This window comes from Bubalus bubalis, chromosome 1 (genome assembly GCF_019923935.1).
Source record: "Bubalus bubalis isolate 160015118507 breed Murrah chromosome 1, NDDB_SH_1, whole genome shotgun sequence".
NCBI classification, from domain to species: Eukaryota; Metazoa; Chordata; class Mammalia; order Artiodactyla; family Bovidae; genus Bubalus; species Bubalus bubalis.
In genome coordinates, this window is record NC_059157.1 from 28,492,754 (window position 1) to 28,553,701 (window position 60,948).

Sequence of the window (60,948 nt, forward strand, 5' to 3'; positions counted from 1 at the left end):
AATAATTGTGATAATTGAGTTTTCACATAAACCAGTGTCTCCCTGGTGACTCAGATGGTAAAGAATCTGCCTGCAATGTGGGAGACCTGGGTTTGATCCCAGGGTTGGAAAGATCCCCTGGACGAGAGCATGGCAACCCACCCCAGTATTCTTGCCTGGAGGACCCACATAGACAGAGGACCCTGGTGGGCTACAGTCCATGGGGTCACAAAGAGTCGGACACGACTGAGCGACTAAGCACAACACAGCGTCTCCAAATAGAAAGGCAAACTGATGCACTGAATCTGAGGGAAAACTCCTCAAGCTTTCCACATTTATTTCCCTGTTTTTGTTTGTGCTTGTTATGATTCAGGAGCCTTTTAAACAAATTGTTTTCAGGTTGTCATCATTTAACTTACTGAGTAACTTGGTCCAAAGAAAGGCCAAATTATTTGGTCAAAAGCAAGGCCAAAATAGAAAGGAAGAAACACAGTGACATCCTTGTTACTGTGTATATTCAAGTTGAATTTTTATTGATCACTGGAAGTCAAACAAATTCTTCAAAAATAGAAGGGAAACATGTGGAAGAACTTTTTGGACCAGGAAGAGACAGACACCACTCTCTGTCTACTACTAAATAATGTCAGGTCTTTGATTAATTATTGACCATACTCATCATAAAACCACACCATAAGCTTGTGAAAAATGTATTTCCTAGTCCAGCTTTATCTACTCCAGGAGTAAGTTTTTGTTTTTGGTTAACAAACTTTTCTTCAAGAAAGAGAAAACAGAACTATATGTGATGTATGTTTTCAAAACCTTCATCTATCCACTGCATGATCATCTTGCTCAGTTTTTTGAATTTTATTCTTTTGTGAATAATATTTATTTTTAACAATTTGTCTCATTTTGCCAACAAAGGTCCATATAGTAAAAGCTATGGTTTTTCCAGTAGTCATATATGGATGTGAGAGTTGGACCATAAAGAAGGCTGAGCACTGAAAAATTGATGCTTTTGAATTATGGTGTTGGAGAAGACTCTTGAGAGTCCCTTGGACTGCAAGGAGATCAAACTAGTCAATCCTAAAGGCAATCAACACTGAATATTCATTAGAAGGACTGATGCTGAAGCTGAAGCCCCAATACTTTGGCCACCTGATGTGAAGAGCTGACTCACTAGAAGAGACCCTGATGCTGGGAAAACGGAAGGCAAAAGGAAAAGGGGATGACAGAGGATGGATGGTTAGATGGCATCACTGACTCAATGAACATGAATTTAAGCAAACTCGGAGAGATAACAGAGAACAGAGGAGCCTAGCCTGCTGGAGTCTGTGGAGTCACAAAGAATTGGAACTCCGGGAGTTGGTGATGGACAGGGAGGCCTGGCGTGCTGCGATTCATGGGGTCGCAAAGAGTCGGACACGACTGAGTGACTGATCTGATCTGACTGATAGTGACTAAACAACAGAGGCTCAATTTGAGCAAGTTCTCAAATGAGAATATTTTAGGAATGCAATCACAAGCAGGAAAATGAGGAAATTGATGATATGGAGTGTTTACTCATTCATGAACTTATAAGTATTGACTGAGCATTTACCATATGCCCAAGCACTGCTGAAGGGGGATATAGTGGCAAACAAGAGGAATAAGTCGTTGATCTCTAAGTAAAGATGAAGGTGGGGGAGTTTGTCACTGTGCCGCAGCAAGCAACAGAGATAAAAACCTTCTTTCTGGTTATCCACAGCCTGGAGGCCGCATCTTTCTACCCCAAACAGCTAAGGCTATCTATAAAATCACTGCTGGTGACCCTGAAGAGTGAAGATGCTCCAAGCAGAGACCTAAGTGCAGCAGACTCTTCCCACGTAAGACAGGGAAAGACATCACCTCCAGGGTAACCAGCGGTTGTGGTCCATGTTTGCCAGGGAACAATGGAAAAGGGCTGTTTATAGGATGGATCAGCAGCGGTTACTAGGAAGCAATAGAGACATGATTGAGTGAGGTCATCTGTGTGGATTGGAGGGGGCTTCCTTTTAATACCCAAGTGAAGTAACTCAAAATTCCACCCTCTACAGGCACAGAGTCTTTCTCTCACTCCTTGGTGGATCGTCTTCCTCTAGGACTTGAAAATAGGATTGCTTTCACTCACCTGCCTGAGACCTTCCTTTCCACCCTCTCCTGGGCTGTGAACATTGGTCCACTCAGCCCTGGCGGTCTACTCAGTGTGCTGTGGATCACAGCTGCACGCAAGGAGTCCTGCCTTCTGTCTGAATTCCCCAAAGTTCCAGCAACACAAAGCGTGTTCCTGCATGTGTTTTATGGAGAATATTTAGAAAAAATAGCAGGTTACGTTTCCTAGCGATGTAGCCACCTTTCTCTGCTAAAGGAACTTTCAATGCCCATGCCCCTCCAGGGGTCCAGGAAGCCTGCCATCTTGCGGAGGAATCCTTCTTCCTTTCCCTGGTCTCCCATTCCAAAGTTCTCCTTCCTACACGTGCACCTCCAGGCAGCACTGGCACACTGCAAAATTCCTGTTACTTTTTTAGAGTTAATTTATGTCCTAGTAGAGTGGATACAGTTCCTATTACTTCATTTGGCAGAACAAGAGCGTGATGGGATCCAACTTACATTGGTTTGATTTATGATTTTTCCACTTTACCATGTTGTGAAAGCAATACCTTGAATTCTGAATTTTGATCTTTGCTCAGGCTAGCGAGCGATACAAGGTGCAATCCTCTCCTGTGATCCTGGGCAGCGGCAGCTGCAGCTCCCAGGGACCCACCATCACGAGGGTGAACAACCAGTACCCTTAAAACCATTGTTTTCCACGTTCGCTCCAAATGTACATTACAGGAGACATTCAATATTTTACTGCAAAATAGGCTCTGTGTTAGGTAATTATGCCCAACTGTAGGCTAATGCAAGTGTTCTGAGTACGTTTGAAGTAGGCAAAGCTAAGCCATAATGTTCAGTACGTTTGTTGTTGTTGGTTAGTCACTAAGTTGTGTCTGACTCTTTTGTGATCCTGTGGACTGGAGCCTGCTGGGCTCCTCTGTCCATGGGATTTCCCAGGCAAGAGTACTGAAGTGGGTTGCCATTTCCTTCTCCAATCTTCCCACTTTCAGTAGGTTAAGTGTATTAAATGCATTTTCAATTGAAGGATTATTTTCAATTTATGATGGATTTCTGAGATGTAACCCCTCAGAAATCAAGGGAGATTGGTAATTCTTACATAAAATATTTCCACTTAGGTCATCCCAGGAGCATTTACACAAAGCATGTGATCACACTGGCATGTTATCATGATCCATATTTAAGCCATTCAAATAGTAAAAGCATGTATCTGTGAAATCTCATTTTAAGAAATACTTCTCATAGGCCATATTTGGAAATCTAGTGCAGACCTTCTGAGACTTAGACCCCATATTTGATAGAATATACAAGCTAATGTTTGAATAGCATTTGCTTTTGCCAGGTTCTTTGTTTCAAAAGATCCCCAAAAACATACCACATCAACTCTGGGAAGCACACAGAGATTGCTTGAGAATGCCGAAGATCTGGGAAGTTTATAAAACAGTCTTAAGTTGTCCCCATAGAGTTAAAGATGAAAAGAAATGAACAAGCTAGAGCATACACCTATACCAGGAGATCATCTAGCTCAGCGAGGGGTGTCTCCTTTCCCCAGGACAGTCTACTCCCCGAGCGAGCAGACATTTAGGACTATGTGCTGGGGAAAGGGGGGATGTCAAGTGTATCTACAGCTGCCCCTCATCTTTAAGAGGAAAAGTTCTTTCCTTTGTTCACAGGGCTTTGTGATATTGTGATTTATGGTAAAAAAAAAAAAATGCATATTTAGTCTTAGTTTCTGGCACAGAGCTCTTAAAACCTTTGAAAATTCCAGTGTTGACAGCAGTAAAGATAACCTTTGTTATGGACATGAGGTGACTGGATACTCTAAGGATGGGAGCTGGTTTCCAAGAGACCAGTCTTGTGACTGGAAGGTTGGAACTTTCAGTCTCATCCCCGGAATTCCCAGAGAGAGGGGAGGGGCTGGAGGTTGAGCTGATCAGCAATGGCCAATAATTTAATCAATCCTGTCTGCAATGAAGCCTCCTTAAAAAGATAGTTGGAGTTTGGTGGGCTCTTGGGTTGGGGAGGACATGGAGGTTTGGGGGTAGTGATGCTCTTGCAGAGAGGACAGGAGCTCCATGCCTTTTTCCACACTTGCTCTATATATGTCTTCAGTTTGGCTATTCCTGAGTTATTTTATTATCTCTCATCTGGTAGGTAAGATGATTCTCTGGGTTCCATGAGCCCCTCTAACAAATTAATTGAAGCCAATGAGGGGGAGGTTGGAACTTCCCATCTGTAGCCCATCGGTCAGAAGCACGGGTGACGACTTGGATTTGCCATGGACATCTGGAGTGGAGGGCAGCCTTGTAGGCCTGAGCCCTCGACCTGGAGCTTCAACACCATTGGCTGGTACAGATGGTGTCACAATTGAGTTGAATTTATAGGACACCCAGTTGGTGTCAAGGAACTGCTAGATGTGGGGCAAAGACCCACACGTCGGAATTGGGTGTCAAGTCTTAGGCTTCTTTCTGGGCTCTCATTATAAAACTATGTTCTCAAGAAGATTCTCATCTTCTTGAAAATAAGCTGAAATTAAGGCTGATTTTTGTCTGGGAGGCAAAATAGAATAGTGATTAAAGGTTTTAGCTTCAGAGTCAAAATGTCCAGGTGTGAATTTTGGACCTGACAAAATTCTATGACATTAAGGAACTAAAACCCTCCAAACTTTAGTCCTCTCCTCAGAAAATGGTCATGCTAATTGTCTTTACCTCATGGGATGGCTATGAAGATAAAATGAGATGATGCAGGCAAAGAATTTGGCACAGTGCAGGCTGTAAAGTGAGCATAAATATATATTAAAAATTATGTATAAGGACCTTATCTACCACTCTTTAATTTTCTTCGGAAAATCTGAGTTCTTTATGTTCCACTTTGTTAAGAAAGAGACGATCTGAGTCTGACAGACTGAATTAATGACTTTGAGCAGAAAAACTCAAATTGATTTGAACTAAAAGTTTCCAACAGTTGGAATATATTTCAGAATATAGACTTTATAAAGACAAATGGAGATGTTTTAGCTACAGGATTCTGAGTCAGCCCACATTTTTCCTCCCAAACACACATTATTGTCCTCTAATATTTTAAAAAATTCCACAGCCAAAGTTGTCAGCTTGAAGAGATAAAGACCTCTCTCTTAGTCTTTTGTGTTGTTTTTTTTTTTTTTTTTACTAAAATGGTTCTAAAGTTAACTCTCATCATTATGAAAGTAGAATTATTAATGGACTCTTGAGGATACACATAAGGAAAAATAAGTCCATGTACATATTTCTCATCTGGCCTCAAAGGGCGATCATTTGGTCACAGCTTGGAGTCAGCTATCAGCCCCACCATGGAAAGAAATGACCTATTTCACTTCGGTATTTCTCACTGAAGGTTAAAATATATGAAAGTTTAAAGGTGTCTGGATAGATCTAGGCAAAAAAATCTGAGTAAATATAGAGGTGAACTCTATGAAACTTTATAAAATGATAAATGCATTTCAAAGGCATGCATTTTATTTACAACTTAATAAATTAAAATTCTATAAACATTGTATTGTAGCCTTTGCTATCCCATTTCCAGGAAGCAAATACAATGTAAAAAAAGTCATCTTAGATTTGTATTTCGTGAATGCTTCCCTTTTTTTTTTTTTTCCCATCTGGATTGAAAAGTAAGGGCAGACTTAAATTCTTTTGGCTGTATCTTTGAAACAACTCCTGGAGCAATGAGATTCTAACAATGGAAAATCCTCCATTGATCAGAGACTCCTGTTCCTCTCTGTGCTTCCTCAGCCTGGATTTCTCAGGACCCAGCCAGAGCAGAAAGCTACTTCCTTGGTAGGATAGCTGCCTGCTTGCCAAGTCGCTTCAGTTGTCTGTGTCCAACTCTTTGCAACCCGTTTTAAAAAATCTAAAGCTTTTCTTGTTTTTATTTTCAATCTTGTGAAAGTGTTAGTTGCTTAGTCATGATCGACTCTTTGCGACCCCATGGACTGTACCCCACTAGGCTCCTCTGTCTGTGGGATTCTCCAGGGAAGAATACTGGAATGGGTTGCATGCCCTCCTCCAGGGGATCTTCCTGACCCAGGGATTGAACGCACCTCTCTTATGTCTCCTGCACTGCAGATGGATTCTTTACTGCTGAGCCACCAGGGAAGCCCCTTGGTAGGGTGAGGGTCTACATATGTGTAGGATGGGACCGCTGCTAAGAGAGGAAGTTACTATTGATTTCCTTGCCAGAAACCAGCACGCTCTGGAGTCGCCTTCTACCTTCAAGCATCCTAACCCACTCGGCATCCAAGCCAGGAAATGGCACCGCGAACACTTTGTTTTTGAACTTCACACTTACCTCTTCATGATTTAATTGTTTATGCTTCCAGAAGAGTTGAGGGAAATAAACTGACACATCGAAAATAATTAAAAAAGAGCATTGCATTACACATTGATGCCGTGTATAGCTAAATACCAGAATAAGCGCTGAATTAGACAGTTGAGTGTGTAAGGAACAATGTGTTTGAGAGAATGCTTGATCTTTGAATTGAGAGAGTTGCCTGGAGATTGGTGAAGGTGAACACAGGTGAAGAGAAGCGTGCACACTAGAACTCAAAGACTGTGCAGTTTGATGGGTAGGAGGAGCCAGATTGGAGACAGTATGGATCGACAACCAGACAAAGGCATTTGGGTTTGATAAAGCAGAAAATATGAAAAACTCAGATGTTTTTGAGTGGGAAAAGCCTGACAAAGAGCCAAATGGCAGTGTTAACTCTCAAAATCTCAGTTTTCCAATGTGTAAACATTGATGTGTTTGTGCACTCATATATTACAAATATATCATGCAAGGAAAAATGTGTTTGAGGGAGGAAATAAGCAAATGTGTTATTGACATTCTTAAGTGAGAATCTCAATCGGCATTAACATTGAAAGCATAAATCCTTCTTTTCAAAGTTTGCTTATAATCCTTCCACCTGCGCGTTAGTCCTGGCAGAAGCAATGACAGCTCCATCGACGGCATGAAAACAACAGAGGTAAACAGCCCAGGAGCTGCTGCAACCGAGAACGCGGGTAACATAGGCACTGGCACGACTTGGCTTTGGTTTAGAATTCTGTTCTTAATTCTGAAGTCCTAAAATGCACAGTCTAAAGAAATAGAAAGGAGCCTACCATCTAGTGGGATTCACTAGGCAGTGTAGGATAACTTCCTATCCACGGAAGCTGTGGCAGATGCTGGCTCCCAGAGGGGAGGCTGGATAGCGCACTCATGGATGCTGAACCGGATTCAGGACTATGCCAAGCAGAGGATTATGAGGCACCAAGTTATGTGCAGGCCAGCAACAAAAGGCACCGTTATCACATCGTGAGGTCTGGCTCACCATTATGTTGATGAACGAGGACTCTGGCCCAAAATACAAAAATTGAAGTGATTTTCTAGAATCTTGCTTTATATTCATATTACTGCATCTCTCAGGGTTTCTAAAATGCTCAGTAAATTTTTTATGTACAAATACATTTTAGAAGTTACAATTGGATGGCATCTTATAAAAACATCATGCATACTATGTATATATTTTTAAATTAATTTCTTATACAGTTGTTAAAACACAAATTTTTGTAGCTTACTTGCTTAATACGCCTGAGATTAAAATGCTTAGAATGCTTTCTGTTTTCCCTGTATTAGAGAGACAGGGACACAGAATTCGTGTTCTCAAATCAAGGCAAAAATATCTGAGACAGTATGATTATTATGTGAGTTTTCCCTTTTAGTGCTCCTTTTAAAAGTTGGAGTTCACCTTTAAAAATTAAAGTCCACTGACATGCAGAATGATCATAAAATAGATGTTTCATTGTTAGGGTGGAAAGTTTCTATAACTGGGTTTTAATTAAGTTATTTTAAATGGATATTTCAAAACCTGAGTGGGTGTGTTAATAACGTGCTAATATATGCAGCTGGTAATGTCTTTTCTCCTATTGATTGTGAGTGAATCACGCTTTTATCGAGATTTGCCCCTGTCATTTCTTCCTCCACACCCTCCTTTTTTTCTCTTCCCTGCATAGGCATTCAAGTGGCAACCTTGAAAATACTCCTAACTAGGAGACAAAGCTGTGAAGCCCCATTCCCAGGCTTCAAATAAAAACTTCCACTGTTTACATCTTTACATATTCTGTCCACATTAAACTTTGGATGTCAGACGCCATAGATGCTTCCAAAGGAAGCTGTGGTGTGTCCTCCAAAGGGCAGGCACAGGAGACATTGCTTTGAACACTGATCCTCTAGCTTTCCTGACTCGCTGGAGGAGAGCAGCGAGCAGGTGGATACAGGGAAGTCTGCATGCTTCTGAAAAGCCAAGTCCGTCAGTCGTTTCATCCTGTTTTCATTACTGGGAACTCGGGATTCTAACTCAGGGTAGCACACAGGCTCTCTGGAGCATAGCTGGAGATGAGATTTGGATTAACTAAGAAGACTGCCCTCTCCCAAGAGTGCCCCATGGCTGGCCCACACAGCCCACCTTCTGACTCCAAAGTATGTTTGGAGTAACAGGCTCATGTAACAGGCTGCAGTTCCTCTAACAGGCTCAGCAGACTTCAGTTCTGACACACAGTTGCCATCTGCTTGTCTCTAGGTGCTGTGATGAACTCCCATCCCAGACACCCACTGTGGCCCAGCCTCCTTGTTCCTGGTGCACAGCTCCCATACACATAGCCCTCTCACACTCCAGCCGTCTTCTTATGATTTCTCTTCAGCATCATGTGGCTTCTATGTGTTCAAGCTTGAGGCACCGGAGAGCTTTCAAGGAAAGGTAAGACATCTGTGAGTTGGATATATGTCGTCATGGATGTTTTCTTATACTTTATATAGGGTCAGGAGGACAGGAAGAAGCCATAGTACTCTTTAATCCACTGGCCAAATTTGGGTGGTTGGAGGTAATGTCAATATATTCCATTTTCACGCCTAGATGCTACATTGGCATCAGTATATTTATGATAGAAATATACTGATCTGTAGAAATGAATTAGATGACTACAGCCTCAGAATATAAGGGGAGAAAAGTGTTATTTTGGATTTAAGTTGCAAACGTTAGACTATCATGTGTAGTATCAGTAGAACTATGTACTGTGCTAGTTGGTTTGCTAAAGTGGCACCAGGAGCTAATGGTAGAGGCCTGTGGAGCTAATCAGAGTCACATCCTTGCTCTGTTACTTTTACGACGTGTGTGCAGTTTGGACAAGTTCCTGAGCTTCTCCAAGCCTCAGTGTCCCCAGATGCGAAATGCTACTGTTGACTGTCTCCTATGATTGTTGTGAGGATTTGGTGAATTATTACGTGATTAGACAAGACTCAAGAAGTCCTACCTGTTACTGTTATTGGATCAGGGAGTAACACTTGAATGGATCCCTGTTTGCCAGAGAACTTTGACTCAATGAAAGGCAAGTGAAACGCATGCTCAAAGAAAAGCACATCCACTCCACCTTCATAACAGATAAGGAGCTGGCAAATATGGCTAACGTACAGATCGAAAATGCAAATTCAACACAGTTGTGTTCTACCCAGCTTTCTAGTATCTGAGCGATTTAAACAGTCCCTTCTAAGTTGGCTTCCTTGTTAAACATCTTATAAATGTTTAACCACTGAAGGGTTTTTTTTTAAATATAATTTTATTTATTTACTTACCTATATTACTTTTGGCTGTGCTGGGTCTTCATTGCTGCGCGGTCTTTTCTCTGGTCGTGGCAAGTGGGGGCTACTCTGTAGCTGCAGCGTGCGAGCTTCTCATTGCAGCGGCTTCTCTTGATGCGGCGCACGGGCTCTCAGATGGTTGGGCTTCAGTAGTTGCGGCTCCCGGGCTCTAGAGCACAGGCTCAGTAGTTGGGGCAAACAGGCTTAGTTGTCCATGACATGTGGGATCTTCCCAGATCAAGGATCGAACCCGTGTCTCCTACATTGGCAAGTGGATTCTTTACCACTGAGCCACCAGGGAAGCCCCTGAAGCTGCTTTTGCAAACTTGGTTTTTGGTCTCTTATCCTCAAACTTCCCATACATACCAAGTCTATAGTACCTACCACCTTTATTTGATCTGTAATTGCTGTCCCCACTTTCTTCTTACATCTTTGCTAAGAGAGGGGTTTGGGAACGAATAGCTCCCAAAACTTCAAATATTTCAGAATCCTCAGAAAAATCCCCATATTATCTGTATTGAAACAGCACTCACTTGGCCCCAGTGAAGAACCCATCATGGACAAAGGAATTGGAAAGTGTATTTAAGGTGGGCTAGAGTTCAGCTGTAAGAAACCACACGTAAGCAACCACTGCAAAATGAGATGAAGTCCCTGATATTTAGCTACAGATGTAGGCGTGGTTCTCACCAGGTGGGGTCTTGCTTGGACAGAGTATCTCAGTTTCCTGGTGTTTCACAGCTTTTTTAATATCCATTCAGGAGAGACATGCCAAAAATTTACACAGATATGGGCAGATGTCAGTGCCCCTCTGGATTCTTAATGGAAACCAACAATCAACAAGGCTACACATTCAGTTAGGAGAAGAGCCAAGAGTTGTTAGCGTGTCACTGCTCATCTGTATCTCTAACCACAGAGCAGCTCCATCTCCACCCCCCAGCCTTTGTGATTTACCCTGCTATCGTGCTGGCAATTTGATTCTGAATTTTGTCGACCGAAATCCAGTTACCCACAAAATGCTACATTCATCCAAAAAAGAAAATAACAGTAGGTGATCTTTTTACTCCAAATATGAGCCTTATGTGAGAGTAACTTGATAACATAAAGAAAAAATATGTAAACATATATATGTATACAAATATGATGTTTATGGCTGTATGCATTGGTCTTTATTAGCTGCTACAATAAAATTCCATGGACTGGGTGGGCTAAACAACAGAAATTTATTTCCTCATACTTCTAGAGGCTATAAGTTCCTGATCAAAGTCCCACAGGGTCAGAAGAGCCGTCTTGCTGGCCTGTACAACTGTGGCCTAACGTGACCTTTCCTTGGTGAATGGAGAGAGAGAAAGAGTGAGAGAGACTCTTCTTATAAAGCCACCAATCCTATCAGATTAGGGCCACACATTCATGGTCTCATTTAACCTGTGTGTGCGTACATGCTCAGTTGCTCAGTTGTGTCCGACTCTTTGCAACCCCATCTCCTATAGCCCACCAGACTCCTTTGTTTACGGGATTGTCCAGGCGAGAATACTGGAGTGGGTTGCCATTTCCTCCTCCAGGAGATCCTCTCAACTCGAAGGATCAAACCCATGTCTCCCGAGGCTCCTGCATTGGCAGGTGGATTCTTCACCACTGAGAAGCCCCTAATAACCCCCTGAAACTCAGTCTCCAAATACAGTCACATCAGAGGTTAAGGCTGGGCTTAATTATAGAAACTGGGGGAGGGTGGTGGTGAACAATTCAGTCCATACTATATTACCACTATAGTAAACCACTGTTATACAGATTTATTCAGAAAAGTAACATAATCTTTTATACTTAATTGTCAGGTCATCTAACATCAAAGGTCTACTCTGTAGACCTTACCAAGCCCTGTGTCTTTCATTTCTGGTCCTATCTCAGTAACAGGATAGCTTATCTCATCACGTTTTCTCCTGGTAAGTTCAGTCAAGACACATAGCATTATTCCAGCACTTGGTACATGAAATCAACAAGCCCTCTTTTCCCATGCCAGCCGGTTTCCTACCTCATACATGCCAGTTCTAGTGTATGAGATCTGAACTTGTAGTGCTTTTATTCTTCAGATTTCTCCAGTACCTAAATTTCATGCTAAGATTCCTAAAGTTGTTTATCCTCCCAGCCTTCTGAGATCTGGAAGCTGCACCCAAGTGCCAGCCCCTCACGCTCCTAAGTGTTTGCGTTTCATGTCTGAAACTCGAGTTTCACACTGCTCTGAAGGCTCACTGATTTGTCAAAGGAAAGGAGAACTTACTCACTTGCGATCATCATATTTAACTCTGTCTCCATGACATTTTTCAGTTTCCAACCAGTTTATCACTTCCAGTTTTCCTCTCTCACCAGTTTTCTGAGTAACCCCCGTCCTGCCACGGCAATTAGCACATGCACGCCTGGCCACCACACCTCCAGGCACATGTACACCCTCTTTCTCAGGGTATGTTCTCTCATTACTGCCAAGTAGAAACCTCTTTTCAAAAGAAAGAGCTTGCCTCTCATTGGCCCCTTAGCCTCCTACTCAAATATATACCCAGGAATTTTCATGGAACTAAAAAAAACCTTTGGATCAAAGTTTAATGTGTTTCCTAGTTGGCCGGCAGTACAGCTTGGGATTTTCTTTTTTTTAATTAATTTTTTATTGAAGTTTATCTGATTTGCAGTGTTGTGTTAATTTCTGCTATAAAGCAAAGTGACTCAGTTATACACATATATACATTCTTTTTTATATTCTTTTTCATTATGGCTTATCCCAGGAGACTGTATATAGTTACCTGTTCTATACAGTAGGACTAGCTGTGTATCCGTTCTAAATGTAATCGTTTGTATCTAACTCCCAGCCTGGGGTTTTCTTAAAGATTTTTATGAAAAGTCACTGTAACTACCTTGACAGTCCTTGCAGACCCAGACTGATAATAGAACACTCAAGTCTATAGTTAGATTACGATGTAGGTTTTATGTGTCTTGGAAGTCTAAATCTAGAAACCATTTTAGATGGCTTTGAATTATTTGGGGAATAGTTTTAAAAACTTAAATGATTTCTCAGTCACATCAAAGAGAATATAAAACTTCTTATTTATTATTAATCTCCAGGCCATTGTGACTTGATTTAATGCCTTTCCCTTCCCGAACTTCGCTCACCTGACCACGCCCCTAACTATAGCTGAAGGGACCCATGAGAGGTGCTTGATCTGCACTGGCCCGTGACACCATTTTGTTTTAGAAAAGTAGGATTGAGACAGGCCAGTCACTCTCCACAGACCTCAAGCTCAAGGCATGTAAAACTAAGATCTGCAGGGTCCTCTTCTGCCATGAAGAGAAAAATGATGGAAGCTGATGGGCAGAGAAAAACAGAGGGAGGACCCAGACAGCCCCAGAGGGAGACGGAGGATGACTGAGAGCATGAGCTTGGTTTCCAAGGAAATTGCCAGCTGCTCTTTCCCGCGGTTTCTGAGGCCCAGCTGCTAGTTCTTCATCTGAGTTCTACGACCTTCCCTTATATAGTGAGTTGAATGGTGTTATGGTCTGAATGTTCATGTCTGCCCCCCTCAACTTATGTGTTGAAAGCTTAATCTCCAATGTGATCGTATTTGGGGGAGGGTGGGGGGATAATTAAGTCATGAGGCTGGAGCCCTTATAAGCAGGGACATTACAGCGCTTGCCTCCTGTCTTGGCTCCTCACCATGTGTGGACACAGCAGGAAGAGGCTGTCAGCAAACCAGGAAGCAGTCCTGGATCTGCTGACACCTTGACTTTGGGCTTCCCAGCCTCTAGAACTGTGAGAGAGAAATGTGCGTTGTTTAAGCCACCCAGTCTATTCTAATGTGTTATATCAGCCCAAACCAAAGTTTATGGTAACCTCCCAAGAGACATGTCAACCTAAAACCTCAGAATTGAACCTGTATGTAATAAGGGTCTACGTAGATATAAGTCAAGATCTTGAGACGAAATCATTTCTGGACTAGGGTAGGGCTTAAATTCAGTGAGGGATGTCCTTTTAAGAGACTGAAAAGGAGAAGACAGAGACATAGAGGAGATGATGATGTAAAAGCAGTGATGAAGGATGGAGACACAGTTTGGAATGATGCTTTGGCAAGCCAAGGAATGGGCAGGACGGCCGGGCAGCCACGGGAGGCTACATGAGAGCCAGGTGAGGATTCTCCCCGAGAGTCTTCAGGGCCAGTGGTCCTGCCCCTGCCTGATCCTGGACTTCCAGACTCCAGAACCACAAGAGAATAAATTTCTATTGTTTTAGGTCAACTGGTGTGTGGCAATTTGTTGCAGCAGCCTTAGGAAATGGACACACCTCTTAAATCTTTTACTTTGTTCTATTTAAACAGGGACAATGTTTAGCTTTAGTAATAAACAAAAGTTATTTCACTAAGACAGAGGTTTATTTATAAATAACAATTCTTTGACAAACACAATTTAAAATTATACTTATTGTACAACAGCAAAATATTATTTTAAATAATGTTAACATATTTAACAAACTGCCCTGCAGTCCGTGCTGTGCTTAGTCGCTCAGTCATGTCCAGCTCTTTGTGACCCCATGGACTGTACCCCCAGGTTCTTCTGTCCATGGGGATTCTCCGGACAAGAATACTGGAGTGTATTGCCATGCCTTTCTCCAGGGAATCTTCCCAACCCAGGGATCGAACCCAGGTCTCCCACAGTGCAGGCAGATTCTTCACCATCTGAGCCACCAGGGAAGCCCAAGAATACTGGAGTGGGTAGCCTATCCCTTCTCCAGAGGATCTTCCTGACACAGGAATTGAACCAGCGTCTCCTGCATTGCAGACGGATTCTTTACTTGTTAGATTATGTTAGATTATGATGTAGGTTTTATGTGTCTGGGAAGTCTAAATCAAGAAACCATTTTAGATGGCTTTGAGTTATTTCGGGAATAGTTTTAAAAACTTGAGTGGTTTCTCAGTCACATTGAAGAGAGTATAAAAACAGCTGTAGTCCATGGGGGTCTCAAAGAGTCAGACACAACTTAATGACTGAACATCAACAGTCTAACAAACTATTGAATCAAAACAAGGGGACAGTGTATAGCGAGGACAATGACTACCCTGTAGTCGCTGTTTGGTCGCTGTTTGTTCATCTGACATGGGCTCAACATCCAATGTAAATATTTTCCCTGCTGTTCTAAGATGGGACGATCCAGGCATGCATTTAATTTTTCAGTTTGTTTTCTAATTATTCATGGAAATGATAATGCCTTTTGCTTTAGTTACTGGTCACAGTGAAGTACAGATCTGCAGAGCACTAAACCACAAAGAGGAAAAAACCATCTAATGGGAAAAGGGGGAAAAGAGCCATTAGATTCCAAGGACTCTAGACCAGATTCACCACCCTCAGTCTCTTTCACAAATCAACAGGACTGTTCTCTCCAGCTATGGCCCATTAATTAGCTGATCCTCTAGTATCTGAGGCCGTAGTAAGAGATTCCATCTTCCCACACGGAGACATGCAAACCTACAAAGACCTAGAAAATAGACCAGACACGGGAACAGGACATGATTTAGTGAAACTCACTGAGTTTAAAGAGAAAATGTAAGGCCCAGAGAGGTGTCGTGAATTCCCTGTAGTTGCACAATCCAGTTAATGCATTCTGACTGCTACTAAGTGCAGGACCAAGGAGGCTGCAAGACTGGGCTGCTTAGAAATGCACACGACTACCAAGCTAAAGAAGAAAAAAAATCAAAACGAGCAAATACAAAATACTACAAGATTTTAAAATGCTATTTTGTGGTCACTGGAGGAAACTGAATTCTGCCTTTAATTCCATCCCTCTGTCCCTGAAGTGAATAAGAAAGAGAAGTTCATGTTTCTTTTGAAAGCTATGTTGTCTGTTCAATAAAGTCTGAATAGTAAGAAAATTAGGTTCTGCCCTGCCCTTGTCTGTATTTCTCAGCTGGGTATATATTCCTGAACTGAGTCACACATCTGCAAGTAAATTAATCCAAGAGAAAAGAAAATGGTGTTTATTTAAAGTTCAAGGCATTTCTTAAACATAAGCATTTGGTCCAATGGGTCACTGATTTCATTTTCAGAGTACTGATAACAAAATCCATATATTTAAACATTAAGAAAATAATAATAAGGAAAACCTTTTACTTGTTTTGCTTCTTCTCCATGACATTTCTTGAGGGTTTAGGCATTTGGCCCCTAATTTTATTTTTCACTTCACTGCTCTGACAGCTGAGCTGCAAAGCTTGGCATTCAAAAAAAAAAAAAAAAAAAAAAAATCAGTATGAGTGGTTGAAATGTATTATTTCCTTGGTTTGAGAAGGCTTGAGATGTCTGGAGACTTACTTCCCAGCCATCTTTGTTGGTTTTATTGACGATGGGTCACACAGCTTTTTGATGAAAGGTGAATTGGAAAGAAAAGAAGGAATGTAACGATCTGGTTTGGGGTCCAGTGGCATGGAGATGCGCTGGATGGCTTAGTGTGTACCTGAGTCCCCGTCCTCTTCTCTGCACCAGGACGAGAATGTCAACTGAAGCTCCTGGTTTCGTATTCTTGTCGTTACTCAGACAAGAAAGCGGTGTTTTGTTCTCTGTAATCTTTATCATCATTTACTTCTAATCGCCTCTCAATCCTGACAGTTCCACCTTCAGATTTACCAATCAGATCATCATCCTTATCAGACAGGGCTTGTCTTAGGCTTCCCAACTGTGTGTTGTCACCTCAGCAGTCTTGCTTCTTAAATCAATCCTCATCTGTGTTCTAGCCCTTTGGTAAACAACCTTCAGGTAAGATTTTAGATTCCAAGGAAATCAGAGGCTCCATTGCTGCCTTACTTTAGCTTTATCTAAGACGCTGGCTATTATTTCTCACAGGGAAACAGTAACTTGCCCAGAAATCACTCACTTCATGGAATAAGAGTAGTGAATCATCTCAGAATCTTTAGTTACACTGTCTGGGAACCAGAGACAAGACTCTACTGCCCTTCAAGCTCTGACAGAAACCATCCAGAGCCATTTTCTTAACCAGATTTGAAAACAAACAAACAAGCAGGCAATGCCCAGAAGTGCCTACATTTGCTGAGTTTATAAATTGTGAATGAGTTGCGAATGTTTTGCATTGTCGTGAAAGAGGAAAATCTAAATTTTAAATGTCTGCTCCTCAAAAATAAACACAAGAAAGGATAATCAAGAGAAAATAAAATGAGAACAAGTGGAAATCTTTTTTCCTTTTTCTTTTTACCAGGTTTAATGCGGGACTGCAGTGGGCTGTGTGGGCTGGAGGGGGACAGAACGGGTCATAGAGCAAAGGCAGAGGTGAGGGTTGTCCCTTGTGCAAGTTGTTCCTGCAGTTGTTCCATGCGGTGGCCCCAGCTTTAGAATAGTAGGCAGGCCAGGGACAGACCCCTCATCACCGTAAGCTTGCCTGAATGGCATTCATTGTCATTTAATGCAAAAGTCTGGGAGAACACCCTCAAGACTAGGAAGGACCCACCCTCCTATTGAATTGAGGGCTAGAGACATCCATGTATTTTTTCCCCAGTCTCTCAAGTGTTCTGCTTGGAATTGGGTTCGCCCAATATTTAATGCCCCCTTGCCCTTTGAATGTAAGATCATACATATGTTATTTATCTCTCTTCTCCAGTCTTGTATATTCCAACCTTTCCGGGTTATTGCCATTATTTATGACTCTACTAAAATGTTAAAACTGGCTTCAGAAATGTCAAACAGAATAATGGGAATGGAGAAATCAGAGACAGAAGTCAGCTATAACCAGTCCCATCGCTCCTGCTTCTACATGGCAAGTGTGACTTATTTTCTTATTCAGAGTGCTTTTGTGGCAAAGTAAACCTTCCATTCATTAAAATGCAAAGACATGCACTCACACATGTGCACCAAAATGTCCACAGAGGTAAAAAGAGCATTTGCCAAGATGTCAGTTTACTGAATTAAGTCTATGTTTAGTACTGTGTCAATTTTATATTAAAGGGCTTGCTTGCTCTTTTTGGAGACAATATTCAGTACAGTCCTGGGTAAGCTCATTTTGATAGGCTGTATTTCAATAAGAAGGGAAAGATGGAAATGGAAAAGAAAACAAAGCTGAAAATTATTCAAAATGGAAAGTGGAATAATTTTTACAAAGCAGTAAATACTGGTAGGTAAGGATGACAAGTCAAACATAATTGCCAAATTTCTGTGATCATTGTAAGTTAAAAAAATAGCTACAAAGAAGTAGGGAAATGGGCCCCCCCCACCATGTCTAGTTGTGAACCTTTTTCTAATTAATCGTATAACAATAGGCCTTTGTGTTACCTCCATTTCATCTGTGAGAAAGAGAATTTGAATGGACCATCTCTAAAGTCTTCTTTCATCGAAAAAGTCCCTGATGCTGGGAAAGATTGAAGGCAGGAGGAGAAGGGGACAGCAGAGGATGAGATGGCTGGATGGCATCACTGACTCGATGGACATGAGTTTGAGCAAGCTTCAGGAGCTGGTGATGGACAGGGAGGCCTGGCGTGCTGCAGTCCATGGGGTTGCAAAGAGTCGGACATGACTGAGCAACTGAACTGTATTGTAAGTCTTCTGACACTCGATTTTTATACATTTAACTCATATACAAATTCGGATTGAGAAAAATCAGAAAAGGTTCATTTAAAAATGCATGATCGTGAAAAATTCACCTATTATTTTTAATAATTGGTATTTTCTTTTAAAAATATTATCATGTTTATAAGTGATAACCTATTTCTAATTTATTGGTTTATTTTTATATCTAATCTCATTTGGAATATCATCAGAAATCCACAGGGTAGATGCCACTAAGCTGACTTGTAAGTGTAAACACTGAGACATGGAAAAGTTAAGAGTAAAAAGTATGATGTATAAAGTATAATCCTGAGTTTTCTGAGTCCTTGCTTATTCTTTTAAGCCAAGCTACTGCTCCAGAAGTACAGAAGGCATAAATAACTTTTTAGAGAACTATTGAATACATCCCTAAAATACTGAGATTAATTTCCATAAATTCGAGGCAGATAGCAGAAAACAGAAAAGAAAATGAGCTCCGAGAGGCTCACAGTCTCACGCGTAGGAATGTCTCCAGCACGCAGAGGCGAGAGTGAGAGCCGACTGGTATTCGTGTCGGTTATGAATGTGTGCTGTCTTAGCTTGGTTCCCTGGAAACAGACTCTAAATTGGAGATTTGTGTGCTTGAGATTTAGTGGGGATTGGTCTTGGGAATTACACATGCAGGGGAGTAAAAGAAGCAGGATTGAGCACAGGGCAAGGCAGCACGGACCTCAGATTGATCCTCTGGGAGTTCTTGGATGGAGATTCCTACAGAGCTGTCCCTCACTGAGGCTAGGGGAACAGTCCTGTATATTCCCTCTTTGATCAGCACTGGAGGCAGGCTTCCCTTGGGGTGGAGACATAACACTGAACCAAGTGATGACCTTCGGCCAAGGGTGATTTTCACATAAGGACTCAGCTATGAAATGTTAGTACCCAGTAGTCCGAGCAGCGAAGGTTTTCAGTTCTCTCCATCCTGAAGGGAGGATCTAGGTGTCAAATGACAGCATCCACTATACATCCCATCTCTTGGTTAAGTGGACTCCATTTTTACCTAGCCACTAGAAGTTCAGTCTAAAAAACATTTGGAAAAATTGGAGGAAAAAAGAAACATCTCCTGAAAATCTATCATCTATCTATGATTGCCAACTCCTTACATTCTCAAATAAGATTCCCTTTATGCATGCTGCAAATGTTAGGAGATCCCTCTTTCTGGAAAAACACCAGGGACTGACCAGGACATTTTTACTCATGATATTATTTGAGGGAAAAACAAGGAATCTAGGAGGTGACTGCTGACACTGCTTTCTTTCTTTGTGGGAGTTAGTGTGAAATTGTACAAAAGATGTAAATTTTGAAGGCAAATTTAACTCCACTAGATTCTTTGATTATGTTCATTTATCCTTCTCATCAAAAGCATTCTGTATGTATGTGTGTATATTCAGTCCCCGAGTCATGTCTGACTCGTTGCGACCCCATGGACTGCAGCATGCCAGGCCTCCCTGACCCTCACCATCTCCTGGAGTTTGCCCAAGTTCATGTCCATTGAATCGGTGATGCTATCCAGCCATCGCATCCTCTGTCACCCTCTTCTCCTCTGCCTTCAATCTTTCCCAACATCAAGGTCTTTTCCAGTGAGTCAGCTGTTTGCATCAGTGGCCAAAGTATTGGAGCTTCAGCATCAGCCCTTCCAATGAGTATTCAGGGTTGATTTCCTTTAGGATTGACTGGCTTGATCTTCTTGCTGTCCAAAGGACTCTCAAGAGTCTTCTGCAACACCACAGTTTGAAAGCATCAATTCTTTGGTGCTCTGCCTTCTTTATGGTCCAACTCTCACATGCATGACTACTGGAAAGACCATAGCCTTGACTATACAGACTTTTGTTGGTAAAGTGATGTCTTTGCTTTTCAATACACTGTCTAGATTTGTCATAGCCTTCCTGCCAAGTAGCAATCATCTAATTTCATGGCAGCATCACCATCTTCAGTGATTTTAGAACCCAAGAAAAGGAAATCTGACACAGCTTCTATCTTTTCCCCTTCTATTTGCCATGAAGTGATGGGTCTGGATGCCATGATCTTAGTTTTTTTAATATTGAGTTTTAAGCTGGCTTTTTTCACTCTCCTCTTTCACCCTCATTAAGAGGTTGTTTGTTTCCTCTTCACTTTCTGCCTTTAGAGTTTTATCATCTGCATATCTGAGGTTGTTGATATTTCTCCCAGCAATCTTGATTCCAGCTTGATTTTATCTAGCCTAGAATTTCACATGATATACTCTGCATATAAGTTAAATAAACAGGGGGACAAAATACAGCCTTGATGTACTGCTTTTCCAATGTGGAACCAGTCCATTGTTCCATGTCTGGTTCTAACTGTTGCTTCTTGATCTGCATACCGGTTTCTCATGAGACAGGTAAGGTGGTCTAGTATTCCCATCTCTTGAAGAATTTTCCACAGTTTTCTTGTGATCCTCACAGTCAAAGACTTTCACATAGTCAATGAAGCAGAAGTAGATGTTTTTCTGGAATTCCCTTGATTTTCTATGATCCAGTGAATAATGGTGATTTGATCTCTGGTTTCTCTTTTCTAAACCCAGCTTGTACATCTGGAAGTTTTTGGTTCACATACTGCTGAAGCCTGGCTTCAAGGATTTTGAGCATTATCTTGCTAGCATGTGAAATGAGTGCAATTATGCGGTCGTTTGAACGTTCTTTGGCACTGTTCTTCTTTGGGATTGGAATGAAAACTGACCAGATTATGCATAATGTTTGTAACCAGTTTTTTCACTTAATAATATATCATGTACATATAACAGTTGCTTTGTAAATAAGTTTATTTGTACCATTTTTTAAAGAGTCAGCCCATAAGCAATATCATCTGATGTTTGTCTTTGTGTCTGACTGCCTTCACTCAGCATGATGCTCTCTCGGTCTAGCTAGCTACATTCCTCCACCTCTCCTCTCATCACCCTGATCCAAACCACAGTTATGTTTTGCATGGATTATTCATTCACTTCTCTCCTGTTGTCCACTTTTACCCTTTTTAACCTTCTCAACCATGAAGGCACAAAAATATTTTTTTTAATGTAAATCCTACCTTAGGAGCAAGACACTTCCCACTAAAGTCTTTCAGTGGCTTTCGGTGACTGAGAGAGCCCTGCACGGCTTAGGCCCTGCTTTCCTTTCCAGCCACCCCATTTCCCCAGCCACTGAACTCTGTTCCACCCATACACCACACTTTCCGATCTTAGGACCTTCATAGTTTCTATTGTCTTTTCATATGACTGGATCTTCCTCATTCACTGTCTGAGTTGAACCCTAATCTCTATACAGGGCTCTCCACATCATCTGCAATGTAATCTTTTTTTAAAAAATATAATTTTATTTATTTATGGCAAAGGAAATGGCAACCCACTCCAGTGTTCTTGCCTGGAGAATCCCATGGACAGAGGACCCTGGTGGGCTACAGTCCATGGGGTCGCAAGAGTCGGACATGACTTAGCGATTTGACCACCACCACCACCATTTATGGCTGTGCTGGGGTTTTATTACGCACGGGCTTTTCTGCAGTTGCAACAAGTGGGGCTACTCTAGTCGCAGTGCTTGGGCTTCTCGTTGCGGTGGCTTCTCTTGCTGTGGGGCACAGGCTCTATGGCATGCGGGCTTCAGTAGTGCAGCAGATGGGCTCAGTAGTTGTGGCTTTCAGGTCTAGAGTGTGGGTTCAATAGTTGTGCCGCACAGGCTCAGTCACTCCTCAGTATGTGGGATCTTCCCAGACCAGGGATCGAACCCATGTCTCCTGCCTTGGCAGGCAGATTCTTATCCACTGAGCCACCACAGAAACCGTCCAAATCATCTTAAAGTAACTCCTTTAATTTTTTTTTTGTTTTTTTTCCCTGTATTTTTAAAGATATGATTATTATAAAATAAGGACCCAGAAATACCATTTTGTTCTTTGTAGCACTTTTCACAGTCTGGATTTTATTTTACTTATGTGATTACTTGCTTGTCTTCCCCATGAGTATGTGAATCAAGAGTGAGGACCTGTTCAAATTGGATTCCTCATACTAAACACACTGCCTGTCATCTAGATGATAAGCCAGAAATATTTTGGAGTGCATCAATAAATGCATGGAAGAATGAAATTTGGAATTGAACTAAAATATCAACAGTACCAAAATCACAAATTTCCTTTTAGAAATTATTTTCTTGGTGCTTAGTACATTAAGTGTAATGGTGGAACTTTGAACAGCCACAATCTTCTCAAAGTCACAGTATGGAAAAATATAGGGAGTAAAATATTTCCATGGGAAAAAAAAATAGACCATGTGTAACAAGGTTGCCACAAATTTCTGGCTGTTTCAGAAGGAATTGGCAGTCTCCAGTTGAAGCCAAGCCAAGGATAGTAAATAGGGTGTGGTGATATATCTCAGAAATTGTGTACATTGGCAGAGTCGGAGGAAGACAGTTTTTCATATGCTGCTTCTACTGTATTTGGGCTCAAGATAGTATCATTAGTCTTTTTCTTCCTTTCAAGAATGACACAATTTACAAGAAAACTTGTTTTTTAGTTCTAAAAATAAGCCCTAATTTTATAATCTTCACAGTTTAATAAGGTGTGAATTAATAGGCCCCTAAAATGATGTCGTAATTTGGACGTTTATTAAACACACCAGTTTTAATATTTAAATTTACAACAAAATCACTATTATAATTAAAACATCCAGGCTTAGCTTACCCTGGCATTGTAAAAGAGGACAAACTAGTAAGATGTATTTTTAATGTTAAATAAGTGAATAATTTAATATTAAAAATACATGTTACTAGTTTGGGTAAACTCTGGGAGTTGGCAATGGACGGGGAGGCCTGGCGTGCTGCGATTCATGGGGTCGCAAAGAACTGGACACGACTGAGCGACTGAACTGAACTGAAAGTGAATAATCTTTGGTAGCTCATTTTGGAGACAAGTCTAGGTTTCTTCTTAAAGGGAGGAATTTTATTCTCACCTCCGACTATTCCTTTTCACTAGGGTTTCAATTTCATTTCCAAAAGTTCATCTTGACCCTGCTGATTGGACTATGACAGATGCAAGAATTAAACCTTTATTTCGTTAAATAACTGAGATATTTGACTCAGTGTCTTTACAAAAGTTAGCCTTTCCTAACTAATACATCTGTAAAATCCCAATTTTCTAACTATTGGTTAAAAGTTGTGGCCACCTGTTGTTTTAATTATATGATTATATTAGGTACAGGCATACCTTATTTTATTGTCCTTTGCTTTATTTGTGCTTCAAAGATATGCTTTTTGTTCCCCTTACAAATTGAAGATTTATAACCTTGCATCAAGCAGTCTAATCGTGCAATTTTTCCAGCAGCATTTGCTCACTTCATGTCTGTCTGTGTCAAATTTTGACTATTCTTGAGATACTTCAAACTTTTTTATTTTCATTGTTAGTATGATCTGTGAATGGTGATCTTTGATGTTACTGTGGCAAAAAGATTACAGTTTGATGAAGGCTCAGATGATGGTAGCATTTTTTAGCAATGAAGTATTTTTTTTAATTATTATTATTTTTTTTACTTTACAATATTGTATTGGTTTTGCCATACATCAACATGCAGCCGCCACGGGTGTACACGTGTTCCCATCCTGAACCCCTCTCCTACCTCCCTCCCCATGCCATCCCTCTGGGTCATCCCAGTGCACCAGCCCCATTTTATATGGAGTGTAGCCGATTAGCAATGTTGTGGCAGTTTCAGGTGAACAGCAAAGGGACTCAGCCACACATATACATGTATCCATTCTCCCCCAAACTCACCGCCCATCCAGGCTGCCACATAACATAGAGTTCCCCGTGCTATACAGTAGGTCCCTGTTAGTTACCCATTTTAAATGTAGCAGTGTATAAAATTCCATCCCAAACTCCCTCCCTATCCCTGCCCCTCATCTTTCCCCCTACTGGCAACCATATGTTCATTCTCTTAAGTCTGTGAGTCTATTTCTGTTTTCCAAACAAATTCATTTGTATCTCTTCTTTTTAGAGTCTGCATATAAGGGATGTCATACAATATTTCTCCTTCTCTGACTTAAGCCAAGTGAGTATATTTAAATTAAGCTTGTACTTGTTCAAGACATAATGCTATTATATACTTGATAGACTACAGTATAGTGTAAACATAACTTTTATATGCACTGGGAAACCAAAACGTGTGTGACTCACTTTATTTTGATATTCACGTTAGTTTGGTGATCTGGAACTTAACCCTCAAGATCTCTGAGGTACGCCTGTACTATCCTCTGCACGTTATATAAATTTTCTTATTTAAATAGATAAGAATATTTAAGTACTTTTCGTATTTGCCAGTTTTGGGTATCATTCTATTATTAACTGCTTTATTTGAAGGAATACACTTTTTGAAGTCAAGCCAACATAGGTTTAAATTCTGGTTCTATCATCACCTTTGGCTTTGTTGAGATGCAGGCAATTTAAATGCCTTTCTGAGCCTGTGTCTGTTTCTACACAAAGGACCTGTTAATGCCTAACATACTTTTTGTTCTGGTAGGAATTAATTGAATGTTCTATGTAGTACCCTTAATATATTAAGGACCTGACAATAAAGAATGACTTAAAAGTATTCCCTGTGGCTCAGATGGTAAAGAATCTGCCTGCAATAGGAGAGACCTGGGTTTGATCCCTGGGTTGGGAAGATCCCCTAGAGAAGGGACTGGCAACTCACTCCAGTATTCTTGCCTGGATAATCCCATGAGCAGAGGAGCCTGGCGGACTACAGTCCATGGGGTTGCAAAGAGTTGGACACGACTAAGTGACTATGCCTTTAAAAAAAATTGGATAGCGTATAGATGGTAAAGCCATACCTATACTTCTTTACTTCTTAGAATATCTATCAATCATCATGAGAAGAAAATGAATAAGGAAAAAATATGCCAGAAAGGTTTTGCTTTTAACTTATTTTTTATTGGCAGTTCTGTGTCTTTGTTACTGCTTGGGCTTTTCCCTGGTTGGGACGAGCAGGGGCTATGCTAGTTGCAGTGTGTGAGCTTCTCATTGCGGTGGCTTCTCTTGTTGTGGAGCACAGGCTCAGTAGTCGTGGCGCGCACACACTTAGCTGCTCCTCAGCATGTGGGATCTTCCTGGATCAGGGATGGAACCCATGTCTCCTGCATTAGCAGGCGGATTCTTATCTGCCAGGCCACCAGGGAAACCCCAGAAGGCTTTTATTAAAACATATTTGATCAGTTTATAAGTAGAATCTGTTGTATCAAAAGAGCTTACCAGACCAATTAACATGAAAATGCTGATATGTCAGTAAGCTTTACAATGTTAAGATTGTGCTATATAGTCTACCGTGATGCTGGGAAAGATTGAAGGCGGGAGGAGAAGGGGACGACAGAGGCTGAGATGGTTGGATGGCATCACCAACTCAATGGACCTGAGTTTACTCAAGCTCCGGGAATTGGTGATGGACAGGGAGGCCTGGCATGCTGCAGTCCATGGTGTTGCAAAGGGTCGGACATGACTGAGTGGCTGAACTAAACTGATACAGTCTACAGTTGTGAACGTATCAGAACCAGCAATAAAATAATAGTCAAGGGCATCCTTTTGATTTTAGGGAGCATTCCCTTATTTACAAGTATACAGCTTAAAGAGGAATTCCAATATTTAATGACAAATTAGAGAACAAACAAGGAAATTCACAAATTATAAGAATGAAATAGTTAAATGTCAACATTTAGGAAAAAATATTTTTCACTATTATTTATAAATCATAGATACAATTTTTGTGTTTCCATTCATTTTTTAGTGATTAAAACAATAAAATTATTTTTAAAATCCTGTAAACATTTTTAAAGCATAAAATATTACAAAATCTCATGACATAAAAATCAAACATTCTTCTATAGTAATTATTCATATTTTAAATGCATGCAGAGCACTGAATATTTGCTTTTAAGTGCAGAATACCTTTTAAGACTCTGGAGAAGCATGCTGTTGCACATATTTTATTTTATCCAATTAGTCCAGAGCATTCATCTTATACCTCTTCATTGACTTCTTCTTTGAGAAACTTATCTGATGGGCACTGAAGTTTTCCTTTCATCTTAAAAAAAAGCACATGTAGATTTTAAAATTAAATGTTAATATTATCATTAGTTCTATAATAATCAGAGATCAAAAGTAACCCCTTTCTCTTTTTCTCTCTCTCCTCTTCCTTCTTTCTCTTCTCTTGATACAGTTAAAATCATCTTGAGGGTATCTTATTAAATACCCTCTTATAGATGTACGCAGTTAGATACTCACAATAAGATTGATTTTAATTGTATTTATAAACAAGAATAATTTTGTTTCTCATGAAGTTCTCACTAGGTACTCTAGGAATTCTGAATCTGAAGAATAGTCATCCTGATCATTACTTATACTCTTGGACTAGACCTAAAAGTCCCCATTTTGTCATAGTGGAAGGAGGCAAGGAGTGGGGCAAGGAGCCTTTAAACAGCAGCAGAAACAGAAGCAGATCAATAAATCAGCATTTTAGCAGGAGGTGACCCTCACTCATCCATAATGACTCTGAACAGCCACTCTAAGACTCAAGGGAAGAAGGCGCAGGGAGGGATTTAGGAATTATGATGTGGACAGTACAAGCTCTTCCATCTAGTGACGGAATCTCAAAGGAGCTCATATCAACTTCTATCTCTCTACCTCCTTATGGGACATTCTAGACACTGCGTGAAAAACTCTTCCCAAAACAGTACTATTTATTTAAAAAGTAGACACTTTATGCAGTCACCCAAACCCCTACAAATGAAATTTCCATTGACAGTTTTTCCAAGTGGTATGATGGATTCATGTGTATTACACAATTACTCAGAACTGTTTTTTTTTTTTTTTACTTATAATTATTGATGCATCTAGAACAAAGTTAGCAACTACATGGTTAGTCAGTGTCAGATTTTTTATAAGAAATTCTGGGAGATACACATTGCATATATAGATGAAAAAGGCATCAAAATAAGTAACATCAAAACGAAGTATATTTCAGAATGTTTTTCACTGCAGTGGCTCTTCTAGTACAATCAAGAGATTTTTAACAGTCTCTTCACTAAAAGAATTAAAGATTTTTGATTTGTGCTTAGCAATGAAAAGGGCTTCCCTGGTAGCTCAGCTGGTAAAGAATCCACTGGGAATGCAGGAGACCCTGGTTCAATTCCTGGGCTGGGAAGATCTGCTACAGCAGGGATAGGCTACCCACTCCAGTATTCTTGGGCTTTCCTAGTGGCTCAGCTGGTAAAGAATCCATCTACAATGCAGGAGATCTAGATTCGATCCCTGAGTTGGGAAGATCCCCTGGAGAAAGGGAAAGGCTACCCACTCGAGTATTCTAGCCTGGAGAATTCTATGGACTATATAGTTCATGGGGTCACAAAGAGTCGGACACAACTGAGAGACTTTCACTAGCAATGAAAAGCTTCTCAGAAACCTTGATTATCAAAAATACAAGACCAACTGAAAAATATTTAAAAAAAAAAATCTTTAGATGATTTTTAGCCACCCACCACAAAGCCACTGAGCTTAATTTTAATGACTTGAAGGGATGAGAGATTATGTATATCATACAAGTTTCTTGGTTCATTTTGGATTGCTGTGGCAAAAATGCCATACACAGTTTCTCACAGTTCTGCAAGCTGGTAAGTGCACAATGAAAACACTGATGAATTTGGTATCTAGTAAGGAACCTTCCCAGATTGTGGATGGCCATCTTCACACTGTAACCTTACATGATGGAAAGGTGGTAGAGCTCTCGTTTTTGTTTTTAAGGGCACTAATCCCATTTATGGAGACTCTACCCTCATGACCTCACCACCTCCAGATGCCCCCAGCTCCTAACACCTTAACTTCCGGGGGTTAGGATTTCAACATGTACATTTCTGATAGACAAACATTCAGTACATTGTAGCAAGGTTGTAGATTGGGTCAGATACAGAATTTTAAATTTACCCTGAATGAGATATCAGATCAGATCAGATCAGATCAGTCGCTCAGTCGTGTCCAACTCTTTGCGACCCCATGAATCGCAGCACGCCAGGCCTCCCTGTCCATCACCAACTCCCGGAGTTCACTCAGACTCACGTCCATCGAGTCAGTGATGCCATCCAGCCATCTCATCCTCTGTCGTCCCCTTCTCCTCCTGCCCCCAATCCCTCCCAGCATCAGAGTCTTTTCCAATGAGTCAACTCTTTGCATGAGGTGGCCACAGTACTGGAGTTTCAGCTTTAGCATCATTCCTTCCAAAGAAATCCCAGGGCCAATCTCCTTCAGAATGGACTGGTTGGATCTCCTTGCAGTCCAAGGGACTCTCAAGAGTCTTCTCCAACACCACAATTCAAAAGCATCAATTCTTCAGCGCTCAGCCTTCTTCACAGTCCAACTCTCACATCCATACATGACCACAGGAAAAGCCATAGCCTTGACTAGACAAACCTTTGTTGGCAAAGTAATGTCTCTGCTTTTGAATATGCTATCTAGGTTGGTCATAACTTTCCTTCCAAGGAGTAGAATGAGATATAGGGGAATCTGAATGTTTCGAAATTGGAATAAACTGTAAAAGAAGCAGGCTCAGAAAAAAAATTTGTTTCTAACAACATGAGGTTTTAGGAGACTCAGAGGTTTCTCTCCTTCCTAGCCCATAGGAATTGCGTGACGTCACTTTCCACCCAGCACAAACCCTGCATCTGTGAACCATCGCCACCACCGCAACTTCCTTGGGGGAGATGGCCGCAGACCTAAAAGAAGGAAGCAAGGCACGCACTCGGGGCGTAAGTGTGGAGCACACAGTAGCACAGTGTGTTTAAGGAGCTGGGAGGGTTTATCATTCATTCATTCAACAGGGATTTATGAAGGTCTTATGTGTGCCACACTGGATGCTGGGTATAACGGTGAACCAGTTGGACATGGGCTCTATATGCAAGAAGTACTGTGTGTGTGTGTGCTCTGGTGGGGAAGAAAGATACAATGCTAATCACACTGTAGATCTGAAAAACTCCAGATATGAACAATGGTATGACAAAAAGATAAAGGTACTCTAAGAGTATGTATCAGGGAGACTGATGTAGCCAGAGTGGTCAGGGAAAAGACCTTGGAGGGAAAGAGAGCTCAACTGAGAGCTAAAACATGAGCAGGAGCTAAGTATGTGAGAAAAGGAGAGTAGTACCTTCCAGACAGATAAAACATTGTGTGCAGACCCCGGGGCAAGTCTTGGTCAAAGGGAGTCTGGATAGCTAGAGCGAGGAGGGAGAGCACATGTGGTCTGGGATGTAGCTCCGGTGGTAAATCCATGGGTCATGCTTAGACCTGTGTGTACCCCACTGTCAGCACAGATCCATGGAAGCATTTTAATGGGAGGGTGGGCAGAGTCAAATGTTTTTATTCAGAAATTATCACACTGGATACTGAATAGAGATTGCCTAGAAGCTTTGATAAATATGAACTACCTAACAGGAAGGAATGATGCTAAAGCTGAAACTCCAGTACTGTGGCCACCTCATGCAAAGCGTTGACTCATTGGAAAAGACTCTGATGCTGGGAGGGATTGGGGGCAGGAGGAGAAGGGGACGACAGAGGATGATATATAGATATATATTTACATATATATACACATATATTTTAAATTATATATATATATATATCAATGTTTAGTAGAAAATGGATTGCCTAGTCATTACATGTTGCCTTTCAAATTATATATTTCAAATTCAACTTCTTTGGCTTAGAAGAATCAGATTTTACTTCTTGATAGATATACCCACATACCTAAAACTCGACAGTTTATTCAGTTTTTTTTTTAGTGACTAAATATGACAGACATTTTTATTCATGATATTTAAGAATAAAAGATCCCAGAAAGTATATGTATATATACCATTATCAAAAATGACAATCATTGTTTTAACTTTCAGACCTAAGGTGTTGACGAAACCAAACATAAACTCTGTATGAGCAAAATTAGTCTTTTAAGGATAAATTCAAGAAAGAATTTGGTCTAATACCAAGTGGTCTAATACCTTGAACTTTCCTCTAATACCCAGGCCTTGTCCTTCCCCAGGGCCTTGGAACATGCTATTCACTCTTCCTAGAAGAGACATATCAACAGTATAATATTTGCTGAATGAGTGAATGAGTCAAGGATTTCCCTGGTGGTCCAGTAGCTAAGACTCCATGCTCCCAGTGCAGGGGGCCTAGGTTCGATCCATGGTCAGGGAACTAGATCCCACATGGTGTCACGAAGACTTGACATGCTATAGCTAAAGATCCCACATGCCACATCTAAAACCCAGCACAGCCAAATAAATAGACATTCTTTTTTTTTTAATGAATGAATCAGGATCTTCTTAAGGATGTGGACTATACTAAGTATGCACTTCCCCAAAGTAGCTATAATACATGGTATCAGCGTATAGATTTGACTTCCTAGTGTAGTGATGCTGCACTGGGAGATTCCCCTGGAGGGGACAGTTTGCAGCGTCTGCAGGTCTCTGTGGTCGTTGTAACTGATGGAGTGCCATCAGCAGCTCTGGGGTCGAGGCCAGGGATGCTGGGAAACATCCCATAATGCACAGGACAGAACCCACAACAAACGACTTCTGGTCCCAGATGTCAGTAGTGCTGGGGTTGAAAAACCTTGCTTTAAACTAATACATTTTCATTAGGAGCAGTCAGTTTTAGTAGCTGTACTGGGCCTTTGAGTCTGTCACATTACATAAATAAATAAGTAATACTAGGACAGTGAATCCTCTTCATGAAAGACTACTGTCATATCCTCAGGGATTGTGTGTTATTTCCATCAGAGTCGATGCCCCTAGTCCACAACTTAGGAACCCAGATTCCCCTGTTGGTGAGTATCTTGCTTACTTCTTCACAACGCTGAGATGAACCCTGCCTTTCCATTTGTTTCTCCAATGGTAAAATGACCAGTGATCTCCAAAGCTGAAGGCAGCTCTCTGCACCAAAGTGAGACCCTCTTCCTCCTCTACCACTTGACTAGACTCCTTTTTCATGATAGCTAAGACTCAGCCAGTTATGGAGACATAGTTCATTCTATTGAAGTTCACCATAAATTTCAAGAGGATTAGGAGTATATTGCCTGTTTGTGAAAATCAGGAATCTGTGGAATTTTCAATATATACACACACATACATATTAACACACCTTTTATACAAAACTACAAGACCACAAGGCCTTGCTATATAAAATATCCAGATATCCATTTTATGAGACTAATATACACCTGAAAGATGCATTGATTCATTAAAAAAAAAAAAAGTGTAAGTGAAATGGTCATATTCACCCAGGAAATGACCTGAGTGGGAGGTGAAGTATTTACTACCTGATTTGGGTCATTTAGGAAATACTTAGAAAAATAAGAAAATATGCTTCCTTAGCTTATTTTTAAATTACCTTCTCTCCCCTAAATATTTGTAACTCTCTGCAGACATGCAGTCAGGCTAATACTGACATGTCCCTTAAGTGGCCCCACACTTTCCTTTTCAGGCTGTAGGAGGTTAGTAGGTACTTTCTGACCTCGTGAGTTTTCTAAGGCCTAATACATCCTACCTTAGAAGAGTACTTTGATTTAGTACTTCAGGTAACAGCCATGCACTAGATGTTTTATGTTTTAGAAAACGAAAGTGTCTAAACTATTATGTTCCAAATTTAGTAAGATAAAAAGAATTTCCTTTCTAGTGAAAAACATGTTTCTGCATAAAATAATTGGCTCTCACGGAAATTACCATTCAAAGACCTAGGAAGCAGAGAATCAGTCATAAGACTGGAATAGTTAACAAGAGGCTGTTGAAAGGACAATTAATTTATAATGCTTGGACTTGAGGTGATTATGGACAGGACACTTTCTGTCCTGTATTTTCCCAGTGACGGGGCATTTGCAGACTAGCCAAGTGTTACTGAGTTGAAGAATCCGACTGACCTGACATTCCAGGAAATTCTGATTTGGGGGCACTGAGTAGCCTGGCGATGACATCTTTGGGACCTCTCCTCCAGCTCTCCTGGAAGCAAAAGCAAATTCTGAAACTGATAGTTCATTTCCCTTGGTTTAGGAGTATCTGGGTTGGGAGCTGGGATCTTAGACGTGTACTGGCCTGGAGGACTTGCACTGGGACAGCTTGGCTCCAGAAAGGCTCAGGGAGTGGGTACAGGCCCATCTGGGGCCATGCCACTCTTAAACTACACCCAGAGAACCTCCAGGGTCAAGAATTCTCCAGGCAGTGTTGAAGCAGTTACATACTATCCATTTTACAGGTATGCATTCCAGTGTTTCCAATAGCAGAGCTCCCTTTATTTTTTTAAACTTTTACATTGGAGCCTTGGACTGCAAGGAGATCCAACCAGTCCATTTTGAAGGAGATCAGCCCTGGGATTTCTTTGGAAGGAATGATGCTAAAGCTGAAACTCCAGTACTTTGGCCACCTCATGCAAAGAGTTGACTATTGGAAAAGACTCTGATGCTGGGAGGGATTGGGGGCAGGAGGAGAAGGGGACAACAGAGGATGAGATGGCTGGATGGCATCACTGACTCGATGGACGTGAGTCTGAGTGAACTCCGGGAGTTGGTGATGGACAGGGAGGCCTGGCGTGCTGCGATTCATGGGGTCGCAAAGAGTCGGACATGACAGAGACGGAACAACAAATATTCTTTAAAAATAAAAACTATTTTATTGTGACAGTTTTAAAATATAAAGAAAAATAGAAAGAATACCACAAAGAAGACTTATATACTTACCATCCAGATTTAACACCTGTAAACATTTTGCCTTTTCTGTTAATCTATAGGTTTTATTTGTATTGTTTTAGTCACTAAGTCATGTCCGACTCTCTTGCAACCCCAGGGACTGTAGCCCACGAGGCTCCTCAGTCCATGAAGATTCTCCTAGCAAGAATACTGCAGTGGGTTGCCATTTCCTTCTCCAGATCATCTTCCCAAACCAGGCATGGAACCTGCATCTCCTGCATTGCAGGCAGATTCTTGTCCACTGAGCCACCTGGGAAGCCCAATCTAGATGTATACTCTCTATATAAATTTATACTTGTATCATTGCTTACACTTACCTTTTTGACTATAACACTTAAAATAATTTATATATATCATTATTCTTTCCCCCAAATTCTTTAGTGTGAGAAGAAATGCTCTCCATATGATCACAGTAGCATGATTATATCTAATATCAACAATAATTCCATAATAAAATCAGATACCCAGTCTATTGGTCTACATTCCAATTCTCCCACATATCTATTCATGAGGATTCAATCATAAGGCACTCAATACATTTGTTGTGTCTCTAAGTCTTCCTAAGTCAAGTAGTTTTTACTTTTTATTTCTGCCCCTGCTATTAACTTCTTTAAGATATCAGACCAGATGTCCTATAGAATGGTTTACATTCTGCATTTGTCTGGGTGTGTTTTCATCACATAATTTATATTTCTCTATCACCTATATTTTCTATAAGCTGAAATTTAAAACTAATGTCATGGTTAGTCACAAGTTAAACACTTTTGTGAAAAACAGTTCATGGAAAAATCAGTATTTCTTGTTGCATTTAATTTACAGAATGTCTGTGTTGTTCACTAAGTAGTGCCACTAGATTAATTCCATTAGTCAGATCTTTCACCACAAAGGTATGTTTTCTCTTTTTCAATTAACAAATAATCTGTGGGGAGATACTCGACATTATGTGAATATTTTGTCTACCAGCATTTCATCAAAAATGTTTACAGCCATTGAAGTTTCTTCCCTTGCTGTTTCATTAAGATTAGCAGTGATTTTCTACTTTTTTTACATTTTTTATTATTATCCTATAAATAAGTGAAAAAAAAAATGTTTATCAACTAGGGCCACTTTTTAAAAACCCTCGAATCTGTAGTTCTTGTTGAAAAAACAAGATATCATATCTTGTTCTCATCTTTTTTTGGACTGTCCTGGATCTTCACTGTTTTGAGGGCTTTTCTCTAGTTGTGATTAGTAGGGGCTATTCTCTTAGTCATAGTGTTCAGGCTTTGAAGTGTGATAGCTTCTTTTGTTGTGGAGCACGGGCTCTGGAGCATTCAGACTTCAGTAGCTGTGGCATGTGGGTTCAGGAGTTGTGGCTCCCGGGCTCTAGAGCACAGGCTCAGTAGTTAGCTGCCCCGTGGCATGTAGGATCTTCCTGGGCCAGGATCAAACATAGCCTCCTGAATTATTCTCATCTTTTAATTACCAGTTCTCAAAAGTAAGGAATTTGTATATTCGTCATCTCCACAGGTGATCAATGAGTTTGTTTGATTTATAGTCTCTTTCCTTAGCCTTACTATTAACTCAATGATGTATATTTATGTAATGGATTCCAGTGAATTATAGTTATTATTATTGGTGTTTGAACGCTCCCAATTTGGATCAGGAGGAGTCACTCTAGGCTGGCAACTGTGTCCTTTTAACACAATCTGTTCATTCTTGAATACCTTCCTCCTCAGAATATGGAGGGCACTCACGCTGTTAAAGGTTTGGCAGTCACCATTCCCTTCCACTTCTTTGCTTCTTCTTTTAGAATCAGCCATTTCCTAAGTGTCTCTGATTCCTTCAGTGTGAATAATAATTAGAAAATGAAAACTGGGTGTGAGGAGTGCTGACTTCCACAAGGAATATTATGGTTTTTGGATGGAGAGAGCTAGAAAATATATCTTGTAAAATTACATTTTTATTTGATATTTTCAACTCTTTAACATTACATGGTTTTAAATTTGTATGCATTTTTAAAAATTTGTATGCATATATCTCTTTTTCTATATTATTTCAACTCTTGGATCTTAAACAGTACAATAATTACTATGAAGACAAAGAAACTGAGATAATTTTAAGGTTCCTCAGCATTTTTAACCTTAGAATATATCTCTTAAGAGTAAACAGAGTATGCAGTATGTTCTAACATCATTCTGACGCGAATACGTATATTTCAAAAAACTTCTCAGTGCTCCATATTTTTCATTTGTCCTATAAAAACCATCTTTTTATACTTCTTCCTTTCTCTTGTTTTAGTGTAGAACTTTTAGTAGCTTCCAGTTAACCTCTAGTATGAAATCTGATTGAATTTGGTTCTTCTCACCTTTTCCCCTCCATTTCTGTCATCTCTCTCATTACCTGTAAAGCAAGAGTCCTCCCTTCAACAAAAGAAAACTTCTGTTCTCTGACACTCCAATCCAGATGCCAGTTCCTTTGATTACTTCCTCACTTTCAGAACTAATCCATCATCTTCCTCTAAAATTAACAGGGTCTTCTCTAGTAATACCAGAAATTATATAGTTTGAAAGACACTTGATCATACTTTTATGCTGTTTAAGAATAGTTCTACAGTAGAGAAAGTGGGAGGAATTTGGCTAAAACTATGCCAGTTGAGTGTCTAGTTTGATCAAACCCTCAAAATAATGGCTGGGCTCTCTGTTTCTTTCTTCCTGGCACTGTGGGCTCTTTTTTGCAATCTTTGAGCATTGTGGGAAATAATTTCATAATGCATTTTTGCCCATTAGAAGATCTGCAGTGTTTTTCACCATGACCTTGGGTATTTTCTTTCTGCAATAACTTTGACCCTCTCCCAATATTTATCATTTACTTAATAAACGGTCTATTTCTCACACAATGATTTAGGGGGAAATTTTGTGAAGCAGAAATTTTGCAGTGCTCCATGTAAAGTTCTTCTATTTCCATAAACTCCACTAGTAGTCTGCCCTGATTCTTGTGGCAAATCGACTTTTTACTTCAAAGACTCAGTAACAAGATAAAATGATATTAAAAATGATTTTAATTTACCTGAGAATGTTATCAAAGTATGCTACATATCCAAGAGTCACATTTTTAAAATAATGAGAGCAGAGTTGATTACATACATTAGACAAGAGTATTTAATGAAATCTGTACCGATGTAGATCCTCTAGCACTTGAACAAAATACTGTAAAATACTGACTTAATGTCTCCTATGTGATTCTTTGCATTCCATTTTATCTAATCTCGTGGTGTATACCTTTGACAAGAACCCTAGACGGAATAAATAATATTAATTGAAGAGAAACTGAATTGCAGTAAGTTTGCAAGGAAATGTAAGTATACAGAATTCAACAGCATGCAAAATCTTTAACCCTACTGGCTTTCAAATGGATACTGTTGTGCTTCATCCTATGCAATATTTCACTTCCTATGTGCATTTTAAGGGCATCTCACTTGAAAGAAAGCAAACAGAATACCGTGGAGAAGAACATATAGAAATGTTGTTTAATTCTGGGTATTATGAAACTCTTCACACTGACCTTGAAGATTTATTACTAATGAAAAGGATCAGCATTATTTGTAGGTTCACCTTAGGAATGCTGAAATCTAAGAGCAAGTTGTGAAGCTCAGACTCGAAGATTCTTTTTAAAAATCTGAAATTGAGTTTTTCTTTGGGATAAATATTAACTGTAGACAGAGGAACCTATGGAGGAGACTGAAGATCACAGAGAGAACTAGACATTAAAGGTGTAGTAAAGCAAAAGAGAAGAAATGAATTAAATTCACAAAATACTATCATAGTGTTCTTCAGCTACTGAAGAACAGAAGCAGTAATGTTTCCAGATACAGACATCTTAAATAAGAGCATGTGGGTATGCAACAGGTGTGGCAGTCAGATAAGAAAAGCATCGTGAAACAGGAGAGAAGTCATTTTCCTGCAACTTATTTATAGTCACCAGGGCTGTAAAGGTACCGGGATAAGGGGGGTGGGAAAATCAATCCCAGCCTGTGAGAGAAAAACTCAGTACTGATTTTGTAAACATTATACATTGAAACCGTGATACCATTATTCCCCTTCATTTCCCACTGTTCTTAGATATAAATCGGCCTAGTGAAGAATTCTCATTGATGCCAAGATGCATTTCTTGGTAGTTGTCAAATGTTGTGAGACAGCTGTAAAGCTGCTAAGAGTAATTCAATTTTAGCAGATTCTAATGACGTTTGTGTTGACAGAATAATATTCATGGCATGTAGCCGGACGGAGCCTCATGGAGATCTAATAACCTTCTGGCCTAATGTGAATGCCTATTATATCTCCCTAAAGAAGCAAGGAGAGTTATTTGAAACAACGTACAGAAACACACTGTCCTCTGTTTCTGAAATTTCCACTGGGCAACCAGCCCAGATATCAGTCCGGTTACAAAGTACTGTACACTTTAAATAGGAAAAACAAAATCTAACTATAGACCAGCAAATTGTTGGAGCATCTTTAAACTCTTTTCTCTCCCTAAGAATTCTGAGAACAGTTATAAGAGCAAGAGAAGGAGGAGAAAAAGAAACATTTTCTTTTTCCCCTTCCATGAAGGAGAGGCTATGAAATCATAGGGAAAAAATGTTCTGACAAAATACAGTGTATAATCTTTTCAAAATACCCTGGATGGCCCTTTACCCTGAGTGCTTCAACTGTGAAAATAATATGACTTAAAAATTGTAAAATGCATCTTTTAAGAATTCAACTTTTAAAGCAGATTAGTTACAACACTGTGGCTCTTATTCCCACAGCATCCCTGAGGGGCTTAGCTTACTTTCTCACGGAAAAAGCAATGCTGTGTATTACAACTCCTAGAAAGAACTTGGCCTGCTCTTGAAATAGCTACGTAGTATTCCCCAAATAAGAATTTTATGACTCTGGGAATCCCAGGGTCACAGATCTCACCCCCAGGGTCTGTAGTCCCACGCCAGCTTGCTGCTTCTCCTTTGAGGGAAGTCAGTGACTTGATGCTGCCGTGAACGCCAGTCTTTCTGTGAGGTGACCCAGAGGCCTTGTGAATCAGAACGGAGCGGTGTTTGAAGAGGTCAGCAGGAGTGAAAAGAATAGACAAGAAAATCAAAGTGAAAGTCAAAAGAAAACCCATCTATTCTGGAGCATGCAAAATCAAATATAGAAAAACTAGGAAAACTTAATTTCTCTATACAGCTATTGCTGTGAACCAAAATGCATTTTCTGCTAATTCTTTTAAAGGGTCTGGTAAATCATCCAGCCTTAGAGATCTTCCTTGATCATGTATTTTTCTCCCCATGTTATACAGCTAGAGTGCTTGGAGTATAACTTAAGTGAAAATAAATTCAGTAAGACTCTGTCTCCCCTGCCTGAGGCATACACCTCATTTGCTCTGTTCACCTGGCACTTGTCACACACTGCCTTATTCCCGGAGTTTATAGATTTGTCTGTGTCTGTCTTATTTCCCTTAATGAGGCATAAAATTCTTGAGCACAAGGACCCCATCTTATTCAGCTTGTCTCCTTTAAAGGTGATAGATCCTGAAGACGGACCTGAGGTGGTAAGGTAAACTGGAGCCACAATCGCATAGCCCGCAGAAAACAAAATTACATCTCAGAGAAATGCCCTCATCTTCTCCTTCTCAGACACTGATGACTATTTCTACAGAAGAGCAGGAATATCCTAACAGAAAACTGGATGGATGTGGCCATAGTAATGGATTTCATTTTTAGAAAAAAAAAAAAACACGTTAAAATTTTTAATGTACCTTTGCTCTTCTTTCCCAAAATAAATTGTATATTTAGCCTCAGGGCTGCAGGGGGACAACCATAGTTATGCATGTTTGGAAGTCAAGATAAATTTCTTCTATAATAGGTCTACAGAGAAGGCAATGGCACCCCACTCCAGTACTCTTGCCTGGAAAATCCCATGGACGGAGGAGCCTGGTAGGCTGCAGTCCATGAGGTCGCTAAGAGTCAGACACGACTGAGCGACTTCACTTTCACTTTTCACTTTCATGCATTGGAGAAGGAAATGGCAACCCACTCCAGTGTTCTTGCCTGGAGAATCCCAGGGACGGGGGAGCCTGGTGGGCTGCCGTCTATGGGGTCACACTGAATCGGACACGACTGAAGTGACTTAGCATTGCATAGCATAGCATAATAGGTCTAATATTTCTTCGCCACCATTCAACTGGGAAGTAGAAGAAAAGGATACTTACACTTGTTTGTGAAGAATGCGTGTCATTCTTCCAGTATTTCTAGAGTAACTGCACTAACTGCATCTCTTCTAAGTAAAGGCTTGGTCTTTTCAATTACAACTCACACCACCCTCTCATAGGTATGTACATAGCATACATGTGGTTCACCTTATAGGTAAAAAAAAGTTTTACCTGTTTATGCATTTCTATTCTACTTTGTTCTAGAAAGGAATTCTGGCAACTGAGTAATTTGCAATAGAATGATCCCATAGATTTTTCCATAAGTCTGTTGAATGGGCTCCCCAACAACACTACCATATGCAGTTTCTTTGGTGGAATGTGAAAGCCTAGAAAATAAAAAGCCAACAAAGTTATTAGATGTAATTTTAAAAGGATTCGATTTGGAAAAATATGTAATGAGAAGCAAAATAGAAATATTGAAAATAGTCAGAACTTAACTAGGGAATCCTAGATAGACATGAATATTGAAAAAGGAAAGTGATATCACATACGTTACTCTTTGTGTTGTCATAAAGCCAGGCCAAACAATAAGAAAAAAGTCTGTAGACAGTAATTTGGCCTGAGTCAGAGCAAAGTCTCCATCATCCACGAAGATTTTTCCAATTCTAATTTATCTAATTCCGTGAATATTGACAGATTTGTTTAAAGAAACACAATAATACAGGAAAGAAGCTAGAGGGAACTTGCCAATAAGCAAAATATGTCAACTTCTGTGCCAAGTTATGTTGCCAATGCTCTTTAAAAGTGAGGCCCAGAATTACTATTAAGTGATAATAAAAAGGAAAACCATATGCTCAGGGCCAGCTTGGTTTACTGGGGGAGGGTAAATTTTGCCTTGTACTTTATACATTTATCAGTGATTTCTATTATATAGTGGACTAACCCAGGTTAATATATAAGCTTTAATTGATTTTTTTTAAAGTCAATCTATGCTGATTAACTTACTGTTTCTCTTGCCAAAAATTTAATCATTAATTCATCATGAGTCACTACATAACATTATAAAAACATTTTATTTGATTATTATAAATCCGTATGTTGAAAGAAAATTAAATCTAGCAATTTTTCAGCAAACAAAAGAAGAAAAACAATAGAGCCTTTAAAATGATCTCTCTGAAAAGGTGTAACCAGATTGGAATAATTGTAGACTTCTTTCCCTAGAGTTAATGTCAGTCTACACAACAAATTATCTCATACACTAGCTTTGGCTCACACAGTTATGATAAACCCAGAAGATAGTGGGGAAGTCACCATGTTAGCCCATTCTCTCTAGAAATATTTGGCTTCTACAATACTTTATCCACTTATGGATCAGTTCAGTCACTCCAGGCTTCCCTATCCATCACCAACTCCCGGAGCTTGCTCAAACTCATGTTCATCACGTCAGTGATGCTATCCAACCATCTTATCCTCTGTTGTCCCCTTCTCCTCCTGCCTTCAATCTTTCCCAGCATCAGGGACTTTTCAAATGAGTCAGTTCTTCACATCAAGTGGCCAAAGTATTGGAGTTTCAGCTCCAGCCTCAGTCCTTCCAATGAATATTCAAGGTTGATTTCCTTTATGATTGGCTGATTTGATCTCCTTGCCGTCCAAGGGACTCTCAAGAGTCTTCTCCAACACCACAGTTCAAAAGCATCAATTCTTTGGTGGTCAGCTGTCTTTTATAACCAATTTATATGCCATTTTGCCATATGCTATTTTCATAGATGACTTAAAAATCTTTTTTAAAAAGTATCATGGTATTTTTAATGTGGACCATTTTTAAAGTCTTTATTGAATTTGTCACAATATTTCTTCTGTTTTATGCTTTGTTTTTTTGGCCATGAGGCATGTGGGATCTTAGCTCCCCGACCAGGGATCGAACCCTCACCCCCTGCATTGGAATGTGGAGTCTTAACCACTGGACCACCAGGGAAGTCCCGTTACCCTGATACTTTTGATCCAAAAGTTATTTGACCTATATTTCAAGGCGCAGTTCACTGTACCATGAGTCCAGCGCACAGGAGTAGACAGACGAAAGAGGCCCTAATTACTCTCCTTTAATTCTCCAAGCACATCAGAGTAACTCCAGGACCTAGTGTCACAAAGGAAAGTCAACTGTTGCTTTCTGTTTCAGGTGGGTGTGTGAACACAACCCTGGAAAGCTCTCCATCATGGGGGAAAGTTGGAAGGCTATAATCTGGGTGTTCTGCAAACTCCACACTTCTAAGATTTATATTTTGTTTTACAAATGAAAGTTTATTTTATTAAAGAAAAAAAAAAAAAAGCAGTGCAGCTCTGCTTGGGCTTGTTAAAAGGCTGTGTGCATTCCACAGTGGCTGCAGAGAATGAATGCAGAAATCAGAGCCCTGGGGTTATTTGCCTGAAAGGATCTAGAGAAATACAAAACTGCTTTCATAAAAGTCTTTCTAGAGATCAGACTGCTGTGATTAGGATGTGAAAATTGAGGGGTTTGCTTTCTAATATTTCCCTTTCCATGCTCCCTTCTGGGTCATGACAATTAATTGGCCTACTTGGGGCCAAGTGCAGCTAGCTCTGTGATAATTGCTAAAAAAAAAAACAAAAAAACAAAAAACGTGGAGTCAAAATAACTCCTTGGGAATTTCACTTTTCTGTCAATGAGAGACTCCAGGACAAATACTTAATCTGTATCTGATACATTCTTCCCAGTTACCTTTACAGAATGACTGAAGGGTCCACATGTTAGCAGTGGCTTTTTTCAAAGTTTGTACATAAAAAAAAAAAAAATGTATGCAGTCTGAGTTTGTATTATTAAACACTGGAGTGGCAAAATCTTTTTAGAGCTATAGTATTGAGTCTTGCTAACTTTCATCTAGTTTGCCCATGACTAAAGTGATCCATGTGGATTAAGGCAATAATTCAATCTGAATGTTTGCTTTGTATTTTAAAAACAAATGAAATGTTGAACAGTTGTCAGGTGTTAGCTTGATCTTTATTGTAACTCTTTGCTAAGATTACGAGGATTACACTGAGTACTTGAGGTAAGATTTGAATAGTGGCAAATACCAGGATACTGTTATCTGGTTTCAGCATCAGTCAAAGAAGTATTAAATAATCAGATAATGTCTCGGCTGCTCTCAAAACATGAAATCCCTTTATGCTAATCCACACATGCTACCAATCAGGAAGCGACCACAGAAACTACACAGAAAACAGTATATGTGCTTCTATTCACAGATTGTATATTCAGTATAAATTAGGAATTAAGATACTCTGTTCTGATTCATCCACGCGTCTTACCTTTAGGCAAGAAAAAATACCCACGGGTTACAGGCTCTCCCCTGGCCTCCAAAACTCACTGTGAGATCTCCATTCTTGCTTCCAGTGATTCCTTCCTGTTTTTCACCTATCTTTAAATCCAACTTAAAAGAGGAAAATATAGTTATTAGTGTCATGATATTTTGAATCTAAATTATACCTTCAAAATGATTTTATCCATTCACTTTATAGATAAAGAACTGAACCTAATAGAATTATACTTCATTTTTAGTAGAAATCAAAACTTTTGATCCACAGCTCACTTATATTTTCATTATACCAAATTAGTTTTGAAAATTTATTGTCTGCTCTCTAAATCATTCTCTTTGGAGAGGAAAACACTTAGAATTTTTTAACAAAGCTCTAGAACATTGCTTTCCATTTTCATTTGATGATATGGGTGTCATTATGCACATTTCTGGGCTTCCCTGGTGGCTCAGATAGTAAAAAACCTGCCTGCAGTGCAGGAGATCAGGGTTATATCCCTGGGTCTGGAAGATCCCCTGGAGAAGGAAGTCTGAGAAGCAAGGATTCTAAGCATACCAAGAAGCCTACATGTTTAATATACAGTTGACCCTTGGACAACACAGGTTTGAACTGTGCAAGTTCACTTATATTACAGATTTTTTTCAAGAAGTATATTGGAAAAATTTTTGATTTGTGACAATTTGAAAAAACTCTCAGATGAGCCTTGTGGCTTAGAAATATCAAAAAATTTAAGAAAAAATTAAGTATGATATGAATGCATAAAATAAATGTAAATAGCAGGCTGTCCTTTCATAGATAGGTGAGTAATATTTAATATGAAATGATGAAATTACCAGACAAAAATTTTTAAACTATAATAAATATCTTTAAGAATTTAAAGGAAAAGGTGACCTCATAAGTAAATATATGAGGAGTCTCAGCATAGCAATTAAATCTATTATAAAGAATCAAATGGGAAAGTCTGGAATTGAAAAGTATGCAATCTGAAATAAAAATTCATCAGATGAACTTCACAGCAGATTGGCAACCACAGAAAAAAGGACAATGAAATTAAAGATAAAAAATTAGAAATTATCCAACCTGAAGAACAGAGAATAGAATATTTTTTTTTAAATGCAGTTACTTGTGGAATGACATTAAGCAGTATAACATTTCATGTATGTTTTTTTGCCAGAGAGAGCATTTCTTCATATTTGTTAAAAACCATCAACCCAAGATCCAAGAATTTCAGCAAACCCAGAACAAGATTAATGCAAAGACAACCACAACTAGGCACATCTAATCAAGCTGCTGCATATCAAAAATAAACACAGTATCTTAAAAGTAGTCAGAAGAAAAGACAAGTTTTATACAGAGAAAAAACGATTTAATTGAGAGCTTCTCATCGAAAACAATAAAGTCCGGAAGACAATGAAATGGCGTTTTTAAAGGGTTTTAAGAAGAAGAAGAAAAAAAACTACCAGCCAGAATTATAATACTCTTTTTTCTAGCAGAAGTATCCTTCAAAATATGAGTTAAATCGATTCAGATAAAAACCAGAGAGAACTTAGAGCTAGTGACTCGTCACTATAAGAAGTAGTGAAGGGATTTTTCAGAATAAAGAGAAATAACACCCAAGGAAAACTAGGAAGGAAACAATAGCAAATACATGAAATGATAAATATATGGGTAAATATAAAAGATTTAAGATAAATTTGTGTTCTAATTCAGGGACTCCTGTCATGGCATTCTGTCTCTGCCCCTCAAATTTTGATAATTCTGGTTACCTACCCTCGTCTTCAGAGTACCGTGAAGTTCTCACTGTCTGCTTCGGCTGTTTTCCTGAGGGAATAAACCAAGGTAACGCCCGATTTCTTTTTCTCAAGTACTTTCTGTGTCCTTGTTCTCTGATATATTCAAAGAGTTGTTTTTTATATTTTCTCAAGGTTTCATATAGTTATCAGCAGGAGGGTCAACCTTATAAGCTCCTCAGTCATGGCTGAAACAATGTCAGCCAAGCAATCTTTAAGGAGAAAACCAAAGCTAACAACCTTAACTCTGTATTTCAAGACATGAAGTTATAGCAATTCATACAATGTGACTTAATGCAAGGAGAAAAAATACACAAGTGGAACATAAGAGTCCAGAATAGACACACGTAGATGGAATTAAATTTACGACAAAGATGGCACTATCTCAGAGGAAATGTACAGACCTTTCGAAAACTGATACAGGGGAAATTGGAAATATATATATATATATAGTATGTATAAAATCTCTCTACCTAATTCACATTATATGCAAGAAGCATCTTAGGTAAATTGTAGATCTAAATGTTAACTGTAAAATAATAAGGTTTCTTGAAGTAAACATGGGAGCATATTTGAATTATCTTGGTTTAGGCAAAGACCACTTAAACTAAACATGAAATGCATTAAACAGACAGGAAGATATTTTAGAATTACACTATTCTGTTCAACGCCAATAAAAGTGAAGCCACAGAGTTAAAAACTGTCTTTGGTTTTTGTTTTGTTTTTGCCACAGTTAAGGATAGAGATAGGACTTAACACTTACCAGAATAAATATAATGTATTGAAATTTAATATAAGAAACTGCAGTAGTAAGTGTTGTCAAGGTTATGTAGCAACAATATCTCCCGTATTTTTGATAAGGAGAGTAAATTAGTGTTGTGGAAACCATCCACAACGCTAATCACAACCCACAGTGCTCCACAGTCTTAAAAAAACGAAAGCAGCAAACAACCTCCTCCATACAAAATAAACAGAAGTAATAAGAGAGGCTGAGGGGCTGCTTGCAAGAGTGAGCTGGCTGGCTCCGCTTCACTTCTAACCAGAATGATCCCGAGTTAAATGGCAGGGAAGGGCCTGAGAGCCAAGAACCAACGCTGCTTTCAGAGAGAGGACGGCAGTTGGGTGGGAGAACTCAGAGGGATAAGATACAAAGGAACAAATAAATAGAAAGCAAATATTAGTGAAAGCCATAAAACTCAGAGATTCTATTTCTAATATATGCCTTAAAAAAGTATACTTATGTTTATTAGAAGGTATGTACAGGAATATATCTAGTTGGACTTGTCTGGCGGTCCAGCGGTGACAACTTCATCTTCCAACGCTGGGGGTGCAGGTTCAGTCCCTGGTAGGGGTGCTTGCCTCATAGCCGAAAAACTAAAACATAAAACGGAAGCAATATTGTAACAAGACTTTAAAAATGGTCCACATCAACAATCTTCAAAAAGAGTATTTATATTATTTGTAATAGCCAAAAGTATGTAGTATAATCAACTAGATGCACATCAATCATCTAACAGATAATTAGATTTTCAGAGAGTTATACAAAAGAATACCATCCAACAAAGAAAATGAGCAAAATCATGCCATTCACTATAACATGGATGGATCTCACAAACATAATATTGAGCAAAAGATGACAGAGAAAATCGAGAATAAAGAGCATTTATTTATATTAATTTATATGCAGATCAAAACAGAAAAAAGTAATGATGTTAGAGGTCAGGAGAGTGGTTATTTGGGAAGAGAATCAGAGACTGGGGAAAAGCATAAAGGAAACATGTAAAGTTCTGACATTTTTTACCTGAATAAAGGGTACAGAAGCGTTTCACAGGAACAGTCTTTGAGCCCTACTTTGTGGTTTGTATGTTTGTATTTAAGCATACTGCGCTTTGATACAAGCAGCAGCATATTAAACCTGCAGTTTGGTAGAACAGAAGGTGTAGGTACAATGATGAATTGGCAAGAAAGAGCAACAACAGCAAGGTTATAAAGAGAATTGTTTTGAATTGGGTTTTTCTAGGGCAACAGCTTTCAAACAGTTTTAAAGCCCCAAACTCACATTGTGTATGAGTGTATTTATACTTATTTAGGTATATATAAAAAGTGAAAGAGAACTTTTACAAAACAGTACCATACCAATAGCAATATACTCTGGTGCCTTCTATTCTAGTTACTTTTTTAGTTATCTTCCTCAGTCTGAAAAAGGACATCTACAAAAAACTATGGTTAACATCATATTTATTGGAGAAAGCTTAAATGCGTTCTCCATGAATTTGGGAGTAAGACTAAGATGCTCACTAACACCACTACCAGTTAGCATAGTACCAGAGGCATTACCCAGTGCACTTAAGCAAGAAAAATAAAATTAAAAGACTGGAAAGAAAGTAAACTTAAATCATGGCAGGATTATAGAAAATCCAATGCTTGGTGGAGATCATCTTCAAAGCCAAGATTGTCCAATTTTCTAGTTTATCATTTTAATTAATAATTGATAATATATTTTCAATTAATGAGAAAACAGCATGTGTTTAATACATACACATTTATGGAGATAGGTACAGATATTGCATGAGAGTGAGATTCAAAATTCTAAGCGCAGGTAAGCTTTGAACCAAAATTGTAAATTATTATAACATGCTTTTCACATCTGAAATCATTACAGTTTAAAATCTCTTTATCAAATTTTCATACAAACTACTTCTTTGAATAAGTTTCTTATTATGCAGACTTAGTATACTGTTACAGAACTATTAAATATAATAGTTTAAATGCCCAATGAATGCTGAACAAAGTTAGCTTAACTATGCTAGGAATAAATATGTAAGTTATCAAAGGCCAGGTACAGACTTAAGTACTATGAAGAAGGCAAATACTTTCTAAAGCTTGTCTTTCCATCTTCAGCTCTATTCTGCTTTTTATTGTCATGTTATCAAGAAATTAGGTGTGTATGGGTTTGTGTGAGTGTGTGTGTGTGTGTGTTCTGTAATGCTGGACAACACAACAAGTGCTCTGTAGTAGCCAATACATTTCTAGGGCAAAGGAGCTGGAACTTTAGTACCTGGTAGCCTCTGGGAAAACTACCTTGGTTAACAGGAATCGATCCAACAGTCTTTTTGGCTAGCATCCAACTCAATAGGAGGTCACATTTTTCAAAATTGAGTTTTTAGTTTTGTATGTGTGTTTATTTTGGAACTCCATTGGGATTTTCAGGATGTAAGCTTGTATTACGTTTTAAATATATTTTCATAAAGATATTTAGATGTTCTCTTTCATGTATAGTTTGAAATTAAGTTCAGAAACTCAAGACACAGATATTCAGTGTGTCTTAACCCTTAAAGTTAATGACTTCTAATTAACCCAGCAAGAAGCTAATGACTTGTAATCACTTGCCAATTGATTCTGAGGTTTGGTTTTGTTTTTGTAAAATTAGTCGAGATGAAACAGAGAGCTATAGCTGGTGGGGGAAAGGCAGAGGAAGATCCAGGTTCAATAAGTCACTCACAAGGTGAGTTCTAGAAGATACTCAGGGTGATGGAAAGCATACTTCTGGTCTTTTGCCAATTATTATGAGACCCATGAATGTTGTTGTAAATAAAGGTGCATGTATTGGAGACTAGATAACTGAAACATTGAGAAAATCATTATCTGCTGCTGCTACTGCTGCTAAGTCACTTAAGTCGTATCCGACTCTGTGCGACCCCACAGATGGCAGCCCACCAGGCTCCCCCGTCCCTGGGATTCTCCAGGCAAGAACACTGGAGTGGGTTCCCATTGCCTTCTCCAATGCGCGAAAGTGAAGTCGCTCAGTCGTGTCCGACTCTAGCGACCCCATGGACTGCAGCCTACCAGGCTCCTCCATCCATGGGATTTTCCAGGCAAGAGTACTGGAGTGGGGTGCCATTGCCTTCTCCGAAATCATTATCTAGTATCACTTAAATGATCTCGGAGAAGGCAATGGCACCCCACTCCAGTACTCTTGCCTGGAAAATCCCATGGACGGAGGAGCCTGGTGGGCTGCAGTCCATGGGGTTGCTAAGAGTCGGACACGACTTAAGCGACTTAGCAGCAGCAGTGCTTAGCACTTGCAACAATTCAGCTAAAAAAGAGGAATATACATGTAAAATTGTGCATCAGATAACTGATTTTATATTTCACTTACAAAGATATATATACTTTGGTTGATGAAACTTGTTCCATAAGATGATAAAACATGAATGATTCTGAATCACATAAACATTTATTAAAATCTGTCCTTAGGCCAGGATCTGGGTGATCCATTGGGCATTGAAAGATGAATAACCCACAGCCCCTTTCTCCAGGAGTTTATACTGATTAATAAATAATCACCTAGGGTACAGAACTCTATAACAAAGAAATACTTTAGAGGATATGAGATTTGAAAATGCATGTGTAATCCTCTCAGGTCCTTCATACACAGCACATATATATTTTTATACCTCTTAGAATTTGCCAGTTACTGCCCCCTGGAGGAGGGCTTCCCTGGTGGCTCAGACAGTAAAGAATCCGCCTGCAATGTGAGAGACCTGGGTATGATCCCTGGGTTGGGACGATCCGCTGGAGGAGGACATGGCTACCCACTCCAATATTCTTGCCTGGAGAATCCTCATGGATGGAGGAGCCAGGCGGGCTACAGTCCATGGGGTCGCAAAGAGGCGGACGTGACTGAGCACGCGCATGCACACGCGCACATACACAGAGATAATGAAATTCAGGAGGCTGACAAAGGAATTTTGTCAGGAATAAGGAAGATTTGGTATAACAATGATGTTGGCTAATCTTATTTGACTTGTAAAAAATGTTTCAGAGAATATTCAAAAACAGTCCCTACAGCTGTAGCTATAGAACAAATATCTAGCTTAAGATGAACACTATTCAAAAATACTATGTATTAAAAACAGTGGTTTGTGATTAGGTATAATTGGTTGTACTAGAGTGATAAGAAACTGGAAAAAAACAGTCATTATTCGTTACTATTTTTCAAGATAAGAAAACATACAGAGTAGCCTGACATTATGGAACAATTTTCACAACCATGATGTTAAAAAAAAAAGCTGTACTGATAAGGAAGATTTTTAAAATAAAGCAAAAAAAAAAAGTGCAGTGCTTCAAACACAATCTTTTTTTCCCCTTTGATCATGGTTAAGGGCAATTCAGCCCTGTAATTATTTTCCAACAGAGAAACAAGAAAGTTGGAGTTATCAGCAAATCAGCAACACTGGACACTCCTGAAGCCTTGGCCCTTTCTGCCTCTATAAACATGATCAGTACTTCTTCCTCAGTCCTGCAGCAGAATCACCCACTGACTCCCGCATTTTTAGCTGACACCCCTCTTTTTAAGTGCCTGCCAAAGTATCCTACTTAACTATTATGGCAAGAAAAAAATATCAAATTAGGAAAGTAAAGAAAGAATAAGGCCATTGTCTGTGCAGTTGCCTTCCAGGCTGGCCTGTCATTTTCTCTGGGAGGGAGCTCTGAACTGAATTGACTGCCCGAAGTCTTAGGTTCTGTTCTCACACCAACCACTATGATTCCATGTGAGCTCAGCCAAGCTCTTTGATGTCACCAGCCTTTCCTTTTTCAGAGAGGAGACTGGTTGTGTGTGATTGCTTGTTTTGAGTGCAAGCGTCTGGGTACAGCTAATCAGACACCTGATGGGTTTGACTTCTTTGGGGTGTATCATTTTAATTTTGTTTTTCTGTTTTAATCAATGGTGTCAGATGATTTCAGTAATGCTGATATACATATATCTATGCCTATGTATTATGTGTGTATATATTACACATAATGTGTGTGAAACTTTATAAAAGGTAGCTTTATAATAAGCACATTGTTTATTGTACTCTGACCAAGTGCAAAGGCTAATTTGAAAATCCTTGGAACAATAGTCAGAAATTCCTATTTTTAAAGAATTCAATCACGCATCTGCATGCCTCTAAGGACAGAAATGAACATGACAGTTCAGCATGATAACGATGACAGTTTGGAAAATAAACTCCTTGCTTTTCCTTACAAAACAAAAACTGAAACATGACAGAGCTTTGTTGTTGTTTTAGACCAGAAGCTAACATGTCTTCTGCTTTCTTCTCTCATCTCCCAAAGCCATTTTCCCCTACGACTATCTCAAGGGAGGATCTAGTCTGAAAACTCAGGCAAGTTCTACCCTAACTGCTACTTGCACCAGTAAAACACAGTATGCTGTCCTTGCAAGTAAAGGTAAAGATCATCAGTCAATCTTTCCTCCAAATTACACAATCCTCTGAGTAAAATTAATAATTACAGACGCAATTATGCTCTATTAGCATGAGTAAAATGTTTATGCAAAGAACCTTAGCTAAGTGAATGCAAATGATGGTAGATCACAGGCACAGACACTTTACTCTGCTGTTTCCTCTGCCAGGAAGGAAACATTCTAAGATCTTTGCCTGCTTTCTTGCTTCTCATTATGGAGGGTTCGGCTCTGATGCCATCTACTGAGAATGGTTATTCTTAACTATCCCATTTCATGAAGTACCCCAAACTCCCTGTTCCATATTACCTTGTTTGATTTTTATAGCACTTTGATCTTTAGTTCCTGTTCTTTTGTTAACTGGCTGGCTGTCTCTCCCATTAGCCTGTAAGCACCATGAGAGTTGGGGACTTACCTCTCTGATTCACCACGCCATTTCCAATGCCCAGAATCATGCTCGGTGTACAGTAGGAATGCATGAATATCCAATTGGTGAACAGATGAGCAAATGAAATGCTCATATTTTTGTTGTAAAGGAAAAGATTACATAGGAAAGGATGAACAATTGCAAACCAAGCTCAAGACTGATTTTACTTAGAAGTACTTGTAGTTTACCAGACAGTATTTATTATACACTTGAATTTTTAGACCTTTATTAATCTACCTGAAATTTTACATAAAATAGCCATCTTATGTAAGTGTAGAGAATATGCCCCCCCCAAAAAAAAACCCCACAATAATGGCAAATGCACAGTGTTACAGTGAAGTAAAATGGCTTCTCCATGTGACAACTGACTCAGAGTTAAATTTCTAAGTAATTAGAATCATTATCTGTTTCTCTTTAATCACTTTCTAGATTGAGACACACTAACTCTATCCACACTGTAAACTCATGAAACATAGCAGTTATTAATTAAAGTAGCAATAAAAGTTCATAACCTAGCTCCCTCATAGGTAGGTCCCCTATCAAACAATGTAATACAAAACAACAGGAATTATTCTTTTTAATCTATGTTCTTATTGTGTTAAATGCTGTTGTACAATTTGATTTTTGAGTTTTCATTGAAAAGACCTTAAAAACATGGACAGTATTTTCTTGCCATGAAAATAAAAATCTGAGTTATATGAGTCTTAAAGTACTTTTCCTGGCTAATCTTCTTTTTGCTGTTAAAAAAATGTGATAAATTATTATATGATTCAAAACCATAATATAACTGAAGGAAATGATCATTTGAAAGGATTTTAATTAAATTATGTTTCAAGAGTACTTTCCTATGACAGTTTATTTTTCTTCGTATTTTTAAGTGTCAGATCTGCTATAAGCCAGAACTTTGGGGTAGCAAACTAGAAAAATTAAGTTATAGTTCACAGTAGGCATTTTCTTACACTTTGAATAGAACAGACCCCTCTGAACTCATTCCATATTGTATTAAGAGAAAAACTGTAAACATTGTGTTTTGTAAACTATATACCTTTCCTTGGTCTTGCCACTAGAAAGATTTTTGTTTTTCATTAATAGAACCCAGTGATAAAGAGTTATATGATCCATTTCAATATCTGTATTCATAGAAAAGTTACATAAAAATATAAGGAAATTTCAGAATTAGGGTTTATTTTACTGTTAATATATGTGGGGAAATGTGGATTTGCTAACCTAGAATCTTTTTTTTTCTTTGTAAGGATAATTGACTCTCTTTCTATATATAGTATCTTTCAAATCAGACCACCAAGAAAAATTGATTCTAAAAATCTAACATACCTGTGCTGGAATCCATATGATTACATTGATTTACTATCAAGAGCATGCTCTTATATAGCTGATGGTCTTGGAAAATATTAAACCTGTAAGAGTTAAAAGTCAAAAAAATCAAATTAGAAGAATTTATTGTGAAACAATATGGAGACTCATAGATATACATCTAGTACAGCCAAATATCCTGTCATTATAATGTTAAAGCATTTTGAAATATTTTTAAAATCCAAATTTGTAGCCAGAACAATTTCTGAGCCTCTTTTTTCGCTGCACTAATATTTTATTTTAGTCATTAATCCAAAGATGCCTATAAAAGAACACTGATGCTATGGGACGTGATCAATAAATGCTGTTGGTTCATTGATTGATGTCTTGGTCCTAGACAGAAGAGTTTCTGAGTCACCCCTGCCTTCTTGTGAGATGAAGGTTGCGGTATGAAATTGTACGTATTATAAAGTCACCCCTCTGAACTTCTGTGTAATTCATATCATCTATGCAAATTTTGAAATTGTTCTATAAAATAGGCAAGGCCATGGGTAAGTTCAATGTACATTGTGCAAAAGTTTATTGTTTAATAGCTTTTATTTGAGAAAAAATCATTTTTTAGTTTAAATGATTTTGAGTTTAGACTGTATTTTCTAAATTCTCCTTTGTTTCTTGCTCACAACCATTGCTGAACATAAATTTGCCTTTCCCTTCATGAAATCACTGCTAAGGACATAATCATTTGAATATGACTTACTTTTTAATAAAAGTCCAGAAATTATATTGCTACTTCACATTCTTATGGCACTTTAGTCATAATCCTGAGAAAATATTGACAAAGTTATTATTTTAAGATGTTAAGTACCAGTAGTAATAAATGTGGCAATCTGGCTAAAAAGCACATTAAAACCTACCTGTTAAGAATGTCAGAAAAAATTAGTTTATGGAAAACAAAAAAATCTTAATTTTTAATTATAAATTTATATACGAACTCAAATCTTTCTTCTCTTCTCAAATTTTTACATAATTTTAGAGAATGCTGATTATATAAAGACGAATGAAAACCAACTCATAATAGAGCCCATTCTTCAGTCTATTGGAAGAGATATATATGTGAATAATAATTAAGATACAAGTCATGATGTATAGAAATTATAGCCCTTATACATTGCTGGTGGAAATATAAGATGGTAGAGCTACAGTGGAAAAGATTTTGGCAGTTGCTCAAAATATGAAACATAGGATTACCACACCAGGGACTTGTCTGGTCCAGTGGTTAAGATTCCACATTTCCAATGCACGGGGCAGGAGTCCGATCCCTGATCTGAGAACTAAGATCTCACATGCTGCACAGTGAGGCCAAAAAAAAAAAAAAAAAAAAAGGCAGAACTTCCACACTATCCAGCAATTCCACTCCTGGGTACCACGCAAGAGAAATAAAAACTTCTGTCTACACAAAAACATGTACACAAATATTCATAGCAGCTTTATTCATAATAGCTGAAAATGTAAACAATCCATATGTCCATCTATTAGGAAATGAATGTTACATGTATTATATTCATACAATGGAATATTACATCAGTTCCCTCTGAACCACAAAATTAAAAGAAAATCTTTCCCAGAAAGTGGGAGAGTTCTGCTCCTCCTACTGAATCAGGAAAAAATGAATCACTGATAACATGCTACAACACAGATAAACCTCAAAAACATTCTAACTGAAAAAAGCCAGTGAGCAACAGGAGATCACATATCTGTTTACATGAAATGCCCAGAATAGACAAATCTGTAGAGAAAGTAGACGAGTGGTTGTCTAGAGGGAGGAAGAGGTATGTGGAGCTAGACAGGAGGACGCAGAGTAACTGATAATGAGCACTAGGGTTTCAGGGTAATAATAAGGTTCTCAAACTAGATGATGCAGTTGTACAAGTCTGTGAATATACTAAAATGATGTTACGGCATATAGAGCACATATCAGTAAAGCTATTAAGATACAAGGCAGTACACAAAAAAAGTATTCCTGAAGGTTGGAAAAGAAAATAAGTAATTCTTTGTGTGGTAGGGCAAGTGAGGAAATGGAATGTTAGCTGTTTCCTAGAAGAGGAAACTTTTAAGCTAGATCTTGAAAAATAAGTAGAAATTTCTCTAAGTTGAGAAACTTCATCATGTTTGACAGAGAGGCTAAAGCACAGATCTACGGAAAGTCACAGTTAATTTGATAAACGATTCAGCAGTGGGAGGATGGATAGACTTAGGAAAGGTGCTTGGAAGTGACAGAGAATGGTAGAAAACAAGACTAAGAAGACAGGTAGAAAACAAGAGTGGTTAAAAACCCTTTAGGCTTTGCTGAAAAACAATGATACACTCCTCTGAATTTGACAGAAACTATTTAAGTTTTTCTTAAGAAAATTAGCATGCTGCTTTTTGTTTTATAGAAATGAGACACACCTCTTTCAGATAAGATTTACATCTCTGATCAAAATTGTCCAGGGAATCCAGGAATCAGTAAGATACTTAGCTGGTTCTGACTGGTCAGGAGTTGAATCAGTAGGAGGAGCAGAACTCTCCCACTTTCTGGGAAAGATTTTCTTTTAATTTTGTGGTTCAGAGGGAACTGATGTAATCTTGAAGACACACCTTCCTGGCCTCACCGTTTCTTTTTCTCTAGTTGGGACTAAGAAACAAGATCCCCTTTCTGTTTGATGGTAAAACCAAAGTCACTGATTTTGTTGGTGCCAGTGTCATGGAAGATGTCTGTTTATGAAAAGTGGCAGCAGTGGTAAACTGAGGGCATCCTGATGGCATTCAAAACCTCTGTTCTAGCACTCTCCCAGGCCACAACCCAGCCCTTGGTAATGGGAGCCATTGATTTCCTCTTTGGGGTTAAGCTGGTTAAAGTTGAATTTCTGTCACTTGTGGCAAAATCTTTCTAACAGCATTAGAGCTAGGAAGTTTAACCAGTCACCAATAGATTCTTGCTGGCCTATTGGATGCACCATGATGTATCCATTACCTGATATCTGCCTGCAGTGCAGAAGATCCTGGTTCAATTCCTGGGTTGGGAAAATCCACTGGAGCAGGGATAGGCTACCCACTCTAGTATTCTTGGGCTTCCCTTGTGGCTCAGCTAGTAAAGAATCCACCTGCAATGCAAGAGACCTAGATTCAATCCCTGGGTTGGGAAGATCCCCTGGAGAAGGGAAAGGCTACCCACTCGAGTATTCTGGCCTGGAGAATTCCATGGACTGTATAGTCTGTGGGGTCACAAAGAGTCGGACACAACTGGGCAAGTTTCATTTCACCTGTTATCTATGACCTTCTGGTTTAGCTAGAACCTGGGTATTAAACTCGAAAGTAAGAGCAATGTGTGTGCTGTGGTAGGAGAACTTAAAAATGAAGACTTTTCATCAATTTTTAACATCAGTTCCTGACTGATGTTATTATATCCTAAATGGACACATTTTCTCTTGGAAAGCCATTTGCAGCTAAAAATGTAGGTCAGAGATACCAAAAATCCAGCAGGTGTGCCAGGTCTCCCGCCATACTTTTGGTCACCATGACTAGCTGACAACAGAATTTTACTAAACCTGGCTGTGCCCTCGAGTTCCTCATAAGCAGCCCACCAGGAAGCCACTGATAGTTAAGTAGAGTTTGCATGCAAGATCAAATCTACTTGCCAGCCTGGATAAGGTTACTGATAATTATCTTAATAAAATCATTATGACCTCTTTTCTCTCTTCTCTATAAAGTTAAGCCCTTCTACCAGTTTAAGACGGAAAGCCTGCTTTAAGGAAATCTATTATTCATGTATGCCACAGTGGACTCACCTTTCCCCATATGGGTGCATTTTAATCCTTTACTACAAACATTGGATGAAAGGATTTCCTTTCGGTGATAAAGAATTTCAGGCATCTGAGAGCAAATGGAAGAGTTATTTCAGGAGCACTTTTTCACAGAGCTTCTGGGAGCCCAGCGTGTGTTTGGGGCTAATCCCCCCTTTTTGGAAGTCATACCGCCTATATTGCATCCACCAGGCTCACTCTAGACAAAGATAATTTGAGAGAGTCTGACCTTGTTCATGAAATAAACTGCCTTCAATTCATTTTATAGATTAGTTCAGAGATCTGTCAAATTTTATTTCAAAACCCTCAATATTCTATAGACCTTAAGTTAAAAATGATATATATTCTTTCCACCTGGAAGATTCTCTGTGTTTTCTTAGCCAAGGTAGTGGAGGGGAATATCGACCAGATGTCTTTAAAAGCTAAGTTCCTGAATCCTTACAACAACTGTCAGGAGCCTGTTTTCTTATAAACACACACACACACACACACACACACACTAAGGAAACTATGACCAACTAAGGAGGTCATATTAATTTAATGCATGTACCCACATTTATGGGCTTCCCTGGTGGCTCAGCTGGTAAAGAATCCACCTGCAATGCAGGAGACCTGAGTTCGATCCCTGGGTTGGGAAGAGCCCCTGGAGAGGGAAACGGCGACACACTCCAATATTCTGGCCTGGAGAATCCCATGGACTGTATAGTCCATGGGGTCACAAAGAGTCAGACATGACTGAGCAATTTCCACTTTCCCTTTCACCCACATTTATATCCCTGGTGGCTCAGATGGTAAAGAATCTGTCTGCAATGTAGGAGACCCAGGTTGGATCCCTGGGTAGGGAAGATCCCCTGGAGAAGGTAATGGCAACCTACTCCTGTATTCTTGCTTGGAGAATTCCATGAACAGAGAAGCCTGGTGAGCTATAGTCCATGGGGTTGCAAAAAGTCAGACATGACTGAGTAACTAACACACATATTTATATCACAGGTGGAAATCCACAAAGCGTGCATAGAGTGAAAGTGTCCTAAAGAAGTCCCATTCTTCTTTGTCTTTTTCATGATGTTGTCAAGAACAGTGAAGGGTCTGAGATTTTATCCTGACTAGAAGCAAATTAAGTAGCTCATCGAAGTTTCATGGATTCTGTCAAAAGTCAGTGACAAACAGCATTGTTATTCAAGAAATAGCAGTGGCCGGAATATCAGCATTTTCTTGCTCCACAAGCCTAATTCCCCAAAGGGCGATTCAAACAGGTCAGGTGACCCTTGTACCTGTATTAAAGGGTTGCAGTAAAGGAGAGGAACTCTGGGCTTAGGAATTCAAGTCTTTTATAACGGGCAGTAAATACGCCTGACCGTTTGTTCTAGAGGAACATAATATAGTATAGTATGGTATGCTGCTGCTGCTAAGTCGCTGCAGTCGTGTCCGACTCTGTGCGACCCCATAGATGGCAGCCCACCAGGCTCCCCTGTCCCCGGGATTCTCCAGGCAAGAACACTGGAGTGGGTTGCCATTTCCTTCTCCAATGCATGAAAGTGAAAAGTGAAAGTGAAGTCGCTCAGTCATGTCCGACTCTTCACAACCCCATGGACTGCAGCCTACCAGGCTCCTCCGCCCATGGGATTTTTGAGGCAAGAGTACTGGAGTGGGGTGCCATTTCCTTCTCCAGTGCATGAAAGTGAAAAGTGAAAGTGAAGTCACTCAGTTGTGTCCGACTCTTAGTGACCTCATGGTCTGCAGCCTACCAGGCTCCTCCGTCCATGGGATTTTCCAGGCAAGAGTACTGGAGTGGGGTGCCGTTGCCTTCTCCGTATGGTATAGTATAATGTAATATAATATAGTATAATATTAGTATGGTATAGTATAATAAATTTGGTAGAATTATTATTATAAGCACATCTGCCTTTTGTTTTAGTGACACTATTTCTATCTTCTAAGGCTGTTTGCTATTTAAAAAAATCCTTGAAAACATAGTACAAGAACCACAAAAGACAGTGCCTCTGCTCATAAGACATGTAAAAATGAAAGACACACAGAAAATTATCTTTCAACAGATATGTACAACAGATTCTTTTGTGTTAGTCAATATGGGTTGGTTATATTGAAAGTCATAGAATTCCAATTAATAATGATCAATAGATTTCATGATAAATGTTCTCATTGAGAATTTTTGAATGTAATATTAACTGATTACTGTCATGTGATGCTTGGAGAAGGAAATGGCAGCCCACTCCAGTACTCTTGCCTAGAAAATTCCATGGATGGAGGAGCCTGGTGGGCTACAGTCCATGGGGTCACAAAGAGTCAGACACGACTGAGCGACTAGGAGATGCTAGGAGAAATAATGGCAATGTACAAATTCAAAAAATACCAAATTTCAAAAGGAAATAATGGCCATTTTATCCCTACCTTAATCCAAGAGTGAAAACACATTGAAAACAGTTGTGGGAGAATTTTATAATTAGAGAAACAGCTTCATCAATCTAAAATCAACCATTTAAAGATGATACAGTACATATTGGGGCATCCCTGGTGGCTCAGAGAGTAAAGAATCTGCCTGCAAGGTGGGAGACCTGGGTTCAATCCCCGGGTTGGGAAGATCCCCTGGAGAAGGGAATGACAACCTGCTCCAGTATTCTTGCCTGGAGAATCCCATAGACAGAAGAGCTTGGTGGGCTACAGTCCATGGGGTCGCAGAGTCGGACACGACTGAGCAACTCTCACCTGCATGCTGCACTTTGACGCATAGTACATATTGGGTACTGGTTTCCTTTTATGACCTGTGTAAGGAGTAATGGAAATGAATTGTGTTTGATCCAGAAAGCCAGCTTTATTTTAGATAAAACATATAACTGAGTAAAATAACATATATGCCCTCAAATGATGGTCCACTTCAGATTTTATCAACTAAATCTATATTAAATAGTAGTTTAAAAGTATGGTATTGCTAACTAGAAATAAAATTTGATACATACTCCCCTGTAATACTTAATCAAATGATTGAAATAATCCTAGTATTTTTCCTGTAAACTTGTCAGGTTTGTAAAATGCCGTGACCATGTATATAACTCACACAGGAGCTGAGTTCATGACTGTGGAACAGGCAGTGACCCCACTTCCAGGCTTTCTGTGCTCACCTCTCACTTCAGGCACAAATTGAGCCCTACCTTTCCTGATAACTTCAAGGTCTTTTTTTGCCTGCATTGGTGTCTCACATAGGCAGTAATCCGGCATGAACTTGTTCCAAGACCACATCTGGTGGGTTTCAGACCAGAGTGAACCTTTTGGGCCACGTGGGCTCCTTGCTGTTATCCGTGACTGTATCCATGGTTCCAAGGCTCTAAAACCTTCAAACTCTAATAGCTGCCTTTGGCTCCTTTGCTCCCGATTTGTCTATCCTTTCCAAGCATATGTTTCAGGGACTATACACCAGGTCATTACAGTTCAACTGAAAGTCTTCGGAGAGGCAAAGTTGCCCTTCTTCAGAGTGAACCAGCGTAAGTAGATGTTCAAAGATTTCCTCTCCATTATGCTGCTTGTTTGTATGTGGGGCCATGCACCCGAATGTTAACACACTGCTGTCTCACTTGGCATCAGGCTGGCCTGTACCTTGTGCTGACGAGTCCTTCATTTCTCCTCTCGCTGCACATCCACCTTCACCCAGTTAAAACTGGCCCATTTCAAGTTATTCTCCTTGCCTGTGGCTGTCTGGTCCACATGTTGCTGCCAGTTTCTAATGTAGGAGAATATCACCATGCCTTCCACATTCCACGAGGGTTGGTTCCGTTTTAAGAACGCTGTTATAGCAAGGAGCATAATGACCACTCTTTCCCTCCTCTGCTTCCTGCCCGTCTAAGGAGCAGAGTGCACTAGGCTGAATGAACCCAGTAAATGTGGCACCAGTTTGTACTTTTCTTGAATGAAAAGCCATAATTAGTTTGTTTCCTTTAAAGAGTGTAAAACGAACAAGATGGATTAGAGTGGTTGCTTCAAATAATTATGTAATTAAGATTCGTGTGCACTGCTAAGTGAATTCATAATCTTTGGGAAATTCTTTTCAATTATGACTAGGGCATCATAAGCCATGTTTTAAACTTTAAAATCTCAAAAAATGTTTTTGTTTTTTTTTTCCCTTGACACGTCCAGCTAGACGTTCTTGACATACTGGCCTACAAATCTCCCTGTTTAAATTTTAGTTGGCCTAGAAATGCTCTAGAAGGGTTCATAATCAAGCCTGAAAATCTGATTTACCTGAAGAGCACTTGTTGGGCTCCCCTGGTGGCTCAACAGCAAAGAATCCGCCTGCCGATTGAGAAGACACACGTCGCAGAGCAGCTAAGCCCGGGCAGCACAGCTATTGAGTCTGTGCTCTACAGCCTGACAGCTACAGCCACTGAGCCCACAAGCCGCAACGATCGAAGCCCGCACGCCCTAAGCCTGTGCTCTGCGACACATCAACTAGAGAGGAGCCCCTGCTCCCTGCAACTACAGAAAGCCTGTGCAGCAACAAAGATCCAGGACAGCCAAAATAAATAAATAAAGAGCACTTGTTAAAAATTGCCCTAATGCACTTACCGAAACTAACAGTCAACAGCTTGGATTTTATGGACTTCGCGCTCTACGAGCTCGCTATGAATTAAATCTGCATGGCCTGACAATAACATTATCTGAACGTTCAAAACTAATTACAGTGCTGCAAATATTCT

General features: G+C 39.4%; 1 long non-coding RNA gene across 3 annotated transcripts; it reads right to left on the reverse strand.

Moving 5' to 3' along the window:
- Positions 1-25,767: 25,767 nt before the first annotated feature.
- LOC102402496 lies at positions 25,768-51,662 on the reverse strand. Of its 3 annotated transcripts, none has more exons than XR_006549076.2 (7): positions 51,078-51,662; positions 45,677-45,789; positions 42,620-42,741; positions 39,530-39,684; positions 38,074-38,179; positions 32,312-32,390; positions 25,768-26,434 (listed from the first exon to the last, which is right to left on the reverse strand). It is a non-coding gene; the product is annotated as an uncharacterized LOC102402496 (long non-coding RNA). The 3 variants fall into 3 exon arrangements; XR_006549073.2 differs by lacking the exon at positions 32,312-32,390 and adding an exon at positions 44,396-44,446; XR_326045.4 differs by lacking the exon at positions 32,312-32,390.
- Between the last annotated feature and the right edge of the window lie 9,286 nt (positions 51,663-60,948).